The sequence below is a fragment of the Zonotrichia leucophrys genome, chromosome 6, assembly GCF_028769735.1.
Source record: "Zonotrichia leucophrys gambelii isolate GWCS_2022_RI chromosome 6, RI_Zleu_2.0, whole genome shotgun sequence".
Taxonomy (NCBI): domain Eukaryota; kingdom Metazoa; phylum Chordata; class Aves; order Passeriformes; family Passerellidae; genus Zonotrichia; species Zonotrichia leucophrys.
Window position 1 is genome coordinate 17,020,181 of NC_088176.1, and position 70,971 is coordinate 17,091,151.

The window sequence follows — 70,971 nt, forward strand, 5'->3', positions numbered from 1 at the left end:
TGTGAGTGAATTTCATAGGAGACCTTCCTGTCTTAAAGTTTTTGTTAGGAAGTTAAGCAGGCTCAGGAGACAAGTCTTTTGGGAACCAGGCATTAGACATAGAGAATGCAATTTTTAATGATGAACAGAGGTTCTCATGTAGCCACATGTTTCCTGAGTCTGCTTCTAGCATAAGACATCTGTTATGACGAGATATGCTACTCTGTGAACTTTATTTGTACTCAGGAATGTTCAATATCAAGATCAAGAGAAAATAAGGAAGTATTCCCCATAAAGTAGTGGGGAAGAAGAACAGAATTTGTGGCATGAGAGATAAACAAGGAAAATATGTTTTGACTTTCAGTGATCTTCAATTTGGCCTTTAAATTTGACTGAACAAATTTAAAGAAGTCAAACTTCATGAGTCATCAAACAGTTGAAATGAGGTAGCTTTTGGAAACACCCAGACCTTTAAATTTGGCATAAAAACACACTTCATTAAATTCCCTTTGTATATAAAATATTTCTTAATTTTTTGTCAAAACAGGAAGCCTCACAATTTACATACTCAGGTAGTGCAACACTCTGTTTTGCTTTCTGCTGTTTTACTCTGTTCTAGTGGGAGCAAAATATGCCTGCCTCTCCCTGCACTGGGAATCTCAATTTGACAAGAAAAAGTTCTGCTAATATCTCAGCTTGTTTTCACATCACTCAAAAATTTAATTGAGGCAATGCAAAGGCTTAATCATTCCTCTTGTTAAGGTAAACGTTCCCCAATGCACTCTGTGATCACCTGGCTTGGCTGGCATGGCTTATGGACTTCCAGGTATTCACCTTTTACTCAGATGCAGAGGGCCAAGTAAGCATCAACCTTGGCAGGCTACTGCTCCCTTAAACTCTAGGAATAAAGACAGGAGATGCAAACAGCTGTTTTCATCTAGTGAGATGAAGTCATAAGTAACTACTGAGCATGGTAAACTGTCATAAAAGAATATGTTTAGGTGGAAAAAAGATCAGAGAGATAAATGCCCTTGAAAGTTCCTCTACATACTTTTAAGATTTAGTGAAGCTAAGTTGCAAGCCATTCTGAAATTTGTCCTTTTATCCTCATGCCTTAAGCAGTCTAAAATTTACTTCATAGAAGCTCTAAGGCATAGGCACACCAACCAGAAGAGCAACTGTGACTAAACACGCATGAGAATTTGCTGCCTTACTCACTAATAAAACGTAAACCTGCATTATACAGAAGGAACAGGAGGTCCAGATTACACATTGCTGCAATACTTGCACATTCATACCCTTGTTCTCAGAGGGAAGAAAACAAATAGGAAAAAATGAAGTAGTTTCTCTTTTTTTTCCTTTTTGTGCAGGTCAAATATTTTTTCTTCTAGTTTAAGCAGAGAAGCGCTTCAGTGCTTCGCAGCAGACTTACAAATGAGAGGAAAAACTCTGCTTAGTTTAACAACCAACTGCACAAAAGCAAGGCAGCACATCTTCATGGAGACAGGAAACAGAAAGAGACCACGAGCATGTATGAACAAGTAACTTACCTCTGCTTGGACTGCCTGGCTTCTGCCTTCTGCCACGGTCACTGGTCTGTCTCCACCAGCAGACTGATTCACTGGCAGGAACCTGCGCTGATAAAAGGAAGTCCAAACAAAATGAGCTCTTCAGGGAAGCAGCTGTGAGTGTCATGAGCTGGCAGCAAGAATTGCAGAGCGTGTTTAAGTGCTGATTAGGCAGTATTTCAGAAGTGGGGTAATCTTTGTGATGAAAAAGATGATCTGGTTTAATTCACCACCCCAAAATGCACCATGGAGCAGGAGAGTGTAGAGACTACCTACAAATCAGTGGTTAGGATGTTTAGCTGGGACCTGGGTGTTGCAGTTCACTGGGGCTGTGGCAGACCTTGATCTGCACTGTTGCCCAACTGAGGGGCTGCTTCAAATGTAATCTTTTAAGATGAAAAGGAGGAAGTGTTCAGCTTTTCTCAACATAGTGTCTCAAGAACACCATCTCTGCCATTGCTTTTCATTTGGTTTATGTTAACTTTAACATTGCAGACTGACCTAAATCTGCTTTCCAGTGAGCAGTACAACTAATGAAACCCACCTTATTCTGCATTAATTACACTCCAGTGCCAAAGAAGGCTTGAGCACATGTAACCTTTTTCCCAGTGAGGGAACAAACAAGGGTTCTTGTTTATCCCAAGCTATTTTCATCACCTCTGAAAACATAGTATCAGGAGATCTTTGCTTAACGGCTCAATTAGCTGCAGCCAGCCTGAGGGCTCAGTCCTTACTGAGATTGGCTGATGACCATGGACAGAAGGACTTGTTCCAAAGACTTGTTCCGTGTCCTTGGGCAGCTGGGCTGTAAACTAAGTACAGTCCTCCTAGATGAGGATCAACCTGTTCAGCCAATTAACTCACAAGTGTCTTCAGGAGAACTCGAGTTTCATCGTGGACTGATGAGCATTTAGAAAAGCACCAGATAAGTGGAATGTGTTCTTGGGAACACCATTGCATAGTGTGATGCCTTCATGTACTGGGGGGAAGGAAATGAGTAAAACAACAGGATGCCAGCGCAGTAACAGCTCTGTTTTACATACAAAGTAAAGAACATTGTTTGGGATAGTGGGAAAGGTAGTTTGATAATTTCTCAGCGAAAAGCACTATAACTTGACTTCTCTGATGTCTGTAAGTGACAATCATCATCAACTATCATCAACTATCATCAAACCATAAACTGATCACTCAGAAGGACTTCTGCAACATGATGTCTCGTCCCTTCTTGTGTCCCAGAGTGGGATCAACAGTCCCCATGATGTGTCCAATGCTGTTTGCTCAGCCTGCCTTTCCTGATTTTCCAGAAAATTCCTCTATGGTGTCCCAGGTATCAAGATAGCCATACAATTGCAAATTCCTTTCTAGGGGACTTTATGGAATGCTATGTCACTCTCAGGTATGATGCTGTTGCATTTAGCAAGGAAAGGATTGAAAACTTATAAAGCAGGTCTCATGTCCTCATACATTTTCCCTACAAGCAGTGAATTAGTTGAAAGATTGACTCTCTGAAGGGCATTTGTCTCCAGGAATTTGAATCTGATGGAAGGAATGTCCTTTTCTGGACGGGCACTGTTTTGTTTGGATCAAGCTCTGGTTACATTTGTGAAACAGAAGGAAACAGGAGAGCCTTCAGCAGTGGGCTCAGGAGATGAAAAAGGCCTGTTGTTTCTCTTGGAAGGGAAAGGTGCAGAAGTGGTAACAGCCATGGTTAATTTGTTTGGCCAATGAACCATTACTCAGAGTGAGACATTGGTCCTTTGGCCCGACAGTGTCACCAGTGAACTGTCCCAGTGCAACAGCTGCACTGTGCTGGCTAGGATCCCAGCCCTGGCCCACATTAACATGTCATTGAAAAGGAGAATGAGGGTGTCAGGCTGAAAGGAAACCCCTAAATGCACCGTGCTGCCTTCCACAGTGCAGCTAATGGAACTTTGTTTTGGAGGAATGGTGACCTATAATGCTGTAACCTAATAACCACAGAGGTTACCCTCCAACTGAGTGGTTTTGTGCAGTACTTACCTATTTGAAACAAAATTGGTAGAGTCATAATTACCTCAGGAAATTAATAGGATGAATAATTCTTTAGCACTGCCTTGAAAGCAGCTCTTTCCAGTAGTGGTCAAAGTGCTCTAAATTTACATGGGATGAAGATAAAGAATTCCTTCTAACAATGTTCAGGTACTTCTCATTTTAGTGTCTAAACTCCAAAGAGGCTGCTCAGAGCCTTGACAAAGGTTAGATCATGTCAGCTCTGTGACAGCCAGTAGCTCACATGTGAGACAGCAGTATGTGTGAGGTTTCTGCTGGTGTAACTTGAAAATAAATGGTCCCATGGAAGTGTTGCCATTGCCAAAATGATTAAGATTGAATCAGCAAGGATTTCTCTTTTTCAGGGTGGGTCTTGAAGCCAAGTTTCCCAGCTTCCAGGTGCATGCTTGAACCATGGTACTGACTACTGTTTTCTGTTTGTCTATCTTGTGTCCCTTGCTCTTCCTCATGAAACAGGGAGCATTCCTGTTTCAAACAAAGACAAACCATCTTCTTTTCAGGAGTGAGGTGATTTTTTTTTTATCAACTCACTTTTTTGTTTAATAATAAAATTATACAATATCACTGTTAGAATAAGATTTTGATTACACTATGCCTTTAAACAACGGCCAGCCCAATAAACTGAGCAATAATCTGAAGAATGGAAAACATCTAGAAATCACAGAATGTATCCAGAGAAAGGAAGTGCTTTCATCACTGTTACAATCTAGAGAAGAGACTAGGCTGGAAGCAAACCCTGTCTTCTGTTATTATAGTTATTGCAGAATTGAAGATGTATCAATTGAAAAATATTACAGATCCATAAGGTTGCAAGAAAACATGAAATTAAGTGCACTATCAGGATGCAAAAGGCATTGGAGTGACATGCAGTGTGCAGGAGGAACCCTTTCCCTGACTCCAGATGCAACAGAAGGAGGTTTCTGTACCTAGTGAATCTAAGTGCTGTTGAACAAGTCAGGTAAGGCTCCTGGCTGTGGGTTAAGGATACTTCTGCATCAGGTCAATAATTTCATTGTACACATGTAAAGGTGCATCCAGTCCCCAGATGAAATCCAGGTGTGCCCATTCAGGAATCTTCTTGTGATAGCTAAGCTTCTTGATTTTGGACAGTAAAATGGCTGCATCCTTGGGATCTGCCAGCAGGTCTCGTCCCCCAGTCCATACCGCAGTTGGTACAGTCATCTCTTCTATGTTGTAGAGAGGAGGAATAGTCTGGAAAACAGCACAGGAATGCGTGTTCAGGAGACCACAGCAACTTTAAACATTCAGCTGGGGTTTTTGTCTGTCACTGCTCAAAGTAGAGGTGTCTAAATCAAAGAGGAAGGAAGTTCCCTTGTTTGCCTTTTCTATCTGTGCTCACAGGGATTACTCAACTGATTGCACAGCCAAAAGTAAAACACCTCCTGAGCTGACAAGGAGTTATTGTTGGGTCTTTGCCTTCTCAAGTGGGAATCTTAGGGCAGGAATCTGAAACTAGACAGAGATGTCAGGATGCCTCTGGATAAACCCCCATCATGGTCCTTTTGAAGTACTGCTCAGTCCCAGGAGACAGGGGCTACAGAGAAAACACAATATGTGACCAGGATGAAAAGGATCATAGAATGGCTTCTGTAGGAGGAGAGGGAAAGCAGCTTAGGACTCCTGTGTTTGGAAAAGAGACGCCAGAGCAAGGGCAGGAGACAGGTTTATACAACCACAAACAGTATGAAGAAAGAGCACTGTAAGTAATTATCCCAAACACAAAACCTAGAAGGCATCCCGTGACTTTCCAGGAGCAAGCAAATTCAAAGCAAACCAAAGGAAGCTGTGTTTCATGCAATTCATCATTAAAACATGTAACTTGTGATGACAGGCTGCTGTGGAGACCTACAGGCCAGGAGGGTCAAGGATGGGATTAGATTGTTGAATGGAAAAGGTGCTCCTCAGGGTCTGCTTGAGGACAAAGTCCTTTTGTCTCTGGCTGCCAGAATCTAGGGGTGCTTGTTAGTTTTCCAGTTTTCCTATTCCTATTGTTGTCATCTGTTTCAGTTACACTAGTAGGCAAGATGTTTTTGTTATTTTCTGTGTACTCTTCGTTTTCAAAATTATTTTCTATTTTTTCTGCCCTTACTTCCTCTTATTTGTATTGATCATTTAATTGGAAAGTTTTTCTCTTCCCCTCTCTCTCTCTCTTTCTTTTAAAATGTTTTAAATGTATTATTGCCACTAGTGCTTGCATGCTTTCTCTGTTGACTTCCAACTGTAAAGCAATAATATTTTCTGAAAATGTGTCTCCTACCACGTTCTTGCTCTCTTCCTGTGTGTTTCTGTGCTGTCCAAGGTTGCTTCACCAGGACATACCTGTTGGTATTTTTCCATGTTCTTCTTTGAACTGCCCCAGTCATAAGCTTGGAACTTCCCTGAGCGGGCCTCCTAAGAGGATGAACAAGAGAAGGGTAGTTATCATCATTTGGGAAGTCTGTGTGTTCTTTCCCTGACTTCAATCTAAAGCCCCAACAGAAGTTCTTCCAAGGGCGATGAAAGAGCCAATAGTAAATTAATTAGAAGTGTCAAAAAGTGAAGAGTCAGATGTTTTTGTCATAATGAAAGAAATTCATATCTTCTGCAGACAGGCCCAAGGATGTCCTCACAGGCAATTTGTTCAAGTTTGTAAAACTGCTGTTAACAGCTGCTGTCAGCAAGTTCATCTCAGTGCTACTGCTTTGTCCTATTCTTACAGTCATGTTGCCAACACTCAGCTCTGTGAGTGGCTCCATCTTATGTTTTCTCTTCCCACTCTATTTTGAATACAGAAATTACTATTTTTAGTTCTTCCCCTTCTTGGCTTTACCTACAGCATGGGTTGCTCCTACTCTGAGAGACACCTTCACCAGAATCTTAGTATTGAAATTCTGTTAGCCCTTTGGTTGTAATAACAGTAAGGACTACAAAGACTTGGGAGTATTACTTTGCATGTTTATGCTTGTATTCTGTGGTTAGATGCTGAATTACATCAATATGCAGAAATCCTCTCACTCTGCTTTTGTAACCCTTTTTCTTTACAGAAGAAGGTCTAGGTCATGGTTACAAAAGCAATTTATTCAAACCTACTATCTAATGCAATCTCACATCCAAAAGTATAATTTTATTTTGAGTAAGTGCCTGTGCAGATGCCACTCAGACATATCCGTGTGTTTGCTTTGCTGAAAAGGGCACAAACACTCCTGCAAATTCTGTGTGCTCACAGCTGCTTCCAGTGCTGCCCCAGAGCCCGTGGTGCTGCCAGCAAACCTTGGAGGCTCAGGGTGTGAGCCCAAAGACAGAAAGGCAGCTCCCATCAGCACTGCTGCTGAGGAGGTACTATGGCAGTACCTTGTAGGCAAGGGATATAAACAGTCTACTAAATAAAGTATTTATTATTTATGGTTCTACTGCTGTCCAGACACTGACAGCCTTGAAAGCAAGAGAAGAAACTACAAGGTTTTAATAGTAAAATGTGGCAATTTATGTGGCAGCCTAAATTCTGCTCAATTGTTGACACACCACATTGGAGACATGACTAATTTAAGGTAAATTCCCTAAAAACTGTGGACATTCATAAAAGGTACCAGATACACAATAAGAAGAGTGATGTGTACACCTGCACACACAGCTTCCAGCCTACATATTTTCACTCAAATGCAGCACTTCATTGTTGGCTTCAAATGTACCTGTATCACACAGGACACTTCTATCTGCTGGCAAAAGAAGCAATGAAAAATAGTGTTCTGAACTGAGTTTTCAGCTGCAATTCACAAGTTGCATGTGTTTCCAGGAAGTTGGCAATGGCTTCACAGCTGATTATCTCTTACCTCGCTACTCAGCTCAAGGTGAGCTGAGGTATGATATCTTATAAAGATAAGATATGATATCATATATTTTATCTTTCAGGATATTTTATCTTTCAGGGGATTGCTCATACCCAACTCCAGTGGACTGTGTTCATACCTGACTCCAGTGGATTATGTTCTGCACAGAAGTTCCAGCAGTGGTTTGGGCAATATACACGTTGATTCGGTTCTGAAAAAGAATATTCAGTGAGCATTCTCTTCCCTTCTATGCAGATGTACATCAAAAGATGCATACTGCTGCAGCAGTGTCATGTGTCAATTAAACAACAGAAATTGGAGTGGCATGATTGGAGACTCCCTCAGATTTACTCCAGATGTGGTAGTATGTCAGATTAGGAGTAGCATGGAAAGAGCAATCCCTTACCAGAGCATTTTTGAGGATGACTAAGAATCTAAAAGAATCTACAGGTGAGAAGGAATTATTAAAAAGCCTACATTTTAGATCCCAATCTGTATGGTTTCTTCAGAATTCTGAGAGGATCACTGTTCGACAGAACAGCAAAGGAAAATGAAATTTCCTGATGGATGCACAAATATTTGAAATAAAACACACCCTGGTACTGCAGGGGTTTCTTAGCAAGCTGCTGTGGGACCCTTCCTCCGTGAACACTTTCTGAGGCATTTTTTTGAAAAATGCTGGAGCAAAATATTGACTCCCAGGTAATCTGACCTATAGCTGAACATAGCATGAGGTGCCCAGGTACATCCTAATACTCTCCTACCCTGATGGCCCACGGCTTGGAGAACGAGGACAAGGAGGAATATGTGTGTTCCTTTCTGTGTCGCAAAGTGAAAGCATGAAGCAGGTAGACTTTTCATTTCTTCTTTTTCAGTGTGCCAGCATGTGAAATATCTCTGATGAGAGCAGTAGCCACAGGATGGACCAGGATATGGTGCCCTGGGTGAGGTCTGTCAGGAGGCAGACTGCAGAATTCTGGGGGGCTCTGAGCAGCTGCCAACTGCAGAACTGGTGCCAAATGCTCTTCTGAGGGCAGTGGTTCCCTGCTAGAGAAGGGCAATCAGCAGATACTGCTGTCCAGTAGTGGGGACTGTTCCCTGCAATGTGATACTAACAGAAATTCAGGATTCACACTACAGGATAGGAGGTGAATTTGAGGAGCATAAGCTTAAACTCCCAGAAGAGCTGATACAAGTTATACGTACCACATCAATGTTTTTCAGGTTACAGCCACCCAGATTGAAGAAGACACTTCTACAAAGCCTGGCAAAAGCTTGGTAGCTGCAGACAGGGGCTATTATCTTTGTTAGACACTCAGTCTGGGGAAGGAATTCTCTGTTGCCCAGCATACCCTGTGAAATACAAAGGAAACAACAATTTAGGAATGTGCACACTTCTCCATCAATTTCAGTGGTTCTTACTCGCCTTTTCTCCACTTCTCAGATGATGTTCCCACAAACAAGTGAGAAATTACTTGGTTTTCCATTGCATCAGCCTTCTTGGACATTACTCAATCTGGGTTACATCACTTTTAATGAAGAGATATTTTAAATTAACTCCAATTCATAGTTTAATCTTTTATATCAGTGGCTTTGCCTGGAGGAATCTTGGAAACCTTTGAGGATCTGCATCTTTGTACCTCTCTGGGTGACCTGTCCCTGTGCTGCCTTGGACTGAAAGCTTTTCTTATTGCCCTGTCTGAACTCTCACCACAAGGTAAACCTGCCCACATGCAAACAAGTCGACTTCACAAAGCCCCACACTTTCTATTTATCCATTTTAAGAGCTGAACAAACAAGTATATGGTTAAACAGTGGAAGCCAAGACATCACACACCCTGAGCATTTTCTCAGGAAGGTAGAGGAGTTTTGTTGCTGGGCCTTTAGCGTACTTAATAGCAGTGACAGGTGCCAATGCAAAGAAGAGTTTGATTTTTTGAGCCAGCTCTGGCATTGTTGAAAATGCAATGAAAGCTGGAAAAAAAAAAAGAGAGAAGTTAACCCTCCATATTTTTACAATATGTTTTCAGTATTAATATATATTCTGCACTTTCAATTTATAAGTAACCTTGCTAGTTGTTCAGAGACTATGGTCCTAACTAGATTTGTATGAAATCTCTCCTTTCCATAAGCTACCAGCTTGCAGAAGTTTCCCCCTATTCAGAGAAATTTCTTTCTATATTTTTCAGCTTTCTTCCAGACTTGATTAAAAATAGATGTACATTTCTGATGTACATTCGTGTATTTCTTATACTATTGGGAGGAAAAGTAATTTTTCTTCTGGTCGATCCAATTTTGTATTTTCTTTTTCATGCCTACATCTGGTCCAAATTGGCCAACTTCTCTTTCTGTACTCTCATCTTCCTGTTTTGTTTATTTTGGTGAACTGACCAGCTGCTGTTGGGCACACCCTTGCATCTTGGACAGAAACAATTGCATGGCCCACGCACAACATTTTCCAGATTAATTCTTAGTTGACAGATTTCCAGCAGCAGTGCATTTGATTCATTATGCTTCATTATCTTTATAATACATTTTAAACACCTACATGTTGAAAATTGCTTATACTAACACCGTATTTCCCAACTAGAAAGAGTTAATGAAAACTTCAAATACATTCAGTAACTCAGTATCTTAAATCACATTTTACTCCTGTTTTCTGGAAGAATTCCTCTCTTGTATGTAACTTACCAATGGTAGTACCTTGAGAATAGCCAATATAGTACAACTTTTCCTGTCCCGTTTTCTCCAAAATGAAATTTATTGCTGCTGGAAGATCAAACTTTGCCATCTCATCAAAACTGCAGGCAGGAGATTTAAAGAGAGGCATGCATAAATTAAAATCCAGACATTAAATTGAATTCACATTTTTATGAATAGCTTGTCAGCAAAGAAACAGTCTGACTGATTTAGTGAATAATTCAATTGCTCCAAGTTCTTTGTTTTTCTGGCACTGGATATGGAAGATTCTACTCAAGATTTTTGGGGTATTGTATTACACAGACTAGTGTTTCTAAGTAGCTGCTAAAACTGGCTCCAGGGCTGAGGAAGGATTGGAGATGGCCTGGGCAGGTTCCTCTGAGTCATCCTGCTGCTGTGCCTCTAGTTTGAAGAACCTGATCAAGCAGTAATTAAAGTTGTGTCCATTACTATTACAGTTCACATTCTTTCATAGGGGCACCTCAGCAAAAGCAAATATAAACAGTGTTTATTAAAAAGTAGCATATGTAAATCCCTGATTTAGCCATCTGAAATAAATATGTAAGGATGGGCTGTGGATATCCCTTCAGTGGTTCTGTCTACCTGAAAGCCCAGAATTCATCTTGATCAATGGAATACTTCTCATGTTTTCTTGACCAGCGATTCCCTCTGCTATTTCCCATCCAAACATCAAATCCAGCATCAGCTAGCAGGAAGCCCAAGCTGTTGTTGGGCAAGTTTGTGACCCAGTTACGAGCATCTCCCAATAACCCATGCTGGAGAAACACAACAGGCCTTGAAGCTGAAAAATAAAGCAAAACAAAAACAGTTTATAATAGTTTTATCTTTTCATTTCCTGTTTTTTCAGAGACATTATTGTCTCATATTCAATACCGGGATTTTTTCCTGAATCAACAAATCATAAGTGTCGGATCTCAAGATCTCAGTCCTGAGATGCTGAGCCACCAAGACCACCTTGGGGGGCTCGGGAGTCCTGGAATGTTGCCAGAAGTGTCTGGTGGCTGGACTTTGGTCCTACACAGGAGACGACAAGGATGAGGGCTTCACCAGGGTGAATGGTGAAGGGATTAGTTAATTAGAGGGTGAGACACAGGGTTTAGGATTTATGTACAGGGGGGTTTAGAGGAGTAAGATGGAGGAATTGGGGTGTGTCCTGTCCTCCTTCTTCTTCTTCTTCTGTTCCATCTTCTTTGGTGATGGTGGCACTTTTGGATTGGTTATTACTGAGAGTGCACCGAGTTATAAGAATAAATGGTATTGGGGAAAAATGATAAATATTGTACACGTAACAATGGGTATAAAGATAGGTGGCTGCCCCGGAGGGCAGACAGTGTGCTCATGGCTGACTGCTGAGCAGATCTCTGTTCGGCTGAAAGAACATCTTTTAGATAAACAATTAATAAACATAAAAACCGAAAGAAGAACTGAAGCCTCTTCTCGTCCTTCGATACGCGGGCTGCCCCAAGGCCACCTCGGGCCTTTCCAGGCCCCTCAAACAGCCGAGATAACCGGACAATAAGAACAAAACCCCTGTTTCTGTAAGAGAAAACTTCTAAGCTTCTGAAAGAATTCATGGAAAGATCTGCCTGACAGCACAGCAAACTAACTTGGGACCCTCTGGTCATTGTTTGTACAGTCAGACACATCAGCTTGAGATTCTCAACAGTGATAGGGAGATGAAGGTGTGGCATTGTTTTCAGAGATTTCCTTTACCCAAAATATGAATCAAACACTGATACTAACCAGGTGTAAGCAAAAGCAAAGCAAAATGAGAAGTTGGAAAAAGCTTTTGCAAAACAGGTTGATTAGGCAACCTTTATCCTATTTTAATTTTTTTTTTAAGTTTTACTCATCAACTCTTCCTATTAAGCATATGCTTAAAACTATGGTGGATTTTTATTATAAACAGATTCTTGAGATTAATTCTATTGATCTTACTGGTTGTTCAGAGCAGCTAGAACTCTTTGTTAAAATTTCACTCATGTATACAAGCTTTGGTGGATGTTTTAAAAATACAAGTTGTCTCTTTTGAGAATATGCCCTATCTAGACTGGTGTTGTGTCATATCAAATAACTGTACCTGGGCTTCCTTGATTCTGAGTACCATAAGGGATTCTGTTAATGGTAATGGTATAACCATCTTCTGTCACCACTTCATACTCCTCACTGGGGTACCCTTTGTAAGTAATGAGCTCGTTCTAGGAGAGAAGGTACAAATGCATTTGTTTGCACAAGTCCATTTCATATATTTTAAGACAGCCACAATGAAGAAATGTTAGAAAGGAGGTACAGCTGGGGATTTAACCTACATACATTAAGCATCTGAATGTATGTAACCCTAAAGCAACAACAAATTTCCTTTTTTCTTTATGTTATGTCTAGGGCTTTACTACCTGGTTAAAATATGTCATATAAAACCTGTATTACACTCCTGCCATACAATCATCACAAGCCCTTACATTCTGGGGATATAAGTATCCCTATAAGCTCAGAGGAGAACTTTATGAGCTGAGGTGTGTGGCTGAGTCGAGGAGCTGTGTGGGTGCAATGCTTCTGATTTTGACACAGCCTGGGAGCAGCTTATTTATACTATCTTCAGAGGAATCCAGACAGCTTCACAACTGTGGTTTGCTGAACAGCATAGATGCAGTGAGCACTGCTGAAAAGCTCACTACATTATGGAGAAAAAAAAAGATCAGGCATTTGCCCAGTTTCAAGGGAAACCAGCACAGCCCATCTTAAGCTCTGAAGTAAATATTACTTCTGACCTGTAACGTTCCATCTGTTTTGTTACAAAAGACTATTAGCTTTTATAACTTGTGCTCAGAGAATTACTCAATGTGTTTTGCCATGCAGGACAGAACCTCCAAGATTTTGACAAACAATGAAAGACCTACACAAGCTTTCTTGGCAAGAGGTGTTTTTCTGAAAAGCTGGCCATTTCTGGTGTCTGCTGGTCCCCACTAGTTGTTTACAGACTTCATTGCTGATGAAATTCTGACATTCCAGATAGTCATTCTTTCTGATAGGCACGCAGTGCCAGCAATAGCAAGCTGGTAACTGATATTTAAAAGGAAAACAGCTCTGGAGATTTACTATTTGCTTTGATTTCTACCAGAGAGAACATGGGCTGTTACACATGCAGGCAGAACAGAATAGAAGAAAAAGCAGTAGTACATACACTGACTAGAGAGGATAGGTTAAATAAAGGCAGCTTATCTACCCTGTTATTTCTAACACTTAGAAACCCCTCTGCTGTTAGTCATGCATACCATCCATCCTCAGGTCACTCCATTAACCAACTTACAATACTCATAAAGGCTTCAGGTTCCACAACTCTCTTCATTCTTCTCAGTTCTTCTGAATAAGCAACTCCCTGAAACAAATATGTCACAGCAACAAACAGCCATATCTTCTCCCTGCAAAATCCAATGTATCAATCTGTCAGAAGTCCTCCTCCGCACTTGCAATCCAGACAGGTTCTGTATTTTTCTCATGTCTAATAATGAATGGAGCCAGTCTGGTTCTCCCTACTTGTTAATTAAATGGAACAAAGCTGACTTCAAACACCTGTCTGAGGGCATTGGGCAGCAACCTGAACTGTCTGCTAAGGTTTGGGCGAGGATGCTGCTCTTGATCAAGGCAAAAGTATCAATGAATCCAAGAAAAGGAGCAAAGCTTCTGGAGAAATGAAATTCACTCATTTGTCTGAGAAGTAGGTCACTTGCATTCCCATACCATGCATTTGAACTGTAGGTGAATTTGGAAACATTTCTGGTTACCTCTGTGAAACAGAGTTATTGGGTAACTTGTAAGTAAATCAGTCATTGTCACAGTGAAGATTTCAAAGTAGAGATAACCAAGTTGTTGGATAGTTAGTGGAAAAATTAAAAACAATTGCAAATAAAAAAATTAAATATTTATCATTTAATTAAAAACTTAGGAACCTAAATAAAGCAGTTCTTTATATTTGCAAAATTCATACAAATCTGCTTAATGACAAAATTTGTCCACTCCATAGGATGAGGATGGATAAAGGAAAAGGACACTTTGCTAAATGTAATGCTAGGTAGAGACTGAGTGCAGGGACCAGGATCCAGTTTTGTTCAGCAAAAAAGGAACAAAAACCCCTGGGAGGTAGCTGTCCTGCTAAGAGGCACACATAGAGCACTGTCTGTGAAGACCTACATACTCTTGGCTCAAAAAAAATGCAGTGTTTGTATTAGCATCTTCTCTACACTGTATAACCCCCCAGAGGCCACACCTAAACTTCTGCAGTCCCCGTGATAGATCTTTCAGTCAGACTGATTCAGCCAAAATCTATTGCATTTATTGTTTTCCTATTCAAGAAGACTTTTAAACGATTTTCCCCCCAAATGATATGAATAGCATGTTATTTTCTTCTCACAGAACAACAATTTACACACTAACTTCCTAGCACTGCATTCTGGTACAATCTGTGTGTTGAAAATGCATAGCTCCTTTTGTGGAAAAGGGACATTTAGAGACCTTTGTTTTACTGAGCTAGCACCCTTTCTTTTGGTTTAAACTCACCACCTTCTGATTCTCTCACTTGCCATCATCCCACACCTCTTCAGCTACCCCAGAGTTACTAAATTCAGGCTAGGTGAGCCAGGCCTGAATCTCTTTAGTTACAAGGAATCTTGTGAGAAAATGCCATACTTTCACCTACCTACAAGCAAAACAACACACAAAATACATTTGTTCCCAAATAGTAAAGCAACTCCTCAAGCTCAGGTTTCATACCATCTTTTGCAGCTCCCATGAAGCTTCACCAGTTTTGGATCATAAATAAATCAAAGAATTACTGACCTTGTGCCCAAAGTCATGTGTTTGGCTGAGCAGCTGCGGCTGCAGAAGAATGAAAACTCAATTCCTGCCTGTTTGGAAGTGGTGCTGGCAGTGAAAGGATGGTCATGCACTGTTTTTTCCCCCAGTCATGCAGCAACTTGACAATAAGCCTCTGTTTCTTTCCCACTATTCACTCCTTCTACTATCACTTCAGCTTTTCCCTGATGCAGAATCAGAGAGGGGTGACTCCTTTTATTCTCAAACCTCATGCTTTTCAGCTCCTTAGCCACCATAGCTATAACAAGGCTCTTCTACTATCACAGATTGCTGGATTTTTAAGGAGAATACCAGCCTCTGTAGAGTGGCAGACCAGGATCAGGAATTTTGAAAACAAACATATTCATAGATATACCTTATCATACCTAAGGAAATTGTCAATAGACCTGCACCAATTTTCTCTTTTACTAACAACCTACCAATTCCAGCTTCTCATGTTATCTGGAAAGGAAGGAAGGAACTCTGCTACCTCTGCAGATGTTACTGCACATATTTTTCTTTTATTTTCTAATGCTTTGGTTGCTGTTCCACAATTCTACATTGTTGCTGAAGTGGTTTCAGGAGACTTTCTTCCATTTATATTTCACCTCTTAAATGGGCATAGAATTGAATGGATATTCCCTAAATGGATAGTTATGAAGCTAGAAGGCTTTTCTGTAATCTGGATGTACTCATAAATCATTGCCAAGATGGGCACACGTGTGTCAGTGGTCTCAAGCATACTCTGAGTGGGCCAGGATTGTTCAGCAGTGGAAATTAGGCAGGCCTGAATGGAGAGTCCAGACAGGTCCTTTTTAAGGCATTCAGGACAGTGACCTTTTAAAGTCTCTTCTTTTTGTGGAGGACAAGCCCTGTGCAGCCGTGTTCCACCATGAGTGGTGACCTCCCTACAGCAATACAAGCCTTGCAGAAGTATGAGTGAGAATATTTTTATTTTCCAATTGTGTACCGTGGTATAAAGCTGGTGAGTTTATCATTCTGCATGTTCCAAGTATTTTTAAATCTTGAAACTAATTATTCTTTCTTGTTCAGTTCCCAATTTTTATTCCTCCAAATATTCTTTCTGTCTCACAAATAATGTTCATCCGCATAGAACAGATCAGCTTAAACACTGAGATGAACATTGACCAAGGTTTTCAGCAGGATTTGATATTTCCATTCATATTATAGCTTGCATGCTTTCTTCTTGCAGTACTACCCGTGGTTAGGATCAGAAATATTCAATATATCCTCAGAAGTTATTTTCTTTAGTATTTACAGATCAGAAAGAAATATGAAAGAAAATCTCAGAAGACCTGTTCCTACAAAAGTTGTTATCAGGCTTTCAAAGAGAAATAGAAACATCTGAGTTCGGTTTCTGGCAGCGAGTAAGGAGAGGAAATGATTTTCAAAGAGCTGGTTTAGAACACGGAGTGTTTTCAAATATTGATTCTACACACAGGATGGGATGTTTTTGAATCTTCTCATTATTTCCTTTATATACTCCAAGTTCTTTCATCTTTCCTGTAACAAAAGCAGGTTTCTGCCTTTCTAAAGTCTCAGTGTCTTTTGGAGCTCGACAAGAATTTCATGAGTGAACTGTTTAAATGTGTACTTGCCTTTGAGTACCTCATGCTATTCTGTGTCATTAGGATGTGGTATTAACTCACTGTGAACAAAGCCAGCTTCATTCTTTAGTGCAAAACAATGCTCCAATAACAAAAAACTCACTAAAACATTGCATACACATGCCATAATACCATAAATAGCAAATGACTGGATAAAGTCATTGCAGGCAGTATGCCGTCAGAGTGAGTGTTTGAGATGGGCAAAAAAGGTAAAGTAGGGTTAGTCTTAGGCTGATTTTTTTAAAACCAGACATGCACACTCTGTTGTAAATTATCCAGTTTCAGGGGAAGTTACTCATACTATAATCAGGTAGGGAATTCAGTGGAAATGCTTAAAGGTTGAGATGTTGCTGTCAGAGTTGTGGCTGCATCTTCACAAGTGTGGTCATATGTAAATGAACTTTAAACTGGTCAGTCTAGGTGCCCTTGTATAAATAAGTGCCTTATATAAATTGTTCACTATGTGCTCAGTTTATGAAGCCTCAGCTCTTTCCAGTGTTTTTTATGGATAAAACCCCCATCAATGTACAGAATATAATCCCTAGCATTTTTGTGTTTTCTGTAAACTCTTTGCTCTCCCCATTCCCTCCTGCTGCAGGAATTGGACCTGGCTCTGGAAATTACTTAGGAATGGAAGATATTTTTATACAGCTGAATATAGCAGTTCATCATGGATCAAATATGTCCTTTTGGCTTCTTCATGTAGCTAGTGAACGTAGTTATCAGAAATGCTTGGCTATTTTAAGTATGTTAAGGAGGGCCTTTAAGGGGAGGTATGCTCTATTGAGAGACAGACTTGTTTTTGTGGAAGTTGCCATCCAGGAGTCTCCAAGGGAACACATAGCAGCAAAACCAGAAGGATCCCCTTGTGCACTGATATGGCTTTAAAAACATTTCATGTCATAATGGTGTAAACAGTTGCTTCCTGAGAGTGAGAAAAACACTGAGAACTAAGCACAGGGTCTCATAGTGTGCTCTCCACTGAATCCCTGGGATAATACCTGGTTCCCACAGCATACAGCTGCCCTCAGCCACTCACCCCATGCTGTTGCCTCAGCTGGAGGGCTGCTGGCCCCAGCACAGGCACATTTTGGGGGTGAAGGCAGAACCTTCCTATTCAGCAATGGACCCTGCACCTCCATACAGCAAAGGAACTGCTCTCAGGGGTGTCCCTACACACAGACAGAGCTGCAGAAGCATAAAGCACTAATGGGAACAGGTGCTGCTTGGGTGAGAGATCCTTCCCAGTTCTGTCAGGCCTGCAAAAATATTTCTGGTGGTGACCATTAAGGTCAATGGACTTGCCTGTGATTACCAGTACTGGGCTGAGTGGCACAGTATTTGTAAGTTATGAGTAGCTCTGCACTGGCACTTGGATAATTATGAATCTTTCTTGTGACAAAGGTAAGCTAAGAAGGGTCAAAAGGAAGGGCTCATGAGGGACAGAGAGGGCTGCATGCCTGGCTGTGCTGCTCACATTGCTGATGCCTTGTCTGGAAATGCCCCAGGCAGCGCTGCCCTCCTGCTCAAGTGTCAGTCACCTATAGCAGGGGCAGCTTCCACATGAAAAGCTCAGCACCAGCCTGTGTGTTAACTTATCCAAGGGAGATACAACTTGTGATAAGAGCAATTATTTCCACAGTACTTTCTGGCTGCTGATGAAGTTTGTTAAATGTCTGCAAGCCAGGACTTCTTCACCTCCGAGGGTGGATGAAGTCTGTGTTGCAATTTATGAGCTTTGCACTGTTAAAAATGTTTTGCCTCACAATCTGCAGGTTTTTTTTTAATCCTTCTGCTAATTTTGTAGCAATGTATAGAGCAGCATCTTTCACTCTCACAGTCACCAGACATCAATGCTATCAACTATAATTAGAGAAGAAAGGAATTTACACATCTGCCGACACGTGTGGAAAGCTGAAAATTACATTTGCATTATTTCTCTTGTACTTGTTGCTAAATGAAAGTGTTGGGAGTGTGAATTGAGATCCTCTGGCAGAAAAACTGGGACCAGTAGGAGCACTGTGCAATGTATAGAGCAGCATCTTTCACTCCCACAGTCACCAGACATCAATGCTATCAACTATAATTAGAGAAGAAAGGAATTTACACATCTGCCGACATGTGTGGAAAGCTGAAAATTACATTTGCATTATTTCTCTTGTACTTGTTGCTAAATGAAAGTCTTGGGAGTGTGAATTGAGATCCTCTGGCAGAAAAACTGGGACCAGTAGGAGCACTGTGCAGGCCTTGCACTCAGTGTGCAGCAGTGTCCTGGCGAGCACTGATAAACCCAGACTGAGGAAGTCTCTGGTCAGCTTCGTTCTGCCATCAGCAGGACCTACCCAGCTGTTTATAGAGGTTAAAGGGACTGTGGGCAGAGGGGCTTTGGTTTTCTTAATCCTAAGAATTAAAGTAAGGGATTTGCTCTGGGGAAGAAGGAAGGTGCTAGGGTGGTTAGAGACCACTAAACCTCTGTCCTCCATTCAAACTGGGATTTTTGCATACCTGTAGCTGGGTTGAGTGGGGGCTGAGTTAGCAGCATCCCAGAGTGGGCTGTCTCTCTTCCTACAAACACCTTTCTCCTTGCCTTCTTTCTGCTGGAAAATTCTCACCAAATATGAATTCCATTACCAATCATCTCCATCATGGTTTCTTCATTCTTTTCATGTATTAAAACCAACTTCCTCCTAACTTCATACAGAATCACACATAATCACTAGGTTGGAAGAGACCTTCAAGATCATCGAGTCCCATCCATGCTCTAACAGCTCAACTAAACCGTGGCACCCAGTGCCACATCCAGTCTTTTCTTAAACACATCCAGGGATGGTGACTGCACCAGGCAGGCCATTCCAGAACTTTATCACACTTTCAGTTAAAAACTTTTTCCTAATATCCAACCTATATTTCCCTTGGCACAGCTTGAGACTGTGTCCTCTTGTTCTGTCAATGTTTGCCTGGAGGAAGAGACCAAGCCCACCTAATTACAACCACCTTTCAGGAAGTTCTAGAGAACATTAAGGTCACCCCTGAGTCTCCTTTTCTCCAGGCTGAACACCCCCAGCTCCCTCAGTGGTTCCTCTCAGGGTTTGTGTTCCCAGCCCCTCTCCAGCCTCGTTCCCTCCTCTGGATGCGCTCCAGTGTCTCAATGTCCTTCCCAACCTGAGGGGCCAGAGCTGGACACAGCACTCAGGGTGTGGCCTCAGCAGTGCCAAGCACAGGGTAGGGGTGATGTCCCTGCCCCTGCTGGCCACACTGCTCCTGATCCTGGCCACCAGGGCACCTTCTTGGCCCCCGGGGCACACTGCTGGCAACTTCTGCTATGGCAGCAGGCGAGATAGTCACAGACCTGTCTTTCCAAATTGTAAAGCACTTATTTTATCACTTGTACATTTAGACATATTAGGAATTTCTTTTGAAACAGCAAAGGTTTTGCTGACTCACAGATCATTCATCTTTAAAAAGTAAAGATACTGTTACCAATATAAACTAATGGTTTGTTCTGAACATTGGCATTAATTTTCCCACATGAAATAATCTACTGTAAACAGTGAAAAATGAAATATACAGTAATTATAAAATTAAGATGATTACTTTGTACTTAGGATGCAGAATACTGTTTTGATCTTTTGTAAGGGAAAAGGAGCATGATCAAAGTATATTAACCTTAGCTATAGAAATGCACTTTAAATAGCAAAGCTGCTCATCAGATATAGTCTGTGTTTTCAATGGAAGCTTTCCCTTATAAGGACAAAATTTGCCTGCTGACCCCAAAGTGATACTTTCCAAACCAAATGAAGAACCTACATGTTCTATTTTACTTATGTCAACAAAATGTTTCATACTCTTGCTACGTGAAGGAAGTTAACTTCTAAAATGTTAGTGCCAACACATAGTTCCACAACATTGCACAGAGGAACAAATGAAACTTATTTCAAGCTCTGCTCCACTGAATGTTGCATTAGACACCAAAAGTTTTTATTAAACAAGGGAGTATTCTTTTCTTAAGACAAACAATATCAGACAAGAGTATAATTCTTACCATCCCAAAAGAAATCCATGTCTTTTTGATGATCAGGATGACCTCTTTGCTTTGGAAGCATTTTGTGAAGGGTCTTGAGGCAGGAAGATCCCGTTGCAGAGGGGCCTCGTTGCTGTTTCACTCCCCTGGAGCAGACAGTAGCAGCCATCTGAAAAGCAGTCCATTCCCAAGGTCTGTGTAAGAGGACACTCTGTCCCTCTTTGTGAGTGGGACTGTCAATCTGCAGAGGAGAGGCTCCAATATTAGAGAAGAACAAGTCTGAAAAGCTGGTAATTTTTATTTTCCTTCTGAAAACCAACAGGACAACTAGTCAGGTCTTCACTGTCCAAAAAGTTGTGGTGCAGTGATCCTCAGGCTGATTGAGCTGGCAGCAGCCCTACAGAGCAGCACTCAGGGGTACCAGCTGAGAGCTGGCCCTGGCAGCGCCAATTTTAGGCCCGGTACCCCTTGCACTGTGCCCTGTCCCTCAGCTGGCAAGGCTGGCAGACATCTCCCTGCTGCAGCAGTGCCCAGCCAAATCAGTCAGCACTGGTTGTATCCACAGTCTTGCTCAGGTCATCCTGACATCCTGAAATAGGTGTCTGGTGTCCGTGTCTGAGAGCTGCGACATTGGGCCACTCATCACTGTTATTCGATCTTCTCCAGTAGTTCTGATCTCCAGGGCTTTTGCTTCCTTCCTGTGCTTCAGCTGGCACCTCCAATTAGGAGGATTTTGTGCATGAACTGTCCCTGCTACTTGTCTGAACAGCTTCTAAACTGCAATCTAGTTAATCTGAATAAATATTCAAAAAAGTATATGAAAATTGTGGCTGAAATCCTTCCCTTTGTGCCCGAAGGGATGTCAGACTTTTTTTTCATATAAATTATAAATCATGCCCTAATTATAAATTGTACTGAGAGTTTAGAGAATGGATTACTGGAGATAAAAATGTCACTTTTTTTTGCCTTTCAAAAAAGAAAATACCTGGAAAAAAATTTAAACAAAATTTTAACAGGCAGGTAAATTCTTACAGTTAGCAAAGCTGTAAAAATTTTAATTCAATCCTATCAGAATTCTTCTTTGTTTAATTAATCGTTCCCTGAATACTAGATGAAGCCACTCTGGTTTCCTGTCAGTTTGCACCCTACAGTTGATTGCAGGCGCCAGTCAAATATTTAGGGTACCTCTTGTTCTTCTTCCTCTTCTAATTTCCTAATCATGCTGCATTCTTTACTGGTCAGAACACTTGCAATCTTTCTCTTCTAGTTTGTCAACTTTTTGTTATCACACAACAAAGCCTTAATTATTTTGTGGAGGACTATGCTGCAAACCAGGGAACATGCAGACAAACATGAGGCAGCATAATCTGCTGAACATTTTTCTCTTAGGAAGGCAGCGAAACCATCCTCCCTTAAGCCTTTGAATAAAATCACTGTATGTTTCTATACTTCTGCTAGATTGTTCATCTTCATGTTTTGAAAATGGATGGTGCCATTGCAAAACAGAATTATTTTTTTTAGACTAATATAATTTTCAAATAATGAAGACACGCACAAGTAGTTTTAATAAATGAGTTATTCTGATATTATGGAACTGCTGCAATGAGACTCACCCTTAAACTTATGGGCAATGTGCAGTGCCAAATTTGTATGTGATGCATGTACTGGATACTTGTCTTTTTAGTTTCATAAGAAGGCATTTGATTCCACAGAAGGCATTGGATTAGGAGACACCCTGAAGTTAGTGCCACTGTTTTCAGCATGGCTGTGCATGGTTCACTTTTAACAAGGGAGGAACTGAAATTAGACCAGTTCAGAGAAAATAGGATCCACCCAAAAATGGATGGGAGTTCCCAGTCTCCAAGGATCTTGGCACGTATGTGGAAAGAATCATTACCATTTTGTGTACTGTGAATTCTCCCCTGGCATGTTCAGCACCCTGGAGTTTGTCCCAGATTGTGCAGAAGTGAAGCACATCTCCATACCAAGTTCTAGCAAGGGACATTGAGGAGAACCTTTGGGATGATCTGTGGAAGGAGACAGCCTTGCCTTCCCCACTGCAGGACTGCAAAAATCAGCAGATTTTCCACATGATGCCTTCCCCACACACGATGCTGCCGCTGGCGCAGGGAGGGGGAGCAGCATGAGGGGCAGGTCATCTCTGAGATGGCTTCTCTGACCACTGCTCTATAATTTTCACTTGGGACTGCAGAGAATTACAGCCTCGGACTTTATTTATTAGAAAATGAAATCACAGCCAGGGCTAGATAATTGCTTAGGGCAAACTGACTTCTCTACGTGGTACACCAGCTGTCAGCTAGTAGTGGGTAAAATTGTAAATACAGGGTGTATATGCACACAAGGTGTGCTCATGCAATCCTCTGCTCACAAAGGCTACTTCTTCCTTCACATGGCAATTCACAGGGAATTTTGGAGAAAATTTTTTCAGAATCACAGAATTTCAGGCACTAATCTCTCTGCTTTCTTCCTTTTTCTTTAAACCGTGGTAACCACGGGACCATGGGACACTGGACAAAGAGTGGGGAGCAGCAAAAGAAGGGTTACTCAACACACCAGTAATCAAATCGTGGATCAATCAGCAAGAAGCAACCAATGGGCTTTAGTGCCATTTCAGATGCCTTTGGGAACCTTGCCTGCCTCTGGGATTTGACTCAGGCTTTGTATGTAGTAATTTTGGCTGAACCAGTTTCTTGGTCGATCATGTCTGGACTGTGTTTAATCTTAATCTGCTAAAGATTGCTTTATTTACAAAACTATAAGTAAATAATGAAGACTGGATTTTCAGGTAAACTTCACTTGGTTTATGCAAAGCAACAGCCATATTTTCAGGTGTAGAAGAAATTTTCTATTTGTGATGATTGATGGGCACAAGTTGTTAAAGATCCTGAAACCTGTGGTCTGCAAAATTTACACTGTATGTAGATGAACATTATAGGGGGGAAAAGGATAAAAGAAGTGGTCATTTATGAGAGGAATTCTAAACATTTTCCCTTTCCCAGGTGATGCAGACTAGTCAGTTCTGTGCATTCAAAGCCACAAACAAACTCTCCAGGATCAGCAGGTGCTCCCAGTTTTCAGGATTTTTCTCTGTGACAGAGCCATATCTTTGAATAGGAACTCAGCGTCTGATATCCCCACATGACTCCAGGAGTAGCAATCTTTATGGAAATGCCAACCAACCTTTCAATAAAATCTTAGTAAATTTATTAATTTATAACATCATTATAATTATTATCATTTCAATTGTGGCTTTTCATAGCTGTGACAAGCCTGGGAATTATTAGCAGGATTGTATCCAGTTTGATATTATCCTTGGACTTCAGAATACTTGATAGATAATCTCACAATTCTTATCCAGTCCTTTGATGTTGTACAGGTTAGAGTGTTTTAGTTTGTCAGTTTGCTTGTTTGTTTTGTTTTTCCTGTTAGTGATATATTTGGTTTTGATATTTAGTCTGGTGGTGAGGCTACTTTACATCATTATGACTCTTCTAGCCATGGTATACTTTCTAAAGTGTAACAGACATTGGATTGCAGAGATCTGTTCAACACAGAGAGTGTGTATAACCATGCTGCAGAGGTTAGCTCTGTTAGCATGTGAACCCCAGAGGGTTTGCTGCCTTTGAAACATCAAATGCACGATGCATCAGCTACCCAGGGTGCACACACTACTTTTGCCTGAGAAATCACAGTCAGAAATGGTGTCACTGCATCTAATTGGAGATAATCACCCTGATATTTCCCATCAAAGCAATGTGGATGTACCAAAGTGACACAGAATGACATAGCAGGCTCTTATTATGCAATGCACATTGTCTTGTTTATTAGTTATAGATAGGGCTGTTCATCTGAGACGAACCTGGTTTGCTAAATACAATCATAGCATGGAAAGGTGTGGTGTCTCCTGGATGAGGTGAGGAAAAGCTGGTTAGCTCCAGTGGTGGTTCTACGAGGGCAAGCCATTCCCACACACACCCTGGTGTGCCATGGCTCACTGTCCCCTGCAGTGACCTCCCTGTGCAGGGGGAGGTGATGCACCCTGTCCTGCTGCTCCTGCCACAAACCACACAGCCATGCTGCAACAGCAGAGCATTGCACAGCGCTCAAGCCATCTCAGAATTAAAAAGCTGATGGAAGGGTTACACAGGGCAACTAATCCTCATGCATCTGTGTTTGCTTATATTTGCTACATATTTGTGTTTTTTGAGTCTGCCTTCCTATCTTTGAGGGGGAAAGAGATACTCCTAATATATGTGGCAATTTCAGTTCCAAATTCAACTATGTGTTGCCATACTTCTGCTCAGGGAGGAAAAAAAGAAATCTTCATTTGCCCTCTCCTGCTTTTCATATGCATCCATTTATGAGTGATTCATCCAGGGCAGAGTAAGTTTATAGACTTGTGAACTCAGATCTAAAACATGATTAAACAGATCAAATGAAATATAAACCACAGTATAGTAAAACAGAAATTCCCCTTGGCTTCTGTTCTTCTTAGCAGTTGTTCTGCACAGGTATTGAGCCAGGTACACACCTACTCAGTTTTACAAGCAAGCTTTTCCTAGATGTCAAATTTTTTTTAAAAGGATAGAAAAAGGCAACATTCTATTAATAAAATTATCTTTCATCTTAGTAACTCCAGCATTAAAACAGATTGTATTGTAAAACAGATTAATGTTTTCAGAAATATTATTTAACTTGTAATTTCTAATTATTGTTAAGTGAAAGCTCTGTATAATTTGATTAACAATTATCATTGCTGATTTTCTACTTGAGATGAGCTTTGACTGAATTCCATTCCACTTGTAATTTTTACTGTGATTGCCTGAGATGTAGAATCTTTTTAATTAGAAAAAATACCCATCTGAATGGCTGATCTGAATGCCAGTAACATGTGGATTACAGTCTTATAAAAAAGGTTTGAGACATTGCTCAACTTGATTTTTCTCACACTTTTGTTTTGAATTGATACACAGACTTAGCTGGTTGTAGGGCAGTTATTTGAATAATTACATTTTCCATGAAAGTATTGAGTAACAAAGCCCAGCTTGTGCATGGCAGTTCTGTGCAGGGCAGAGTGGCTGCATGGGCGTTTCACAGGTGACACAAGCTACATTTCACAGCTACAAGCAAGTAACAAGAAAGAAGAGAGTCTGTTCAGAATGGCACACAGGACATTGTTTTGAGGCAGAACCAGCACAGTGGCTGCAATAGCATTTCCATGGCAATGTAATTCCATGTGGTATTTTTCACTTGACTTTGTCTGGTAGTTTGTCTCACATGATCTGCCATGGTACCCTGTCTAGATACACAGTATTGATGGAGTAATTCACACCTGTGGCACGGTTTCAGGATGAGTAGGACTGAAATTAATGGTTTTGGGGCATTCTTAATTGTAGCTTTGGGACATAAAGCAAAAAATATTTTGCCATTTCATGCCAGTTTTTCTATGGTTGAAAGTGCTATGTAAGCGGAAAACAAAAATATGTGGAATTTTGATTTAGAAGGAATCAGCCTGAATAAGGAAATGTTTGTGTCTGTGATTACTGGTTGGAAGGGAAGAAAACATGAAACAATAAGCTTGATAAAATGATTATAGCAGAAATGCAGTATTTTAGTACTGGATAAGAGACAAGAAAAGTAATGATAAAAACAGAGCCTTTTCCATTTCCAAACCAGTCAGCAAGAATTTGTTTGCAATTTCCTTCTCAGGGCACTTCCATGAGATATGTTGAGTAAGATTGTGATATTTTTTACATTGTCACAGCATGTAGTCCCAATGTGAAACACATAACATGTCTCTGCTCTGCTGGAGAAGACACTGAATTTCCATTTCTGCAGCTGGTGATTTCTTCTGAGCTTGCAGATGCTTGCATGAGAAACATGCTGAGATGGAATCATAATTAATGAGAAAATAATAAGATGAAGTTCACTTTCCTGCCTGGGCCTGGGTTTTTGAGGGAAAGGTGCTGGTTAAAGGGTGAAATTTCCTTCTTAAGTCCAATCTTCCAAGAACTGCTCAGATCAAATTTCCTTGCCACGCTGCTACAAAGCTATATGTGCAGGAAAGGGCTGGGGACTGTTCCTTCAACAGGCACAAAAGTAAAAGAAGTTATAAAGAACCCAGAGCAAGTCTCTCCACCTTGAAAGGGAGAAATGGAGTGCTACTATATCAAATTCAAAAGTCCTACCATTATACCAAACTCCCCCAGAGAATCTTACTTGAGTGTGGCTTAGAGAGAAGACAGTGTAGAAAAGCTTCTTCCCCTCAGTTTTGTGCACAATAAAACCTTTTTCTGTTCTTCTGCCTTCTCATGCTATTGAAGGAAGTAATGCAGTCTAGCAAAAACATAACTGAAAAAAACCCTAAATTGCTTTTTTTATTGCACGAATGATTTTTATGTGTTGGGGTTTTTTTACATACTGCATTAGCAGGCAGTTGGAAGAGTTGGAAGGTGAGGTTTGCCAAAGAAAACCTGGAAAAACATATCGAGTTAGCTAGGGCTGCTGTGTAGTCTCTCTTTTCTGGGCACATTCCCTGTGTCTGCTTCCTTCTTCCCTTCTAGGCACAATTTGGAAGATGTGAGCTCCCTCTGCAGTGTTGAAAGCCTCATCCAAAACTGCAGCTGCAAGCGTGTGCCTCCAGGGAGCGTGGAGCCAGCAGGGGGCTGGGGGCTGGTGACCAAAGCTGGGCATCGGGCGAGTACCAAACACAGCCACTCTTACAGAGGGGCTTTGGAGAGGGAGGGGCAGGAAGGAGCTGTGCAGTCATGTCACAGTGCATGCAACTTTGTTCAGTGTGACTTGATCAAGACAGTATTTCCTTTTAAACAGTGCTCTGGAGGGGAAAAGTTTGGAAGAGTGAAGTCACTGAAGAAGTGGCTTGGTAGAAAGAAGAGATGAGAGTGGGATAGGATTAATGTTAAGATGCTGTTCACCTCCCTCCTGAGCTGTAGGAAGTCCAGGATGTGCTGAGGAGGAGCTCCCAATAAATATTACTCTTCCTTTTTTTTTTTCTTTTTTTTTTTTTTTTTTCGTTTTCTTTCCCTTTTATTTAGTTTTTTATTTCCTATCTGACATATGGATTCCCTCTTTAGTCTGTGATCCAAAGACCTGGGTTGGCTCCTGGTGTTTGCCTAGAGCCTCAAAACAAGATTCAATAAAGTCACATGCTGAATGAATAATTGCCTAGAATTAGAATCCAAGAGGTACCTCAAACATTCATTAGGATATAACCTACGCAGTCATCTCATTAGTGGTATGTCAGCTGATACATGGTGGCTGCAAGTCATATTCCTGCTTTTGCATCATGCCAAGCAGACAAGAGAGCTGACAGCTCCAAGAAATCCCAGGCAGGTTTGGGATCTAGTTTTGGTTTCTGTAACTTCCCTCACAGAAAGAAATGCAGGAGGCCAGCCAAAACAGAAACTGCATTTCTGTCCCAGCACATGGGAGAATCTCCTGGCTGGGACAGGAGAAGGTGCAGGGCTGAAGAGTGGTAGGGTTGCAGGTGTGTTAATGGAGAAAGGTCCTCTCCTGCATGTAGACATGACTCAATACTGACTTAGAAGCCACCAATGCCACGGATGCTGATACTGGTGTTTGCTGATGTGAGTGCTGCAGTTACAGGCTCAAGCCGGGCATTTTTGATTTTAATTGCTGACACTGCAGAAATGGAACACTTTTCTCTCCAAGTGTGCTTTATTTTCCTAATACTGCTGGTTTTTGGGTAAAACATTAATTTCCATGTTTCAAATATGAAGCAGCACTCAGAGAAATGAGGGATCAGAGTCCCAGTGGGGATTTAGAAAATTAGGAGGGTGACCATCCCAGCCCCTGGTGTGAGGTGGGAGCACTGTGGTGGGGCAGGGAGTGTGCCTGTCTCCAGGGCCCTGCAACAACTGCTTGTGCATCAGAAGAGAGGAATTGTAAAGTGAAGCTTGCACCGAAATTTGGTTTTCCTGCATGTGAAACTTAAAATGGAATAACTGTTTGCGACATACCAGTTTACTGTGTTTTGATGGGGCTGTCAAGTAGCATTGTAGAGTCATTCCACTCCACATGTAAAGCAGGCAAACTTTTCCTGATGCAGGGGAATCTTTGGTGGAAATTTTGAAGGAAACAATTTCTGCCAGGATTACCTCACAGAGTTTTACCTTACAAATGTATTTCTTTTGGATGATTCATCTCATTTCCTTTCAGTATGTGAATCCACAGGAGTTTATAGCTTTATGCACTCCAACTCAGTGGATTAATCTCAATGGACCAGACGAGCAATGAATTTTTGCAATGCAGGCAAAAATTACACTGCAGAGTTAATGTAGTGGTGTGTGGACTTACAGTTCAGGCAGCTCATGTTCAGATACACTGCACTGCAAAGTTAATAGCATCAAGTTCTCCCTCTTTTTCTTTCCTTGCAATTACCATGCATATATGAGAGCTTTTCTCATACAGACCCCCCACAGCCCTCTACATCATCTCTGGTGCTTTCAGTAGCCCCTGGGATGGCTCTCACAGCTAGATGTAGGGAGTGGGGCCAACAGAGAAGTGCACACTTGAGTGAATAATCTCTGAGGCCTCTGCAAAGTCATCTGACACCCCCTGAGGCTGAACATTTCCTCTGCACTGGGTTTTAAAGAAAGCCTGAGGCTTTGTTTCTCTAAGCAGTTGAGCTGCTCTAACAGCCTGCTGACTCTGAAAGAGATTCTTTTATCCTCCATTCCTTTAATTTGTGGCTGGCCCTCCCTGAACTTATTTGGCTCATTACCCAGGAAGATAGCCACCTGCTTTCTTTTTCCTAATTATTGTTCCTCTGGCCTAACAGGTCCGTACACTGATGGAGCTAGAAGGTGGCACCAGGGGTGGGATGGGTGATGAGGACCAGAGAGGGGATGTACAAATGGACTCCCTGGCAGGGAGAACCTGAGAAGCAGCTCAGGTGCTGTTTGAGGTGCAGCTTGTCTGCCTCTGGGGGAGCAGCCACTTCCCCAGCACGGATGCAAACTCTTGGCAGACTCCAGGGTGAGCCAGCCACAGACCTAAGCTGAACAGGCAATTTAATACCACAAAAAAGACAAGAAGATTATTTTTCCCAGCCTTTATCTCCTGAGCTAGCTAGCTGTGGGGTTGGAGAAGAACCAGGCCAACACAAGAGAGCAAGCAAGAAAAGCAACCAGGTCCATGCTGGCTCTGTGAAGCCTGAAAAAACATCTCACCTGTAGCTTCCTCCATTCTTGGTTCTGAAGGGAGACCTACAACAGACTTTTAAAAGATGAGCCTAAAAATGGAAACTTAATTGTGCAGCTCTAAAAACTGCAAATGCATTTTAAGCACTTCACAGAAATGAAATTTGCTCCCTACAAACTTCCAAGTGCCAAAGGTGCTGCCAGCACATTGCTTCACCCCTTGTGCTGCCCCATGGGTACAACTCATGGGGCTGGCTGATTGAGCAAGGGCTGAGGGGTGAAATCTGTGGCAGAACATCTGTTCCCACCCAGGCTGCCCAGGAGCTCTGCTAAGGAGAGGAGTCTACAGCAATACAGTCTTTCTCTAGTCAGCAGATTGCTCCATAGATTGGGAGCAGTGCCTGTTCAATGAAGTTGATCTCCCTGTGTGCAATTAATTAAGCAATGTTCAAAGAAGGGCCTTGGATGATGCAGAAAGCTGACTTTGCAGATGAAAGTGGCTTTAATTGCAGAGCAGATGTGTGGGGAAGCTGGGAGCCAGCTCTGCCTTTTTGGGCAGAGTAGGCCAGGGTGGGTATCCTGTTAGCATGGCTGGGTTGGGACCCTGGTTGGTGCAGGTATGCTTGCCACTAGGTTTAGAGGGAAAGAGCTTTATTTTTTCTCTCCTAATGTGATGAATACACCAGGCAGAGGGTGAAGCTGTGGTTGCATCTTGGCTTGCTGCTATCAGTTGTGCAGTGTTAACTTGGCATAATTTTCTGGAGGTATTTTCACAGGTGCAAATCCACCCTGAAGGCACATGTGTACGTACGTGACTCTTCCCCAGCACACCATGACAGGATGGGAGGTTAATTTCTGCAGCCAGAAACAGGAGGTCTCTAACCCATGTATCATGTTTAGAGCAGATTGATATTTTAAATGTTGGTGATGCAACAAAAAGTTTTCTGTTTATGTCTCATTGTAGGACTGACAAGTGTGTGTAACACTTCATAAACTGCTCTTGTCAACAGCTTTGTTATTAAACACAGGCAATCAAATATTGTGAGTCAATATCTTTCATCTTCTTCCTCATCCATATCACAAATTAGAAGTCACTTAAAAATAGTTTATTAAAAAGTAGCACTGGTTTCTTATCTCAATTGCCTTCTGATTACACTTTGACCTACTTTCCTAAATGAACATGGTGATTGCCTCTTGTAGAGCTCAGATCTTAAATAGAAGAAATAAGGTATTTACAAGGAAAACAGCCAGGTCCCAGGAACTTTCTCTAATTTCCATCACTTCCCCCCAGTGCTATGTGTCTGGGCTCAGAGCATTTACAGATTTCCATCCCAACAGCAGTATGGCTTCTTGTCCCACGTCCAAGGGAACCCAGCCACCTGAGCTCTTCCCACATGTCCTCAGGTGGGAGCTGAATAGGAGGGAAATGCTTGATTATGACTGAATGGTCCTCAAAAGGCAGAAATTATGCCAGGATTAAGCCAGAGTTAAGGGATTCAGGAAAGACCTGGCATGGAAGAAACTGAGGGGACGGTATGGTAATTTTATTATTGCCGTTGCCCTCTGGGGGCCATAATTACACACACTGGAGTTACACACAGTCTGCTATACCAGTGTGGTGCTCAACCTCAGGACCTGGGTCGTCATATCATCCCAAAGTTCTTCTAATTCAAGGGGGCTGTCCAAGCAGGGGACACCTGGAAGGCCTCTGCTCCTGCTTAGGTGTCCCCAAGGCCAGAGATGATTTCCCTGCTGGTCTCAGAGTGCCTGGGGAGGTACTAAGCAGGTGCTCATGCCAGGGGAGTGCTTGGTCTCAACCCACCTCACAAATATGTTTTGCATGTCTCCAGCTGTTGCAGCGGGTGCAGGTGCTGAGAGGGAACCTGCAGGCTGCAGTGCCTGTGCTGAATTCAGCCCAGCCCTGAGCTCTGCCATGTGCAGTGAGGCCAGAAGGACACAAGTGTCCCAGCAGAGGCTGCTCCAGGGCACACAGATCTCCGCTCCTGCTGCCTGAGTCTGCCAGCAGGGACACACATGCCGTGGCTGTGATGTCAGGAGGAGCACAGAGGGGTGTGCACAGGGGGTGACACGGGTGAGGCCGTGGGAGCAGAAACCTCACTGTGCTGGCACTACCCCAGCTGAACCCCACCTGTCCCCTGGCTGCCACAATGCAGGGGACCAGGGAGTGCAGGCAGCCCCTGGAGAGGGGGTGGCACAGCTGTCACCCCCAAAGTACAGAAGGCAATAAGGGCCACCTCCTTGGGCCCTTTGGCTGCTGGAGCATCTGCTCCAGGGTAGCAGCAGGCTGTCCTGTCCTTAGTCCTGCTGAGGGCTCAGAAGAGGCCAGGAGAGCTGAGAGGGGCGATGATGATGGGGGCATCAGGTGGGGTGAGGATGGGTGTTGTGTCTGATGTGGTCTCCTCAGCCTCACTCTCCACATCCTCCACGTCCTCGCTGACAGAGGGGATGATCTGCACCACCTTCTCCTCAAAGTGCACTTGCTTGCGAGGCGCTGGCACGGCTGCTGGCTGGACAGGAGTGTCTGGGGCTGAGCTGCTGTCCTTGCTGCCCTTCAGGATGCTCTTCATATGGCCCAGAAGCGAGCGGTGCTGCTCCCTCTGGGCCCCGTGGAAGGTGTACGTCTGCTCAGTGTCACCAATGATGGTTGGGGCTGCCTCAGTGCCTGAAGGGTCCACGTAGTGACCCGCCTGGGGATGTGTGTCTTTGTGCCCTGGGCTCTTCCTCCTCTTGCTCAGCAGGAAGTAGGCCAGGGCAGTGAGCACCAGCATGGACCCTGGGGGACAAGAATATATTGGCTGAGGGCTCTGGCTTGTGGGATGGCCTTGCCCAGGAGTGCTTGGTCTGGCTAGCCCACTGCCATCAGCCCAGCTCCCTGCACATCCCCACCCCTTGACAGACCATGCTCCTCTTCCATCTGCACTACTCCCCACCCAAGCTTCTCACCAGGGATGGTGACATGCCAGACGAGGACGGGATGCAGGAAGCAAGCCACTGAGAGCAGCGTGTACCCCAGGAATTTCTGGAAGCTCCCTGGGCATCTAGCTCGCTTCCAGAAGGCCTGTGCCAGGAATTCAGGCTTGTGACTGGGGAGAGAAAGAGAGGTCCTTGTGTCATGAAGCACCAACCATATGCCAAGAAGATTTGGTCCTAACCATAACCCATCTAAATGTGCAGATCCTCAGTCTGGTTTGTCAGAAAATGGGTGTGCTTTTCAGGGAAGATAAACAAAGCCTGAACATCTCCTGCAGGGAGAAGAGCATTTGCCAGAGGCCAGCATCTCAGTGCCTCACTAATCAAGTGCCTGCTAATACAAGTAAGGACATGCCTCTAAGCTGTAAGGACTTTTGAGTTTCTACTAGAAGACAGCAGCAGTGCTCAGCGTCTGAAAAGGACATAGGGATCGTTGACATTTTAGCTTTAACTTCTGTGCTGTCTCTGGAGGGAGCTGAAGCTCACCCTGGGGATCTGGGTCTTCCTCCAACCCTGGTACCTTGTGCCTCCACACTGTGTTAAGCAGACGCTGAAACCAGGGTTTGTTGTGCTGATGCTCAGGAAATTAGGGCACAAGCCTGGGTTAAAACACAGGTTTAAATGGCTGTGCACATGGACCCATTTACCTCCCCCCTGTCTGAGTGCACTTGCCTTGGCACTGGGGGCAGGACCTTTGGTCTGGCACTTGCAGCTCCCCCAGATCTGGTGTTGCTGTAAGGGGCAAGGTGCCTTTGGGAGGTCCCACCGTGGCTGGAGAGTAGTGGGCAGGGTCTACTCACGTGAAGCACATCTCCAGGAACAAACTGATAAAGAAGAAGCCTTCACAGACAGTAACTGCAACCCCTGAAAAACTGAAAGGTGGAGCTGTCAGGGGAGTAGGGCTGTGTTTGAGTATGTTCTGCAGGTGGGTAGAAAGGGCACAGGGGGCCAGAATTTACTATCCAGTTCTCAACACAGTCTGTATGCAGGGGTCTGAACACCCTCTTCTTCTCTGGTTTGTTGAAAACTCACAGCCCTCCTGCCCCTGGGGAATCAATCTGCAGCCAGTGTTGCCTCTGGCCTGCCTGAGTGTGCAGTAGCATTTTTTTTCCTAACAGAAATAGCGTATTTTTCTGAAAACTCAATATGGAGATCTGAAATACCCAAAGCCTTGGACACTGTCTCCTGCTGCTGTTGCAGTCTAATCTGGTGCTACATATAGTGGAGGGGTTGACCTTGTCACCCCTGCCAGCTCTGATTTCAAGGGCAAAAATACTCACAGCAGATAGAAAGCCAGGCTTTTAAACTGTCCTCGCTGCAGAGTTTCTACGCCCACACCGATCAGCACTAGAAAGAGAAGGCAGGAAAGATGCTGACTGCAGAGTTCAATCCCAGTTCCCTTGGGTCAGTAACCAGCTCCCAGGATAAATGTCCCCATTTCCCCAGGGGCTAGCAAGGCAGCTTCTTCCATGCAGGGCAGCATGTCAGGACTGCCAGCACCAGTGATTCATGCTGACACACCCGCCCAGAAGAGTCAGAGCTGAGTGTTGCCCTTGACACAGAGCCCTGAAACCCATCCCAGTTGCACCCCTGTGATGGCAGCCTTGCCACTGTGTAGGCTGGGGAAAGGTGCTCTGGGAATACCAGCTGGCCTTGGACAGCTGGGGGAGGTGAGCAGCAGCATCCTGTGACCGTTCCACTCTGAGATGGCCCATACTGCCACATCCCAGCTGCCACAGGCCCACTGCCCATCCTCCTCTGCTCCCAGTGCTGCCCGCCCCACTCCCTTGCCCTCCCTGCTGCACCCAACACGTGGCTGCAGAGCAGGGCAGCTGTGCCAGCTGCCTTCACGAAGGGCTGTAGCCATAGCATCAGGATCCTTTGCTAGCCAAACACAAAAACATATAATGGGAGCAGGCAGATTAAAACCAGGGAATGAACGTTCTCTCAGTGCCTCAGCCAGTACAGAGCACCAGGGAGTCAGTTTTAGGGGGATTAAGAGTATTAACAGGGCTAAAATCTTTGATGGATTGGCCAATAGCTTCAGGGGATGGAAAATTTTCTTCAACATCTTTCAGCTCCTTTCAAGATTATTTCTAGAATGGAGCAGAAATGTAACGCCTCACACCAGATCAGTACATGCCAATTCACAGGGCACAAGTGTCAGAAGTGTGGAGCTGAATGAAGCCCAGCTTTCATAGCCAGAGCAATCTCCTGTCTGCACCTGATGCCTCCACCCCTCAGTGAGCAGTCCCCACCCATCCACCGGTGCTCAGGAAGTTCTCCACTGCTCCTGCTCCATGCACACTGGCCAAGGTTTGAGGTGCAGGTTGGATCCATTTCTCTGAGCTGTGGTTTGCCCCATCTGGAGAAGGGTACCAGGCCCCCAAACAAGGACACAGCTCAGTGCCCATCCATCAAGACTGCAGTGCAGTCAATGCCAAGGGTCAGCTTTCCCATCTGGGCTGAAAGAAATCCCTTTGTGTTTTCCCTGTGTCTCTGCAGCTGCTGGCCCCTGTCAGCCAAGGGAACTTATGGGGCCCATGAGCCACCCTTCTACACTGCCTTTCCAGCTCTGAGCAGAGCACAGGGAAATCAGCCTCATCAGAGGGCTGTGAAGCTGCAAGAGTTGTGTAATCCTATGTGCAGAGTACTGTCTTTTACTATCTTGTGACTGAGGGCCATTCTTTATAATCTTCCCTACAAATGTGGACTTCATTCATTCCCATTCATTCATTCATTCATTCAGTCTGTGGATGAATGCAGAATTCTACAGCTTGGCTGCTAGCTCAAGCCTCTGCTCTGGATGGGGAGATTTCCTCCTTTTGCACAGCTTCTGCTTTATCCACAAAGCTGTTTGGATGAGGAATCTGCAAGAAAAAAAAGAACTGTTTCGAGGTGTTTGTTTGGACTAGTCACTGCTTGATTTGGATCTTGTCCAAACCATGTGGCTAAAGGCACATGATTAGGAATTAAATGGTTGAAAGCATGAGAATTAAGAATAAGTAGGAAATCTTTCCTAGATGCAAAAAACACAAGGCCTGGAATCACTGACCTAGAGATGCTGCAAACCCTGCAGCAAATCACACAGGGCTGTTTGACAACTCTTTGCCTAACTTGCCATGAGACCAGTTAGCCATTTTCTGATTCAAAGGACGCCCTGTAGCCTCACCACTGCAGAGAGCCATTACACTGTAAGATCCTGGGGGAAGGGGGGGTTTGTATCATGTGGGTAACTTGTATTTACTAGCAGCATAAAGAGCTGGGCAGGCCTTCTCAAAATCAATTAGCGAGGCTGATGCACTCTCCATTTCATAGTTGTTTTTTTTTTCAAACAAAACCCATGGCAATTTCTTCTGCATGGTTTCCATTTCATTCAAAAGCCTCACACACCTCATCAGGCACTAAACACTGCATCAAGCTGATTTCTTACTCCATTGAAATACACAGAGGAATAAAACACAGGCACATCTCAGTCTTCACGGGCCTTTTGGGAAAGTCAGGTGATACTGGGAATGCACCAGACCTATGGAAAAGCACAGGGAGTTGTAGTGCAGCCCTCTATGCTCTGATGCTAAGCAGACAGATAACTGCAATGCTCATTTAAAGAAAAATTAAAGAAAGATGTGCAGATGCTGCAAAATGATGAAAACATGCAGGAAAGATGATATTCCACTAACACATTTCTACATTGTAAACTACTTTCAGTTTTGTTGGTTTAGCATCAGTTTTCTCATGGCAACAAGCTCACATTTTCTCCCAGAAAGGTCTCTATGAATTTCCTTGGAGTTTTAAGTGAGAATATGAGCAATGTGAGGCTCATGGGGGCCCAAATGGATAGGGATGAAGAAATTAAGTGATCTGCATTTTCTGATTAAAGCTTTGTCCCATCTCCCAGTGTTGCAGTATCATCACAACATGCACTTATCTGCTGGGAGTTTTATAAACTCAGAGACTTAGATCTCTCTGCCTGTTATCAGTATCAGTCCTTTAAAGCACATTCCAGAGCCTCTATCACCCCAGCTGTGTCCTTGGGAACCTGTGCACACTTCAGCTGACCTGTGTGCTTTCTACTTTGTCCTGGTTTGAGCAAAGTGCCTCTTCATGACTTTCTGCAGCTCATAAAGGAAATACAAAGGTAGGAGGGCCTGCTGTGACTTACTCTGATTTCTGACTCTGAAATCCCTGGGGTTCTGAAACAGGAACCACAGTCATCCCATCAAGTCACCTCTCACCAGGAACATCTGGTTCACCCCTCCAGCCTTTAGACAAATCAGACCCTTTGATCTCTGCTTTACTGATGGGGAAACTGAGGCAGAGAGTGCTGCCTGTCCTGTTCCATAACAGCTAGTCAGCAGCAGTGCCAGAATCAACCCCTGAGCCCTCTGCTTTAGCCGATTCCCCCCTCTGCTTTAGCCAATTCCCCAAGTCCCACCTGGAGATGCTCCCTGTGCAATGGTGTTCCACCCTCCTGAGTGAGACACTGTGTCTGACACCTGGCTCAAAACTCCTGCATTTCATCTGAAACCAAATGATTCAGGTTGTGCAAGCACTTGGGTGTGTCACCAAACCCAGAACACCCTGGTCCAAAGCAGCCCCTGGCAGCAGGGGGGAAGGATGCTACTCCCCAGGTACCAGGTGGGTGAGTTTATGGTGTTTGTACTGCAGCCATAACCTGAACTGCTCTGAGCTGCTCCCCGACAGGCTGCTGAGAGGCAGAGCAGTGCTTTTATTGTAACTATGCCATGGTAGCTGGGACAGAACCTCTCCATCCTGCCTGGGACAGGACATCTCACTGTGCACACTACAAGGAGCTCCTCCTTCATCTTCACATCCCACAGTGTAGCCCGGCAGTTTTGCACAGCCATGAGTATTTTGCTTTTCAGTCTCATTCACATCTTGCCTATGCCTATGCCTGTTTCAGAAGAATACGGTTTCATTTTCTTCTTCTTTTTTTTTTCTTTTGGCATGCATTAGCTTGCCCTCTGAATGTTGGCCCTTCCTTTCCGATGTCTCACTGTGCCTCCCACAGCATTTGGAAAGAACCTAGCCAGGCAAGCACCACTGTCCCACCCTGGGTCCCAAAGCAAAAGCGAGCAAGTTTTCTTGTCCTCCCTGCAGGAAGGGGCCGTGGCTGCAGCTGGCCAAAGGCAGGGAGGCAGCCTGGAGGTCCCAGCTCCCACTCGGTGCCTTTTAGTGCCAAAGACAGAGAGAATCTGCTCTTACCTGCTGCGGTGGAGATGCCCAGCAATCGGCAGGTGTACTCCAGGGCGCTCCACAGTGCCTTGTGCTGCATGGTGGAGGATGAAGGGTGCGGTACAGCCAGGCAGGAACTCCTGGGGCTCAGAGCCCCCACGTCAGGCGCAGCCCAGCAGCTCCCAGGAGCAGGCAGAGCCTCTCGTTGCCTGGACTGAGTGACCTTCCTGGAGGAAAGGGCAGTGTGTGCAGGACTGGCCACCTCCACAGGGCCTCCCAGGGGAGGGTGGTCGGAGAATGAGCTGCCACCCGGGGAAGCGGTCAGCGCTGCTTGCCGCCGCTCCCGAGGGGGCTGTGGAGCCCCGGCCCTTTCCCGCCCGCCGCCCGCTCCCTCTCGGCCGGTGATTAATGATTGCTGAGGCAGGGTGCGGCCGGGGCAGCATGGGTGCACGGCCTGCCCTGCTCCTGAGGTGGACGCTCTGGAAGCCCAAGCTGATTAAATGAATGTGAAGTCATTAGTGCTGTGCGGCTCCCGGCAGGTTAACCATTTGTGAGGATGACGATGTTTGCTCCTGGCAGGAGAGCAGCACGTTTGTGGCAAGTCATGGGGGGCATCCCGGGCCCACTGCCTCCTGCAGCTGAGGCCGTGCTGCTGCTTGCCATCCAGCTTCCATCTAGTGCGGCTTGGGAAGTGTCTGTGCTGATGTGCAACCACAGGGACAAGGTCACATGTATTCAGAGGGGTCCCACAGACTAGGGATCTGATATTCTTTCTTTAGGAACACCAGTAAAATATGTTTTTGTTTTGTAGCTACTGGAGCCATTTGAACAGCACCAGGGTCTCACAAGTGTCATAACGTATGGAATGAGCTGCACAGGTACCCTGACCTCTTTGCCTTGGATTTGGGAGACAGCCTGGGAGTCCCTGGCTTGTCCCTGCAGGACACACTGGCTCAGGAGAGGGGCAACCCTATGGATGTCTGAAGGACAAGCCAAGAAAGCAGTGGCTGTTCTGTTCCCAGCCCCACACTCCCTTGTGCTTGAACACGGTACATCTCACTGGAGGTCACCATCGATCCCCACCTGCTGCCACTCAGGGAAGAGGTGGTGTGGGCAGCAGCATGGCAGTCCCAAATGGAGGGTGGTATGAGCACAGCACAGTCCCAGTGGGCAGCACGGACCTGCAGGGCAGTGGGTTCACAGGTCAGTGAGCTCACCTTGTGCTGGACAGTCACTGCAGCCCCTGGCCCTTGCAGCACAGGCTGGGAAGCTGCTGTGGGCAAGGGACTGGGTGAATCATGCTCAACTCACACAGAGCCCTGCAGGGAGGGAGCAACCAGCTGAACCTGTCCCCCCATGATCCCTTCTCACCTGACTGACACCACAAAGCTGAGCCTGGCCAGTATGTGTTGTACTGACTTATCCTGGGAGTAGAGATGACTTGTGCCAAGGACAAAGTGACAGCTTCTCTTCCATATTCTTGGTCTGTATTTCAAACTGGTATTTTTCCATGGCAGCCAAATGCCTGAGCGTATGAAATGGGTTCATGATTCCTGTAAATAACTGCTGATACTGGTTTTTTGAATGTTCACAAGGCTGTGAGTGGCAGAGATTTTACAGCAGGGATTCCTGACAAGATTTGAGCATAGTGCACATTTTCTATGTGAAAAATGGAAGGGCCCACAGGAGAAGGGTTTCCAGAGCATCCTGGGGTGCAATGCTGAATGGTGCAAACCCAACTCATGTCTTTGCTTTTTGTCAGTGTCACACTTCGGGTGTTCCCATTTCCTCTTGTCCTCCTGCACCACCTCGGGTGTTTGATGGAGCTACCTGCTTTCCCACACCTGGTGACTCAGTGGTGAGCCTTCCTTTCCAAGAGGTGGAAATCAGAGACAGCCAACAGGGAAGGTCATATGAAGGCTGAAGAAAATCCCATCCCTGCTATGGCTGAGCATTGCCTGGGTGGTCCCCATGCCTTCTAATGGTGCTTTGCTGCAGGCTCCAGGAGCCCCCTCTGCCTCCAGTAATCACCAGGACAGCTTAAAGGCCCTGGCATATACAGAACACAGATTCACAGAATGCTCTGAGTTGGAAGGGATCCACAAGGGTCACTGAGTCCAATGCTTAAGTAAATGGCCCAAATGTGGATTGAACCCACAATCTTAGTGTTACTAGCACCATGCTCCAACCAGTTGAGCAAATCTCAGGGATTCCCAGGCTGCACAGGTTGTGCAGGTTCTTTCAGGTTGTGCAAACAGTCTGGATGCTTTTTTCCTGGCTGTCATGTTCTTTTTTTAACATTGATGTCTCTTTACAAACGTGAAAAGTAGAAAAGTACTTTAAAAGCAAATAGAGGAAAGGAAGATGTAAGAGTCTTTCAGAATCAGTTAGAGCCATGAGCTTAGTCTTGAAGAGATGCAGAAAACAGTGCAGCCCTGACCACCCATCCTTCAGCACCCAGCAGTGCTCAAGGCAGCAAGCTGCTGCTTCCTCCCAAGGTGGGGGTCCTCTTAGCCACCATGGGCAGTGCAGCATTCTGGGCTCTTACTCTGGCATTCTTATTAAACTTCACTGAGCTCTCACCCAGAAAGTACATGACTTTCTCTGAGTGCCCTTGACAGCAATGTTTCCTTTCTGGAAAGCAACATGCCTCAGGGTTTGAAATAAATGTAAATGTATGGGTGCCAGTGGTGGTGGTCATGGAGGAACAGAATCTATTTGGAAAAGGCAGATTAATACATTAACAATTTAAAACTTCCATCTCCTCCCCATGTTCCTGTGGCTACTGCCCAGCCTCCATCCTCTGAGTGGGCCTTTATTAGCCTTCCTTGTCCCCTGTGTGGGGAGACCCTCAGCCTGGGGCAGCGTAAGACCTTCACTCACCCTTCCTGGCTGCACTAGGTGTTTCTCTCACTCCACTGCCTAGCAGGGTAGCATGGAGGGAGCTGGTATCCTCAGACTTCATTTGTATCAACATCCATTTAGCAGCTCCTTCCATCCATTGAGGATTTTTTTTGGCTAGTGCTCCTACAAAGCAACTTCACATGAACTTGATTTTTCTTGGTAGAAGGATCCCTTCTCCTTCTGTCTCTGTTCAAGTGGGGAGATGAGACCCTTAATGAAGGTGTGTTTTAGTGAGGTTTTTAGGAATGAGTTTATGCAGTCAGAAGAGGACGGACGACTTCTGAGCTTAGAGGGTTTAATAGCCTGTAACCAACATTGCAAAACCTATGCACCAGCACAGGCTGTTCTGGGACACGTAACAGCAGTGGTCCCCACAGCACATTAAACCACTTCTCTTGCACAGGGATTTACAATCTGCACTTTGGCTGCCAGCCAGGATTCACATTTACAGTCTGCTTCCCATGATGTATGGGCTGATTTGAGAGGATTTAATCTCAGGGTTATGGCTTCATGGTCGTGTTAGTCTGTGTCTTCATCTCTCCCTGCTCACACTTTGCTCAAGTTAGTTTTGTGTGGCATCACCACCATGGCCCTTCTCCTGTGACCAGGGCAGCACTGGGATTGGCTGCCCCAGTAGGGATGTACGGGAGCAGCACACTCACCTCATGTTTGTCTCTGCAAAATGGTGATGCTGCAGGAGCGATGCAGATGGTGGAGGTCCTACCCTGGGGCATAGGGTACCACAGACCATGCTCTGAAAGAAACCTACAGGAACATGCTTAACTTAGCTTGCCCAAACTACAAAAACAGTTCCCAAACTGCCTTGGACAGTGTTCTGGAAATTGGTTTCTGATATTTCACCTTCTCTCCTCAGCCCTCAGCTATAACCACCATGTCAGGTAGCCTTGCTCAGCAGCCTTGGTCCCTCTCTGAGCAGCAGCAGCTGAGGTGCTCCCACCAGAGTGTCCAGCTAAGACAGACTGACACCAATGCTCTCCCTGGCCCACCAGCCAGCAGCTGCCCAGAGCCTTTGCAGTGGTGCCAGGTGCTGCCTCCCTGTGCTCTCCTTCCACCAGCTCACCTGCCATGGAGAGGACATGGACTGTCACAACAGCAGGCTGATGGCAGATGGACCCAGTCGATTGGAAGCACCAATGAACTACAGCTGTGGGTTCACTGGCTATGAATATCTCCTTGCAGTCAGCAAGAGTTTCACTCTGCCTTGTATCCCCAGAGGTCCACTGCTTTCCAAAACAGTCTGAATGTACTGACAGCATCCTGAGGCGAGCTTGGCAGACCTCCCTCCACTCCTGAGCCAGGGAAAAACATGGCAGAGGGCTGCGTGCAGTCACAGAACCAGCAGAGCTAAAGAGAGGATCTTACATGCGCTGCCCCTCCCTTTGCTACAACAGAACGATGCCTTTGCAGCCTCGGCCCCGGGCAGCAGTGCGAGCCGCGCTGGGGACGCCCGGCAGGGGACAGCAGGACCCCGCACGGCACAGACCGGCTGCGGCCAGCCCCCTGCAACGCGGGGATGAAAGGGCATCATTAACTTTTACTGTTTGAACAAGAAAAGCGTGATAGCCACAATATGGATCTGAAGGGGACTGGGGAGAGCCCAGCGCTGCAGCGAACACAAATCAACAACTGGCCTGTTTTGTTTTATGCTCTGCGATCAAAGGAATCAACGTGCTGCCGAGCACTCGTCTGCTCCTCCGGGAATTTCCCCGCGCAGCAGGAATGCCAAGGCTCAGCAGCACTGCCCCGACTGCCCCACATCAGCCCTGCCAGCCCCAGGAGGCTCTGGTGCGCAGCTCCAGGGCTGCAGGCTGACCCAGCAGGCAGGGTGAGCTGGTGAGGTGCCTCTGTACCCACAGCCCCTCCTGGGGACCCTCTCCCTGGCAGCAAAACTGGAGAGACGCTGCGTTTATCCTGGAGACTGAGCTTTCATCCAGGCATCCGGTGTTGATGAAACTCAGGACACATGGTGGTGTGGGATGATGTGGGATGATACTGGGGAAGGAGGCTGAAGTTGATACCTCTGTGGCAAAGGCAATCTTAAGCAGAAAATGGATGTAGAAACTCATCCGATGCACTTGTGGGGATCTCACAGACCTCTACAGCACCTCTGTCACTCTGACTTGCTGATGATTTCTGCTTTTCCTGTGAAACCTGCAGGCCTCCTCATCCCAGCCCTTTGCTCAGGAAAGCGACCTCCCAGAATGTCAACATGAACTTCCCTTTTCTTACTTGGTCACCAGTTTGACACCAACTTAAGAGGTTTTCAAAAACATGGACTGATACCAGTTCCCTGTGGCAGCATGTGTGAGGGGCTCCTGGCTGGCCATCCCCCAGGAGTGGGGCACAGCTCTGTACAGCTGGGATCAATCCCCATCCCAGTGCTCTGCTGTCCAAGGGGGTGGGCTGAGCAGTGTGTGCTTGTGTCATTTTACAGTACTTGGCAGAGAGATGTGTGATCAGGATGTATGCATACATAGGCAAGTGTATGTATATATGTGTTGAAAACTCGTGTTTTTCTTAAGCTAAGCTGTAATAACAAGAACTATCAAAATCACATTTATTTATTATGCATTTGATCTCCACTTCCACAGCAGGGCTCCCAGAGATTGGTGTCCAGCTCCCAGAACCATGTGATTATGCAAGACTCTCCATGAAAACACATTTCTAGCTTAGCAAACTGCAGAGAAAACCTGCAGAAACAAAGTCAAAATTCAAGTTTAATCTTTGTTTCCTATTACTAATAGTATTATTTCCAATTGTATGATTGAAATGCATGATCTTTGGGGGATTACAGCAAAGCTAAACAAGAAATGTCATAGGGAACTAGGGAGAGGGGACATCAGGAGCTGAAGCTGAGGTCAAGGCAGTAATTCCAAATCTAAACCCCAAGGCAAGAAATACCTTCAATCTCAGCACTTCTCAGCTGCCAGTGAAGTTTCTGTGCTGACAGCAGTGTGACTGGCTAGGAGGACTGAGGCTGGGAGCTGCAAAATACCATGAAGGCAGCAGAGGCCTGACAGGGATAGCGGAGCTCCCCCAGATTAACAAGGGGCAGGGGATGCCAGCCAGTGAGATGAATGAACCTTCTGTCCAGGGAGCTCCTTAGGAACGTGCCTGGTGCACAAGGGGGCTGCTCCCTGTTGCAGGTACAAGCCCTCTCCACTCCACTGAGAAGCAACAGAGCCACGGAGCTGGTTGCCAGCTCCTCTGAAAGGCAGTGGGCAAGGGGGGATTCAGCCTGCTGGGGTTGTTGTGGGATGCCCAGGGCAAAGGGAGCACTGCTCCATGCTGGCCTTGGCAGTGGGGACCTGGGGGGCTTTGTCACTCTTCCTTAGGAATCTCCTTTGTGAGACTGATTTTGGCTCTCAGTGGATGAATGGAGACCTCAACTTGCATGTAAAGAGGGAAGGGAAATGTGAAGGGAGTTCCTTATGTGATCGTAAGGCATGGCTACACCCTGCACAAGTCCCTGCATGTCCTCCATGCCTGCTGCCCCTCAGTTCTTGTTCTTTCTTACAGTCAGGCTCACTTGCTATGAGCTGCTCCCCTGGGAGCCATGGGAACTCCAGAGCTGTTCAAAGTTGACATGTCACAAAGACCATGTTGCCCACATGTACAGGAACCCCCTACCATGGATCAGTCAGCTGCAGAACTTGGGAGAGACTCATCATGCTGAAACTGGCATCAGTGCCTCTCAATGGACTATCACTAAAAATAGATCCATCTCCTTTTTTCCATATCTAGATTGAAGTCTAAATCATTCCCAAAGTCTGAGTTTGATGGAAGTCCTTTAGCAGGCGGGTGTGTTGGTTGGCATTATCTAAGAGGCAGCTAGAAGTGATCAGTAAGGCACACACAGGCAGGCAGAGCAGATGGAAAAGGTTGTGCTTAGTATCACTTACTACAATATGGGCATGGCTTGGGATCTGGATGTGAAGGCCACGGGTTTCACTTTACATGGATCCAGTAAGCACACATCCACTTTTCCCCCTGACACTGAAAAATTCCTCGCCACACAAGAAGTCCCATGGGACTGGAGTAATCAAACAGGAAGGTAATTGAAGGTTGAAGGACCATCACTGCCTTTACCAATAACGATGTGTTGTTTGTAGCATAGTAAAAGAAGTATGGTTTGGACCATAGTAAAAGAAGTCCACACACCACAGGTCACAAAAAAAACAGAGTTCAGGGGACACCAAAGGTAACTTCACAGCAGCAGTGCAGAGGCAGAAAAATTGCCCACGAGATAGGCTAGAGTAGCCTCAGCCTATTTGTACAGAGCTGAAGAAGAAATGAAATCAATCACACATCTTTTGCCTGAATTTGCCACTCAGCTGCTGCTGGGACCCCTGAATAAAGACTGTAGCTTGCTCCCAAAGCCAGGCAATTCCTTCCTCAGTAGCTGTCAGTGGATCTGAGCTTTGGGCTGTCATGGTAGATGTTTGAACTGCTGGCCAAGCTGCTCTGAGGTTCCATCTCCCCTCTTCCAACTTCTCCATCCCTTCAGCTTTCACTCCACAAAAAAATTTTTATCATCTGCCATCACCCTGGGAGGCAGCAACTTGCAGCAGCAGTGCAGTAGCAACATGCAGGTGTGAGAGGGTGTTCACAAGGAGTTGCTGTCCCTGGGGCAGTGTGACATGTTATAGTGTTCTGTATGTGCTGGCTGACTCTCATCACTGAGACCCAAGGAGGCCAAGAGAAGTGCTGTGTCAAGTAAAGTAAATATTCTCAGTTTTTCTGTTGCACTGATTAATTTTTGTTTTTAATGGGGAAACTGAGGTGGAGTGATGCCTCGAACCAGATAGTATCACACTGCACTGTCAGCAGCACAGCTTACTCAAGGATGATGAATCTTTGCCTACCTGTCTGTAAGTCTTCACTTCCCTTGTGAAATACAGTGCTAGCTCTCAGTGGAGGAGCTTACTTAGCTAAACTCTAACCTGAACCCATGATTCATTCCCTGGACTAAAAGTTGTGATATGATGATGAAGGGTAAGATTCACCTCTGTGTAGAGCAGGTCTGTAACAGGACTAAAATACCACCTTAACACCACAAAATAAGGCTGTTGTTTTACTTATTCCTGTAGACAGAGAAATTGCCACCACAGGAGGAAATGCAATAGTGTAAAAGGAGCTCACAAAGAGATCAAATATTCATGTGCAGGCTCTTGGTCCAGAGTATATTTCCTAAGGAAGGCTGGTGGAGCAGTGTTTTGTTAGTAAGTGGGAGGAGGGAGAGCTTGTAACTCAGTATAAACAAGCTCTGTGCATAGGCTTTATCCCACGGACATTCATCCATCCATCCATCCATCAAAACCATTTGACTTTTTGCTCTCTTTTCTGGCAAAGGGGACTGGTGACTTCTCCCTGCATGGGAGTAAACAAGGTGTGCACAGCAGTGATTGATGCACCTGGGGGTTGAGACACATCAAAGAGCCTGCTTGCTGCATTTCGAGTCCCAGTGAGCAATTTATAGAAGAGTTTATGTAGATAAATAACCAGGGAGATTTATGTAAACCATATGTTTTTGGCTGCAGAGATGTAGAAATGCTCAAGGACTTGGAAGCTGTGTAGCTGAGGTTATTTGTAAAAGTGTTCCTGTTAGTAGGATTTATTCTGGGGCTTCATTTTACTTGGCATTGCCTCCAAAAGGCTGCAGAGCAAACAAGCATAGCAGGATCCATCACCTCTTTTACTATGCTGTCTGAAAGAGTTTTGAGCATTAAAACCAGAAGTTTGGTCGCCCCTAGTTCAGGCTGGGAATAGGAAAAGGCTGAGAGCAAGGAGAAGCAGCAGCAAAGGAAACAGACCTCCTGGAGATGGAGGTTGGGTGAGGTCACACAAGTCCCTGGAGGGACCCCAGATGCCAGCTTGGTCTCCCAGCCTAGCACTGGGTGCTTACTTCTGAAAACCTTGCAATCCTGCCATGGCTAGTGTGATTTGAAGGGAGAAGAGAAGGCAGTCTTGGCCTTAGCTGGAAAGCTGGGATGTAAATTTGAATTTGTCCATCACATCAGGTATGTTTGTGGTAATGGGAATAAGTTTCTGCCATGTATTATATTTGCCTGGCTTGGACATCCCCTGCCATCCTGTGTCCCTCTGGCTCTGTAGTATTTCCTGTGCACTGAGATGCAGTCCCTGAACCTGGCATCGGCTCATTTGTACCTGCTGAAGGTGAGGAGCAGTCTCAGTGCTGTGTTAGTGTGACGTGAGCCAGAGCCTGGATGTGCTCTCACTGCTGTCCCACCCCAAGAACTCACAATCTGAGTAAGCTGTAGATCATCTCCCTCCTGCTCCTGTGCCCTCGTGGGATGGCACAGAGGACTGTCAGAGTGGGCAGCTTGACAAAAACCTCTGGTGTCAGAAGAAACTCTGTGGGCCAGACAGCAAAGTCACCTGCTATCTCTCTGAGGGTGTGCACCTGGGAGAGATCACAGCCCTCACACCCAGTCTCTGCCCTCCGTGCAGACCCTGACACCTGCACTCGCCTGACAGAGGGCAGCACCCTCTGCAGAGGGGCAGAACCATCATGGGATATTGCACAGGAAATGGATATTGCACAGCTGTCTGGCTATCTGAACTGCTTCATCACTTACTTTTCAAGTCTGAGCTGTTTCTGTTTCAGGAAGGAACACAGGAGTCACTCAAACAAATTGTACCAAACTCTGCCCATAAGGTGTGCGCCCCAATGAACACTGATGTGCACATATATCATCAACACAAGGGTAAGACTGGTAATCCCTTCTGGTTGCAGGCCACTTATCCATAAAATTCCTCCCTACATATCTCCCTGTCCTCTGACCCTCTCTCCTCCATGTCTCTGTCTCCTGGTAATGGAGGCAGATCTTGGTGTGCCAGTGCCTGTCATTTTCTACCCTAGGCAGAAAAAAATATCAGCTGTTTCAAGATAAGTTGTGACTGCTCCTAAATCTTAGGCTCCCTTTCCCTGTGTGCTGAGCTTGGGATTTGCTTGGCTATCAGCCCTCCCATGGATGGGAAAGGCCCCCTGCCCTCATGTGTGCTCACCACATGGGCCACTTTATTTACATAGCTGGGTCCACACATTTATACTTAGTATGTTTGAGAGGCCACCATGGAATGAGAAAGCTAAAAATGAGGCTGGAATAAAATGCATGGAAGTTAAGGGGGGGATAGGAGTGAAAACTGAGGAGGCTGGAGGTAACTCCAGGGCTCGCTCAGCTGTGTGACCATGAATGCCGGAGGCTCCTGCTGTGAGTACAAGGACCAGAAGTTAGGGGCACCTTTGGATATGAACCTGGGTCAGATTCAGGCCCTTCTTCAAACATTCTTACTTGAGTACAGCTTGAAATTGCAAAACCAACCCAGTTTTATAGACTGCAAGACATCTATATATCTTTTTATATTTATCCCGATTTAGAAATTTTTAGTCACCACATAAGTCTGACCAGAGTTAGGCCTGAGGTTTCTCATTGCAATGCTTTAACTCAGGTGTCTCAAGTGAGTACCCTGGAGATTATTATTATTATTCTCTCCCCCAGTAAACAGACCCCCCTCAAAAAAAAAAAAAAAAAAAAAAAAAAAAAGCAGCCATTTGATGAGTTGGAAGTCAATTATGCATTCATCTTCCTCCCACACCCTACACACATGGGGGGAATGGGGTGGATGTGTTTCTGCCAGCATCTCCAGTGGCACACAGCCTGCTACAGCTCTAGTGGCCTCTCACCTGAAAGGCCTGCTGGAAGTGGTCAGTGATAACAAACAACTCTGGTTCCAGCTGAAAGGTTTTTCCTTAAATGCTTTTAGTAGAAATATTGCAACTCATTTCTTCTTTTAGTAACTATAAGCAGACTAAATTAAACTTTCATGAGTCTGAAGTACATAACTCTCCTTCAAGCTCCAGGATCTGTTTCCCTGGTCATTCTGAACCAACAAGGGCTTTTCTGTGGTGTTGGGTCCTGGGCAGAGATGGTGCTGCTCACCCGAGCTGGTGATGTAACTGGTACTAAATCACTCCTGTCCTTGGTAGATTTGTGTAGCTGCTGATTGAGGCTGGTTGTGAGCTCAAGGGCAGGAAGGGCAGTGGGTGCTTCCCTGCCATGGCTGGGATTGCCCCCCACACAAGCAAAGAGAGCTTGAGGATAACCTCGGGCCAGCTGATTGTTTCCACGAGCTGAGTGCCAGCAATCCCTCCCCTTGAGGAGGTAAATTGCCCTCATGTACTCTAATGAGATGTGCTTTAATTTTGAAGAGAATGAAACACTACTTTCCTCCCCCGCTGGCCTTAAAAAGAAACTTGTTGACTCCCCAGCCTGTTTCATGCTTTCATGCTGACAAAAAAAGAAAATGAAAATGAAAATGAAAATGAAAATGAAAATGCTGGAGAAAATGAGCATGCTTTTGAGGTTCAAGCAGGCTCTGCACCCAACTGCTAGCTTCTCTTGAGTCAATGCAAGTAACAGTTTCCAGGAAGGCAATTTCAGTGTGTCCAGGCTCCTAATAATGCAGTGCTCTGTTAAGAAAAGGTGCTGATGAAACCCTCTCCTCTCTGCAGCCACAGCCACGGTGAGCCCCCCAGAAACACAGTCACTCTCCTGGGAGTTGGGTTTTCCCATCCACACCGGGTATCCTGGGCCCCGAGAGGAGCTGGGGCTCATGTGCCTGTTTTGATGCTAAGGCTGCCTCTCAGGAGTGCAAGCAGATACAAATTTCACTTACTGTGCCTAGTTCAGTGGTTTAACATCCTTATGGAATAGCTGTGGCAGCATTTTTAGTTGATGGATAAGAAATTTCCTATGATTGGGGAGCATAGGATTGTGAATCTCCTGTAGTCTTTGATAAAACTTGTTTCAACTCTGGCATGAAATTCAAAGGCAATTTTAGCCTTTTTCAGAAAGGTAGAAAACAGTAGTCTTGACCAGAGGCAAAATTCTCTTTTAGTGACTCCAAACTCTCTTACTCTCATAGTTGCACTTCTAGCAGAAGTTATTCTTGCTTTAGATTTATGTCTGCTCACAAAACTCTCAGCTTGAATCTAGCAACATTTTCTTATCTTTCAATGTTGCATCATCTAGCTTCAGTCAGAAGCTACTTAGTTTTACTCAGAGTGTGAAAAGTGAACTGAGGGGAGATGATATCCTGTTTTAAGAAATATTATCTGTACTGATTAGAGATTTTCTGGGGGATTAGCTTTCCCCTTGGCATGATGAGAGACAGAAGCGAAGGCAAGATTTCACCTTCGTGCTCCATGGCCTTGATAAATCAGGCACCACAAATCACTGTTGTTAGATCCCTTTCACATCCCTTAATGGGTGGGTGGTAGAAGTGCACTATCTTTTGAGAAGATCCTCCTGTTTCTTACTTGCATGTTAATTTAGCAGCTCCCGAAATAGCAACCTATAGTACCTAGATTCATAATTCATAATTAAAGCTCCTAGCAATGTTCAGGCTCCACTGCTGGTTTGACCTCTGTGCCTCTCCATGAGCATACATCTCAAGGGATTCTTGCCCTTTTCCCAGGGAGGGCCCTGTGACTTATCCCATTAAGTTAACAGAAGGTCATATAATAGTCATAAAAATATTATGGATCCCTCCCACATTCCTCACCCGTGGCAAAATACTGCTACAGGGAACAATCAGTGCTTTTTAGCTGGGCATCCAATAAATCTGGAGAGGTATTAGGCAGAACTGAAGCTCTACAGCTGCTGGGGTGGAGCGTGAGCACAGATGGATGGTTTGGGCAATGGGATTCTTTTTTTTGCCTCTGTTACTGTTTGGAAGCAAACCTGTGTTTCAAGTTTTCCAATATCTTTAAGAGGTGTAAATGTTCTATTTGTTAAAAGATCTTGTTTTCTGTTTATTTGTCAGCTGTGTTATATAGGGAAGTTAATTCAACAAAATTGAAGTAGTTTTGCAGAAGCGCTGTTCTGCTCGGTTGCTTTCTCTGTAGTGGTTAAGAGGCTTATTTTGTATGGGACCTACCCAAAAGCAATCTCCCTCCACTACTCCTTGCTGAAGCTCGCTGCTGCCAGATGAGCAGCTGTGAGCTTTGTCCCTTGGATCCAGGAGCAGTGCGTAATTCAGGCTTTTTGTACAGAGAGTTGCAATGTCTGCTACAGGCTGTCCTTCTCAGCTCCAGCCCACCGAGTCCTCTCCATCTGACTGCTCTGGCTGGGGCTCTGCTTGCAGCTGGGGACTGAGTCATGCTGGCATTGTCAGCCCAGCAAGCAGCCAGGGCGTTTCCTCTCCCTGTGGTGCCTGAGCTTGTCTCATGGGCTCATTCCTTACTCTTTCCTAAGCCCCTGGGAAAGACCTGGGGGAATGTGGTTCTTTCTATACACCTGTTATTTGATCTGCTCTGGGTCTGAGCTGCTGTGTGCTTCTAACCTCTGGGTGGGGTATTTGGGGTGACAGTTGTGCCATGTGCACACCAGTGGGATGACACTGGTTGCTGCTACTTTGACCAACACAGGGTCACAAAGTTTTCATGCCACGTGGGGTTCCTTCAGGGAAACTTGTCTGACATACACGTTCAAACTTTCCTCCTTCACACTCCCCAGTATTCGCTGGAACCCCTTGGTTCTCTCATGCTTTGTCTTGGCATGTACAGAGACACTGTGCCTTTGCTGAGGACTCTGCCACCATCCCAGCTCTACCTGGAATTTGGGTTCCACAGCCCTGCATGAGTCCTGAGTCCTGCATGTCGTACCTCAAGCCTAGCTTTAGCAGTACCTTTATCCATGAAATGCATAATATTTGTTAAAACATGTCCCAAGGGTGAGGAATGAAAGGATTCTGCTGGCATGTGACTGAAGTCCATGTTCTGAACCCTTTGCATGCTCTCATCTCCTTGCTGTCGAATGTTTGTTGTGCTTAAGAGGGCAGCAAAACAAACCTTGCCTGGCCTCTCTGGAGCCAGTTGTGTGACAGTCAGGAGACTCAGCCAGCAGTCAATGTAGCTGTGACTAACTCCTGCAATAACATGACCTTTCAGGATGAACAGTGACCTTCATAGGCTTAAGTGTGTTTCTTTATGACCAATAAAGTGTGGTCATGGCTATTTTCCCAATGATTTCTCTATGGCTGGCAAGTAGCTGGAAGAAGTGTAGAGAATTTGACAGAATTAGCAATTTGAAGAAACTGAGGTATACTCCTGCTATTGACTCCTTTGAAAAGTTTCTGCAATCACTGAATGAACAAAGGAGCAGGCTGCCAGGTTATGTGGCTGTTGAAGAAAGTCTTCCTGATGCTGGAGGTCAGAATCTATCAGAATTTTGTCCAGAAGTGAATTCACGTGTTGACAATGTGCTGCAGGGGTAAGGTCACATGCAGTCTTAAGATTTTTCTCAGGAACTTCTTTTGCTGCTCACACAATTTTCAGGCTGAAATGATGTTGTGAAGAGAGCAAGATGAAAGACAACTCCAACTCCTTGCTCAATAGCCCTTTGGATAAACTTCAGATTTTAGCATGGGGGTGCCAACCACACTATCTAGGAGGGAAGTAGTCTAATGTGCTACATCTGCAGGCTAGTGGGCATCCTGTGCCACAGCTTTGGGCTGTGGTGTGTTAATGAGGAGTCAGCCTGGCAGGGAGTCTGTGTCCAGGCAGGCACCTCTGGGATGCACATGCTCACTGCCTCACAAGAATGCACTGGGGACATCTCCTGTGCAGGTATTCTTCTCCATAGGGCCTGGAGTGAGCAGCTGTAGATCAGTTGCTGTGTGATTGCCCTTCCTCGCAAATTGCTAATGCAGAGTGAGGCTGGTCCCTGCAGGGATCCTGGCCAGCCTCAGCCTTGGACACCAGCTGAGGATCAGGATAGGGGCCCACTGTAACCCTTGCTCAGGCAAAGGCCAGGCAGAAGGAGAAAGAGAACTCAAGAAAATAGTTTCCCCAGGGAAGTTCCTGCAGGAACAAAAAGCCAAAGCCTCTGTAACAGAGCCAAACATCAATGAAGGAAAAATCTAATTACCCCTTCTTGTGGGGTTTGCAGCACAGGAAATGTGGCCCTCTGGGACAGATGTAAATATAGGCATAATCTAATGCCATACTTGCCTGAACTCCCTGCATTCAGGATCTCCCTATTAAGCAGTCAGTTGGTTCTAATGGGAGGTTTTGAGCTGGAGGTGGTATCTGCTGTTCCCCCTCTCTCCCCACTAGCTTGTGCACAGTGCAGCAGGTGAAGGCCAGAGGCATTGTAAAATAATTGGCATGAGTTACTTCTCTTGATTCCTTTAGCTTTTCACATAATGTTCTGATGCCTGTAATCTCCTGGCTGTTTCCACAGCTATTGCTGGAAAGGAGTGTAAAAAGGGAGCCCTTCACGTGTGGGAAACTGCCCTGAACAGCAGCCTGTGTGTCTGTCCATGCTCCCTCCTGGCAGCGCTGCAGCCTATCTTCAGCAGAGGTCTGCCTCAATTTGAGTGGATTTGAGAGCTGCAAGACTTGGGTCTCTTGCCAATCCTAGTGATTTTTGCTTGTGATTTGTTGCTGAAATCTCGAGAGCTGATAGGTCTGGGTTTGCTTTCCAATCCTGCCTGTGTGAGAAGGTGGGGTGGTCCTGGGATGGTCAGTGCAGGTCCAGGACCCAGTTTCCACAAAGGTGTATAAGGTTTTTTGTTTCGAACTGCTGAGAGGGGCTTCAGTGTAGCCACGTGAGAAAAGATGCTGGAGTGCATCAGAGTAAGGGCCAAAGAATCTTCAGCAGCTGTGATCCCCACAACTGTTGCTAGAGTGCAGTGCACACACATTGGCAAAAGCTTGTCAGCAATGGAACTTACCACTGAGCAGAAACTGCTTGAAGAACCCTCATTGCTGACTCAGTTTGGGCTCAGTTTGGCTTTCCCAGCTGGAGGGCTGTGCCTTTGGCAAGTAGTGTGCTGCCTGAGGTGTGCCAAGGAGAGAATAGATAAGTTTCCCTTGCATGGGGTAGAAACCCAGAAGAATGGTGCAGGGATAGCATTTAGCAGGCAAAGGACTACTTCAAGTGTCTTTTGTTGTGTTAATTGACTGCTATCCAAGTGTGTTTTCTCACCGTGCTTTCGAGGACTGATCTAACCAGATGCAAAACACTCTCCTATGAAGGAGCAGCTGTGTGTGCTAGCTGGGTTTGCTTGGCTTTCAGTCCCAGGGAAAGGGCAATCTGAGTGCTCAGCTGTTCCTAAAAAATTGCTGGTGAGGAAAACAAACTAACAGACACAGCGGGGATTTTGTAGCATACAATCGAGGAGCTGAGATCTTTTCCCCCAGCAGAGCTCAGCAGCCGTGTGCTCCCACGCAGCCAGCAGGCAGCGGGCTCTGTGAGGGGCTGCGTTTGAGCCCGGCCCAGGGAGCCGCTTTCCACCCTGGGAGAGCCTGCAGGGCACAGGGGCTGTGGGCACTCAGCCCTGCAGCCTGCCAGAGCCTGGGCTGCAAGGACAAAGAAGGGCAGAGCCCCGTCAGGACAGGCACAGTGTTACTGTGCAGGTTTGGTTTACTGACCATAGAATTCGGGACCAGAAATCAAGACATGTCTGTTTCTATAAAATCTCTGCAGGTTAGACAAGAACTCATGGCACCTTGGTCCATCCTAGAACACTATCTTGTTCCTGCAATGAACAGTGGAACATCAGACTGCTGCTGATGGGACAAGAGGGTAAAAAAGTAACTGATGACCATTTCTAAAGGCTGATTTCATTTACTGCTGAAAAATTGCCAGCCTGCCTTCATGGCCTTGTATCCCCTGGGGAGCAGTAATGCCAGTTTATGCAGCTGTGTGAGTACCCACCAGCTTCCTCAGGCTGGAGCTCCATTGCCCTGTCATGTTTAACCGAGGGAGAGCAGGAGTGGGTGAGGTGATGTTACCCAGATCCCTGCTGTTTTGGGAATCACCCAGCCATGCAGGCGGCTCCCTGTGCTTAAATGAAGATCTTGGTAGCAGACTGATAATATCAAATACTCAGTGCCCTGGCAGCACTTCTGAAAGCCAAATTCTGGAGTGAATGACAAAGTGTTTTTCCATTCCTTGGAAAGTACAAGCTGGTTTTCTTTTTGCTGCCCCAACTCTTGCTGCATGTGGGGGATTTGTTTATATTAGGCTGTGGAAAGGAAAAAAAAAATCTACATGTTATCTCAGAGCTGGGCAGATTAATCCAGAGGAAGATTTACTTGAGTGCAAATCAAAGGCTTAGTTTTGTTGGATAGTTCTTCAGTGTCTTGAATCTAAATCCATCATGCTATCCCTGCAGCACTCAAATATTTCAAAAGAATTTGGAAAGTTTGCAACCAGAGTGGAAGTACTGGGACTATTACTGTCTTTCGTTTCTGTTCTTAGAACTGCAACTCTGCTATATTTTATCTAATTTATTGTTATGTTTAGTGTTCAAGATCTCTGAAGCCCCAAGGAAGGCTGTACAAATTAAAGGTGCAACGCAAATCCAGGACATGCAGTCCTAGTTCTGTGTAAACAGATTTTAAGCTGAGCCTATGTAACTGATGTGACCAGGATTTGATGAATCACGCACATTAGGAAGTTGTTGGGAGCAGTAAACTCTTCTCCTGGTCAATGAGTGTTTTTCATGTGAGTGACCGGAATGGCAATGGGCTGCTGCTTGTTCTGACACCTTCTGTGTAGGGAGGGCTTTGGAAGTGGGTAACACTTTCATTCCCAGCTTCTGCCTTTAAATTATGAGTGTACAGAGAATATGGGTCTCAATATATTGATAGTTGGAGATGGGCAGTCCAGGAAATGTTGGCAGAGTTGTGAGATATAGCAGAAAGACATTGTGGGTCTGGGTTATTTAGGAAGTTGGGCAGGATCAGTTCTGGGTGTTGACAGATAGTTTGTGTATAGCAGCTCGGCTTCCTGGATTGATTCTTGTGTCCAGGGTGATCTGGAGGTATTCCTAGTGAGAAACTGAGCCCTGGCTCCTCTGTTGCATCTGCAGGGTAAGCTGGAGAATCTGTCTGCTTTTTCCAGCAGTTGTGAGCACTTTTCAGTTGATCACAGGTGTGTAAGTAAAATGATTTTTAAAAAAAGGTATAACCAAATAGATGTCAACTGCTGATGCAGCTCTCTAGTCTGAGTGCAAAGGAAAGCAGAGGTGCTGAGGCTGAGCTCCACATCTGGCTGTCAGGCTGCAGGAGCACTGAATGCAAGGGACTGGCCTAGAGGAGATGGGGAATTCAGACTGAGCCAAAGGCACTGGGATCGCAGGGAGGGATGGAAAACCAGGTGCAGGAGCAAGAGTGGTGTTTCCATGCGGTGATTCCAGCAAAAGGGCAGAGAGCTTAGGAGATAAAAGGTTAATTAGCCAGAGCCTGGGGTGTTGTTTGGTATGTGTCTTGTGTTGGGAACTAGCATCTTTAATGAAGCCTTTTCCTTTGGGATTCAAATGCTGGGTTCAAATAGCAGTCAGGACAAGAAGTTTTGTTTCCCCGTGTCACATCAAACTGCAAATGGCAAGATATCCAAACTAATTGGCTGCTCACATTGTCAGGTGCAGAAGTCTGAGAACTGCCAGCCAAGTCTTTCCTGGGCTCTTCCTTTAAAGTTGTCAGTGTGTGTAAAGGTTCTGACTCAATCATTTCTGTTCTGGGCCCCTATGGACCAGCTTGTCTTCCATTTGGCTTAGGGAGCACTGAAGCAGATCTCAAGTGAGAAGCCTTTTTGTCCAGCAGCCTTGAAGCAAAGCAGTTTTCTCTGCATGTTTTGTGCAGCTGTGGGCAGTCCTGCACACTCCCAGATTTTTAAATTCTTTATTCTGTTCATATTTCTGGCTCAGGCACCATAACTGAGAGCTGGGTGGAGTAATGCATTTGCATTTCTGCCACAGATTTCTGTCTTGGTGCTGATGCTAAAAAGGTTGCACTTCCATACTGGCATGATACTCCGGTAGTCAGTGCTTGCCTTTGCTCCACCAAACTTAAAACTGGTGTTTTTCCAGTGCTAATAAAAGGTGTTTCCTACAAAGGGGAGCTCATGAGCAGTTTTTAAGATAAGTTTCTCTACCATAATGGGATTGCCATGGATTTATTTAATGTCTTTACAGCAGCACACACATTTTTTATCAACAAATGTGTGTGCTGCTGTATTTGTTATCAACTGCACACGAGCATATTTAGGAAACACACTGTTAGTACATTCAAAACCATGAGGAAGCTCTCAAACTGATTTCTTTTTTTCTGTTTTTTTTTTTTTTTTTTTTTTTTTTTTTTTTTTTTTTTTTTGTGTGTGTGTGTGAATCTGTCCTGCTGAAGTGGATGGCAATTCTCACAAGTGTGAGCAGGATGAAATCAGTTTATTTCTGTGCAGATAACAATAGTTTCTGACAACTTTCTGGAAAGCATAGAAAAATAAGAAACCTTTTCATAAGAAACCTAGATAAATGAGAATCCTGTGATATGGAGGCAGTGCCCACTTTGCCAAAGGTTTCTTGGAAGCAAGTTATCTCTGGACAAGAGGCATATCTGAGCTATTCAGATATGATTATTTTTTCACCAGCATTGTTGAACAGGGTGAAAATATTGCCTATTCCAGAAGGAGCAGATTAGTGTGATTTTACCCATAATTTGCTGTCAGGTCAGATATTGTTACTTAGTAAAAACATGCCAATTTTTTTTTTTTTTTCATTTTCAGGGTTTTCTCCTTTTCCATGATATCTGTGAGTAGGAAGCTATCCTACTAGGATAGGATAGGCAGAGCCTTGCATTCTACTTTTCACGTTATCTTCTAGATCCATTTTCTCTCTGCTCAGATCTTGTTGGCATAGTTCTCTGTGCTCAGCTGTTAAGGATTTTTTTACCTGGTTCAGATAATTTTTTTTATTTTAGTAGACACCAGATAAAGACCAACTATTTCTATGATGTCTGCTTTATTTGGAAAGGCTCTTCTGTTGCAGTCTGATGTAAAATTCATTGCTGTCATGACTGACTCAGCCTTTCCTTCCCCAAGCTATATCCTCTATTTCTGCAGCAGGCTATAGAGATTCTGCTCCCCTGGACATCCTTGTGCACGGTACTGGAAGGCAATTTGCACTTCAAATTGGATGACACTTCATGGTTGGCTGACATGAGCACGTGTCTGACATCATAGCTGGCCCAGTTTAAAATCAAGCTCCCAGCTGTAGCTGCCAAAATCTTAACAGGATATACAGTATTCCTGCTGATGGCAGAGGTTATTTTCAAAGGGGGCTCAGATGGAGGGCTTGTTCTGTCTCCAGTCCTTGGGATTAGCAGCATTCATGGACATGTGCGAACATTTGCAGACCCAGTGTGAAGAGCCAGACTGAGGATTTCAGTAAATCTGTAATCTGTTGTCATTTGGCTGCATATCTATGACTGCAAAAAAGCAGCCACACAAATTTTTTCCAAAAATTTGCTTCCAGGCTAAGATCTATTTGAAGAAAAATAATTTTCATGTCTAACATTTCTTTGACTTCTTGTAAAGATGTTGTGCTTTGTGTATGGCCTAAACCACTTGTATAATCCCCAATAAACAGTTGTAGTGCCAGATCTGACCCACCTACAGTACTGGTTCCAGCCACCATGGGAATTTACTGACTCGTTTTTCAACTGGTTTCCTATTCAAACTCTTGCTTAGTATACTCTTTCATGTCTCTGATGTTAAGCACTGTCCAACATCTTTGAGTATATTGAATTTTTGAGGGAATTTTAGAGCTTGAACAAGTTATGCTGCCTTTATGTTGCCTTTTGAACGCTCTGCTAACTTATTTGTTGTCCTAGTTAGTGCTTCATCCAATTCCCTGCCAGATGTTTTCTCAGACTTCGTCCCCTAGGAGGTGCTCTGAGATAATTTCCCACTGTTGATGATTAATTGGCAAGCCTGTCTTCTGTGTTTGTTCCTTAAATCCTTGTTTAAGCTACAGCAGGACGATGTGCTAGTTGTCTGTTTTTCCATAATGTAAAACTTGACAGCTGAGACACTCTCTATAAAGGAGGATCTCTTCATCTAGTTCTTTTGTAATCAAATCTTGGGAAAGAGCAGGGTAAGAAAAAGCTTTCTGGAAAGAGAGGAAGTTGCAGCCTAAACCTGCTAAAACACAGGAGTGCATAATGCATTGCTTAAACTGTAAATCCCAGCAAATATCCTTTCAGAATTTGCTCTGGGATTGATGCTTGGCAGCAAATCATGGCTGAAGACAGGGCTATTTTTGGCCCAGTTAGGATTTCCCTTCGTTTTGTAGCCAAGTGCAAAACCACCATCCAGCTGTATTGCTAGATATAGCACTGACCTTTTCACCTTATTGGACCACAGCTTGACTCTTAATTGAAATTGCACTATAATTACACCTTATGTCCCAAACTTGTCTGTCTCATGAAACCAGTACAACATATTGGAACAATCTGTTCTCAAGTGATACAGATCAGACTCTGAGGAACCACTGTCTCTCATCTCTGCTGGTGGTGGTGATTCCTCCAGGACACCATGGCTAAAGCTGATATTGAAGGAGGTGTTCATGTGGGTGTAAGAGGGTGGTGAGGTTGTGGCTGGTTTCAAGGGATTTGGAGCCCCTCTTAACTGACCAGCCAAAACATTCCCATGAAGCAGAAGGAAAAGGTCATTGGAAAAACTTCTTTGAGATCTCTCAGCAAGAGGAAGATACATCTGTAGAAATTGGAAGTTCCCCAAGTCTGCTGTGACATCTGCACAGGTCTGCACAGCAGTGTGCACTGTTGGTGTCAGTACACCTTGACACTGGCTTCAGGACTGGAATATTTGTCCTGGCTGTATTTCAGTCCTGTAATATGAAAAGTACCAGCTCCACTGACCCCTCAATCACAGAATGGGTCAGGCTGGAAGGGACTACAGTGGGTCATCTGGTCCAACCTTTCTGCACAAGCAGGGTCATCCCAGAGCACCTGGCACAGAATTGTGTTCCAGTAGGTCTTGAATATCTCCAATGAGGGAGACTCCACAACCATTCAGGACAATCTGCTTCAGTGTGTGGTTGCCTTCCTCTCAAAGGCATCCTAAAAGACAAAAGGAGGTTGTTACATGTTTGGCGAAATCTCTGAATTGGGCAATTAGAATATCAGGATCATGAGGACATAAATATGCTGCTTGGTTTAGCATGTTTACTTTTGTTTCTTGTCATGCTGATGCTTTCCTGGTTGAAATAAAACACAATTTACACCAAAAGGCTCAGTGAACTTTGTGCTAAGGAATACAGTGATGTTTATGTGGCGGATCACTTTAACATTGTACATTATGCTCTGCCTAGGAAGAAGGAGCAGAAGAGTTTTGTAACACTGTTTGCAGATCTGCCAGCAGGGAGTGGGAGAGACCTGTCTGAATATGAAGATCAGCAGTGAGTAGGATGCTGCTTTCCACCTAACAAGACTAAGTGAGTAAAACATAGCTCCTCTGTACAGCTGAAATATCTGCAAAAAATTATACAGAAAATAATACCGTAGCAGCAAGCCAGTTCTGCAGTAGTTATTTGGCAGATGATGCATGCAAAAACTCAGGGCTATAATTCCTTCCCAAACTCTGTCCAAGCTACCTTAAATGATCTTTAGTAATGGGAAATCTGTCACTTTTTCCTGGACTCCTCCTTGGTCTAGGAACCATTTCTTCCCATCAATCTCCATTAACTGTCCTTTGGTCAGATTCATACAATTATACCTTCTCTGGCCTTTCTTTCCCTGATTGCTCCTCTTTGCTTTATACACGTCTATGAGAGCTGTACAAACAGACTGTACCTGTAGGATAGTTACCTGTCCCAAGAGGAATTTGCCAGTGCTGAAGATAGGCATTTTTATTGTGATGGATGACCTTATGAAGACAAAGTGAAATGTGGAGTCTTGAGGACTTGCCTGTAAAGTTGGGTAATTGGTTGCATATGAGGCAGGTTAATCACTGTCATAATGTTGTGTGTTGAATGTACAAGAGGAAGGTTGCATGCTGTTTTGGGGCTGTCTAGAGGAGATGTGCAGAGTTGAGAATATTCTGTGCACACAAGATCAGTGTGGCTAAATGGTGAATGCTGGTTAAAACCCAGGAACACAGTGTAAAGACTGTGCAAATCATGTCCTCAAATATCAGCCTTCACTCAAGATAGCATGGCACTGACAGGTAAATGTCTGTCATTAGTGTTATTCTGGAGGAGTGTGAAGGAGCTATGCTGACCCCACTTTGGGTGGGTGCCTAAAACCAGGTAGAACTTGATGCTTCATTTCTCAGCATAGCTATTTGTGGTCTTTAGCTCTGTGTCTTACTGTTTTGACTTTAAACTGGGGGGTAATTTGCTGCCCTACGTTCACAGGAGCTTATTAAATGTTGTGTTTGTGGCTCACTAAGACTGAGGAGTGGTAAACAGGATACATTAAGGGAGATGAAAGTAATAGCATTGTGCAGACAGTGGAGTTGAGGAGCCCATGTTGAGCCATCAAGGGGGAAGGAAGTTATGAGGAACTGCTGAGTGAATTTTACCTTTCCTGTGTGCTCACGCTTTGTGGAGCAATAGTATGTGATTTGTATTTTAATGCTGCCCACACTGGATGCTTTTCTCTGCTGTTCTAAGGGTGGTTTTGGCTCTTCTTGATAATTTTAGCTCAAGTGGGGCTGGGTATATAAATGCTGTGTAATCAAGCATATGAGGAGGATACTGGGGAGTTGGGAGATGCAGCTGATGCTCTCTGCACATTGACTGTTCCAGGCATTTTTCCTCTTCAGCTGGGCTGCACTAAGTCAAACTATCTGTGTGAACACAGGGACAAAGTGACAAAGAGTAAATCACTTAAGAAATGGCAAGCCTAGAATTATGGATGTTATTTCTGTCTAGTTAAATTGAGGAGCCTGCTGGGAAACTGTTTTGTCTATTGATGGAAATAGTTTCCCTGATAAACTATTTGCAATTACCTGTTAATTGTCTTCCTTCAGCTCCTGTCATGCCATCTGGAAATCACCAAAGCCTGGCTATTAACAACTGGCTTCTCAGCTCAGCAGGAAGACTGGGCTTCTGATTTGCTAATCAGAGTATCAGGCAGTCACTGCTGCTCCTCTTGTCTGGGCTTGAAGTGTGAAATACAGCATGATTATGGTTGAGGGCAAGATTTCTGCATGCACTCCACATTTGTCCTCCTGTCTTGAAGAGCTGGCTATAAACACAACTCAAGTGAAGCAAGCAGAGGTTGGTTTCTCCCCTTTTCCCAGAATAATTTCTGCTTGGTATTGTCCAAGGTGCTTGGGAAATGTGCTACTCTGCTCCTACAGCAAGTTGATCCTGAACTCCCTCTTCATGCAGTTTGAAAGGTCCATGTGGAGCTTTCCGATCACGAGGATTAATTTGTCTTGGATGTTCATGTGTCTGTAGAAAAGAAAAAGGAGTTCAGAGTTTTCAGTAGCTAAGGAAACCTTGCAGCAAACAACTGCAAAGTCACACTGCAAACTTACACACTACTTTTTTTGAGAGTTCTGTATGAGGGAAAGCAAATGAAAAATGTGAACTTTTTAAGACAAGATATTTGTAAGCTGTGCCTTCCCAGGGAAAGCAAAGATGGCTTTTCCAAATGTGAGTGATTTGAAAACCTTGTCTGATGGGCCACAAACTTCCGCTAGAAAAGAATTTGGCAAGAGACCACACAGGATAAACTTCAGGCAGAAATGATCTACTGGAAGGGAAAGGACTCAAAACACAGGACCTCTGGTGGGAAAAAGAGTTAGAATTGTAACAGGATAGTGACTGCTCTTCCAGTGCCTCCACTCCACAACAAAACTGACAGGAAGGAGTAATCCCCTCTGCCTTGCTCACTGCAGGGACACCAAAGGCTGACCAGTGTTTAGGGCAACAGGCACACAGAAATCTTTCCTCTTAATTGCCATCATGTCAGACTGGTTTCCTCCAAGGACACTCAGATCATGTTGATTACCATAGAACGGAAGAACATCACATTAAAATAAAATCTTCATCACTTGTTTTTGTATGAAGCTAGACTTTTTTTTTTGGTCAAAAACATTGCAAGTGTTTCACTGACAGGTTTATAAAACTCAGATTTTGTTCAATGAAAAAATACTTAGTCGCAAAGCTGTTTTGTATTGTATCTAAAAATTCATAAGAAAGATGAGGAACAAATCTGCTTTGCTCCTGAATAATAAGAGCATTTGCAAAGAGAAAGGAACATTGTTAACCTTGCACCTTTGCTAAAATGAATCAGCCACCTGGAGCTCAGTTTTTTCTTCAAAAATAATTACTGAGGAATAAAAAGGCAGCAGTTGTTGCCTTATTTTTATTTCCCTTCTGAATTTTGGGCATATTTGTCTGGGACAAATTTTCTAGCTTTTTATAATTTAACAGTGGCTGGAAACATGGAAGAAAAGTTGGTTCTCTCTCATGTGCCCAGCACTCAGCCTGGCGTTCTGTGTCCACAACCATGTCCACAGCAGCACCACGATCCCATTTTTCAGTGATGCAAACTCATCTCATCTTCCCTCTGGAGTGTCCTTGTTGTGAAGCTGCCCCTGTGCTGTGGCTGCCCAGTTTGGTAGGAGCTGCTTGGGTACTTTATTAGGTTTAATTTCAGCAAATGCTGAGACTAAAATCAAAATCCAGGATTCCCACTTCCTTTTCTTCGCACTTTCTCTGAATAAAATGTCTTGCACGTTGAAGAGGTAGAATAAAAATCACAAGATCTGATAATGCCAAAGTAATTTCTTCTAAAATTTGGCCTATGCTTCAGGGTTTTAGCTGAAGAATGGCTTTTTAGAAGAATAGTTTTTATCATTCTTCCCAAGTGTATACTTCTAAACAAATAAATATTCTTCCACCAATGTTTACAATCAGAAGGGGCAGCCAGAAAATTTGTAAGCAGTGAAAAATAAATTGGTCAGTCAGTATCTTTGCCAACAGGGAAGTAGAGGAAAATAAACAGCATCTATTATGGAAGTATATTTTATTTGAAAGGTGGTGTCCAGTCCAGACTCTCGAAGAATTATCACCAGCGTTGAGGTGTCCTGGCTTATATCTTTGATTTATGTTTGAACTTGTTCACATTCATCCAAGTGTTGAGAAATGGCCAGTTTAACAAACAAAGGCTTTTATTCATGGCTATACAGGGTTCATATTGCAGTTTTGTGTACAGATAATTACATTGTATATCTTGACACTATCATTTTTCATGTTTGTTAATAGTTGCTGTTTGCCAACAATTAGTGTCTTTCTGGGGACTTAACTATAGGCAGTTGCTTTCTCTGTAATCATATTTGCTTCAGCAAAACAGTTTTATCCTGATTTTGAGCATATGAGACCACTGATTCATTCCAGGGGTCTGCCCTAAAGTTCTACTTTGAGTAGGTTCTGTGTGGTTTACTGGACCATGGACTAATCAGGAAGAGAGCTGCAGCTCGAACAGTCCTGAATAATTAAAATATCATTGGGAGAAACATGAATCAGTCCAGTAGGATCTTTGGGGCTGCCCCTCAGCTATACTGGTGCCCTCAGCTCCTGCAGAACCAGCTCTGCATGCCAGGTTTTGCTGGTCAGACAGTCTGTCATAGTACAGATGTGAGAATTTCTCTTCAGGCTTGGTGCCTGCCCCAGAAAGATGTGCGAGGACAACAGGGAGGCATTAAACTCAGTGAATGGCCTCAGTCTGGTAAAACAAGGTGAGGCTCCTGGTCAGCTGCTCTGCTCACAGTTCAGCCCCGTGGTGTTCAGTGTGTGCACTCCAACTTGTGATCCTGACTGGCATTTCTGTCATTATAAGAGTGCCACTTACCTTCCAAGAAAAAACTGCGTGGCTCCCATCAGCCAGTGCACAGGGAAAGTGAATCCTTGTGGCCATGGGGCCAAAACAAGATTGTAAATCTTTCAGGGAAGAGGGGAACTCTGGTTTAGAAGTAAATAAAGGAAAAAACTTCTACATTTATTATATGCATGTCATATATCAGAGACCAAGACATTCACTTGAAAAGGAACAGGCATCTGTTCAAAGAACCATCCCTCCCCTGGTCAGTTGAATTTCCATCACTTCAGTCACTGTATTCAGATTTCCTGCTTATAGGAGAGAAAAAGGGCAGTGAGAAGGGCAAATAGTTGGAACTTCTCATCTTTCAATTTGCTTTCTGCAAATGCAGCATTGAGCCTTGTCTATAGGGAGGATAGTGCTGAGAGTAGAGCAACTCATCAGAAAATCCTGTCAATTTTTCATCAAACCTTGTTTTCCCCCCAGCCTGCAGGAGGTCTGCCAGACAGGTAACAAAGGTGATTGCTAGCTCAAAGGTGATAAAGGTGACACTGGCAAATAGGAATTTTGAATTTAATCAGAGCATCTTGGTTTATGACCCAACCATGGACATGCAAAAGTCAGGGAAACCTCCTTTTGTTGCTGGCAATGATTCTGAGTCTGCTTTAGAAATGTTCTACTCCACTTATTTATCTGCTGTATCTTGGATGGGAATTTTGTCTTATCGCCTTGCCTTACATGGTGTGCAAGCAGAAGAGCTGCCTGGTCAGGAAAGAACTATTATTTTTGCCCTTCTAGGGACATGGGGGATATTTAAGTGCATCTTTGTCTTGTGGGTGAGCACTTAAGAAAGTGATTAGGCACTGAATTAGGAGCTTAACTTCCATTGCAAAGCAATGCATGCCTGTATTTGGTACACTTCATAAGATGGTTTCATTTGTTTTGTTAACCTCAGCTCCTTGGGCCATTGTTGATTGTGTGTGGCAGTGTTAATTATGTGTGTTATAGAGAATAATTTTGCCTGAGGTTTTGGATCTGTGCCATGTAAGGAGAATATTTGGGTGGCATTAAATACAGTTTAAACTCACTTAGTGCTCACTGTGTGCCCTAAATGGATCAGATGTAAAAGCATCATTGTAAATGAATGGGTTTGCATAACTGTAAAAATCAGTTAATTTGTTAACAGCCTAGTCACCAAATTCACATAACTTATCCTACTTCTGCATGACTCTGTCATGCTGAGCTGTGGATGGTATTGGAGAGAAGCTGCTTTAGCAGGACAATCTGCAGGATGGCCATTACTGAAGAAGGGTAAAAATGAGCTGTCCTTCCTCATAGCTAAAAATTTATGAATGGTCTCTTTGTCATATACATGAGTATTACAGGAACCTCTCCTACTGACCAGCAGTTGGGAATCACTCTGCAGAGACAAAAGTGAGATACTGACAGCCTTGACTAGCACAGGTTTGTTGGACTAGCCATATAACAATTCTCTGGAAATTCCTTTCGACAAGAACAATTCTGTGGTCTAGGTTATATTGCTGACAGAATATTTTGAGCTCTTGGTCAGTTGGGAAATGATTAAAATGTTTTAAAGGTGTTTTTTTGTATTGGTTACTCACAAATGAAATACAGATGTAAAACTGCTTGAGCTATAAATCTGGCCTCAATCATTCCTAACATTTCAACATCATACTGTGCAAAATGGCCTCCACTTAAGTAATTTCCAAATGACTGAACTTCACATTTTTCTTCTGTTATTGCCATCAACCTCACCAGATGTCACAATCAAGGAAGAGCCACTAATGAGAAGCTGCTGGTAAATTTGGCATGTCTCAGTCACTTCCATGTGAATACCTGGAGAAGACTGAGCATCTCCAACAGCCAAAGTGAATCAAAAACAAAACTAAGAATAAGAGCATGGATGTGAGCTGTTCTTTCAAACCACTGTATATAATCAAAATAAATAGCACTGTCAGTGTATACAAAGCAATAACCTGACTCACAAACAAGGTGAACCTTTCCAGTCTTGTGTATCCACTGTTGCACTCTACAACTAGACCTAGAAAGACAGCTGTCATCTGCACCTCAGTGAGCATGATAAGCAGTGACTATTTTGTAACCAACATGAGTCTGTTATTTATATTCATACAGCTCAGCTACACCACTGATGGATAAAAAGTTACAAATACCTTGGTGCTCCATTAGATCTCTTTTAAAATTACATGTATCAAGATGGCAAAGAATGATAAAATTAAATTGTTCTCTTGCTGCAAAATGTTGCAGTCACTGACTGAGTCTTTCCACAGTTAACTCTTTCTTACACCAAACAGACATTTTCCAGATATTTGCATGGCTTAACACATCTGTTTACATATTTCCTCAACCAGCCAGATTTTCTCACTGATTGAATCTGAGAAAACCTATGGAGAGAGAGAATATAGAGAAAAAAAATGTGTGCAACATATTTCTCTTGATGTATGTTTTCATCCCAGCTGCTCTTGTAATAGAGATGTCTGAGAGCATTTTGGACGTGATGAACTGTGACCTTCAGTGAACAATGGCCCATCCCCAATACACAGAGCTAAACTTTCTCAGACTAAGGACTATCCTCATCCTCCCTACAGTGTGTAAGTTTCCTTTATGTGGATCTTCATGGTGGAATAAGACAAAATCCAGGTCTGAACATTCAAATATCTTGGATAAAATCTAACTCCAAGGCCCTTGTGGCTGCACTTTATGATTGTACAGAGAAGTGGTTGTAAAACTGAGACCTGTTTGTAAACAGTTTGGTCTCTTTATGCAGCTTTCCCTTTTTGCTGTTTTGTAAATTCTTGCACAGGGGAGAATTCATGTTGTTGATGGAGAGAGAATTTTGAGCCTATGGTCAACATGCATATATCTAAGAAATAGAATTTTTTGCTATTTAACTTGGAAACAAGGGTAATGTATTTAAGTCAAGCAAGGTTATGTAGTTATGATCAGAAATCATGGCACGTGCCTTGAATGACCAGGCACAGGGACTAAGCAGTAAGTTGTGTACACTGGGTAAACATGTGTTAAAACACAGCTAGGGAAGCACCTGGTGCTCTGGCCCCTTGGGAAAAGCTACATTTGGCTCTATTAGATGAAAAGAGGGATAAATCCCCACAAACTGCCTAGAGGAAATTTGTAAACAGGAGGGCTGGAGAAAAACTATATTGAAAAATTGTTCACTAGTCCTAATGATTTAACAAATACAGTATGCCTATTTCAGTAGTGGAAAGGATGATGGGATGTGTGTTAGAGAAGGCTGGATTGAATCCAGGCCTCTAGGATGATTTTCTGTGACAGTTTGGTTAATTATAAGAACCACATGAAAAAAGGCACATAAACTTCATCCTGTTCAGTTTTAAAACTTTCCCCAGAGCGTAAGTCCTTCTTTAAAGGTTACCCTCTGATACGTAACACGTCCCATGTTGTTTTGCTAAGCTATGACTCTGTAATAAGTGTTTGAAATGTACAGCTTCAGTTGGTCATAGACTTGAGAAGTGTTTATTTTTTCTCAGTTGCCCTTGCTATGCAGTGAATGTGGCTCAGTGAGAGCTCGGAGTGCAGCCCTGGACTCCGGTGGCGCCGCCTTTCCGAGGAGCACGCTGGCAATGGGAGCCAGCCCTCTCTGCCCAGCACCCAGCAAGAATTGGCAGCCTGGGGAGGAGAGGCTGGAACCAGAGTCACATGAGGTCATTTCTGGCTGAACTGAAAATAAAGCCCATGTTTTAAAGGCAGCTTAGGAAAATTGCAGCCACTTATCCATATTGGTTTGCAGAAAGAGTCTGTCTGCCTATTTAGATGCAGTGGTTGCAAAATGGGGGGGTTCCCTTCCCATAAGTAACTCATTTGTTTCGGTGAGTTAAAATTCCCTATATGGATAAAGGTCTGTGACTGCTGGCAGTCATTGTGATTAGGACTATGCTGCAAACAGCTCAGGGATTCTTGCACAATGGGAGCTGCTGTGCACAAAGGATCCTGGATCTTCTTCAGGAGACTTCAGAAGCATCTGTTTGTATTTTGTGAAAAACGGAATATCCTATATGGGAAAATTAATAATTTATACTATATATATATATAATATAGTATATATATTATATATATTAGACATATATTATATATCATTTATTTATAATATTATATACACCATTAATACTAGATGTATGTTCTGTAAATGACTAATACTGCAACTAAATCCAAATTAAAACTATGCTTCTAGTCATCAAGACTGATTAGCAAATGTTTACTGTTAAGTAGTTGATTTATTTAGCATATCCATAATGTTCTTAGCAATAGTTGCATGGCACTTAAAACAAGATTTCTTTAAAAGAAGGTCTCTGTAGCCTTTTGCTGTGGGGAGAAGCTCAAGCTGTGTGCCTTGGCCTGCTGTTGCACCCAGTGAGTACCTGCTCTGTGTGTGGTGGTTGCAGGGTGGGTTCCCTCTGCTGCTGTCCCAGGCAAGCAGTGATTGCCCCCGGGGTGTTTTGGTTGCCCCTGGGCAGGCTGGCAAAGACTGTGTCATGCTATGGGTGGCAGTGGGGGCTCAGCAGCACTGCCTACAAACTGGAGCACAGCTCCAGCTCTAACAGGCATTTCTGAGCTGCTGATACCTTTGCCAACATTTTGATGTTTGAGCTGAAGCTCTTTTGCTGGTGCCTGCTTCAGACCAATGTGTGCATCTTTCTTACTTCCATAAAAGTAACATGAGGTTGATTTTATTTTGTTTAGATAGTTAGAGTAAGTTTGCAGTTCTGCCTGTGTTCAAGGGAGGCAGGTCTCTGGTTTGGTTTTACTGGTGTTAGTTGTGAACTATTTTATTCTCCTTTTCATTATTTTTCCTTTGGTGTCCTCAGTCTGGGCTGGACTTTCTCATTGGTGAGTCAGCTTCTTTTCTGGTTGTTCACCCTTAGAATTGCCTAACAGGCTTCATCTGCAGCTCCTGGAATGTCACAGGGCTGTCAGTTTGTAGGACTGAGGTGGGAGTGTTTGAATTTCCCTGCCTCTCCAAACTGTCCCATGAGGAGAAGCTGGGCTGGGGGGCTCTGTTTCTAATATTTCTCTTACTCACATGCATGAACATTGCCCAAAGGTGATCAAGTGTCCCAGTCCCCCACTGCAGCAAACACTGATGGTGTGGACAAGGCTCTTGAGACTGTTTTCAGCCTTTCCCACAGACAGTGTCAAACCTGGTGTGCTGTGTGCAGCAGTGCTCTCAAAGGAGTAAGGATGGAAATACATCCTGCCTTTTTTTTTTCACTGTAAGACACTGTGGGAATGCTGCCCTGGACCTGTGAGGCTGCAGTGACTGTGCTTGTTTTGATCACCCAAGGATTGCCCAAGGAACAAGTGATGCCTTTGCCTCCTGCTGAGCTTCCACAAGCCCCATCTGCCGGTGGGACCTTTCCACAGACACCATCTGCTATCTCCCTGTACTGGCACCATGCAGGTTTCTGTCAAGGATAAAGCAAACCTTAGATAGCATCAGAAAATCCCTTTTAGAAGTGCATTGAGAGGGCTGTGAGCATGGGCCTCTGAAAATGCAATGGAGGCTTCATTTAATTACTGTGTGCCCAGACCCTCTGTTCTGTACAGCCTGTAGATGTCTGCCTCTGCAGTGATGTCAGGCAGGAAAAACACCCAGGGCATTTTCACTGCAGGCTCCACTGTGTTTCCTGTAAGAGGCTTGAAACTGCCTGCTTGGGGTTTGGCAGCAGCCTGAACTGATAACTGCTGGCCACACAGGCTATGGGACACGTGGACCTGGGTCACAAGGTCTGCCAGGAACTCAGGGCTCAGGGAATAATCTCACAGGCTGCATTTCAGTGTAAATTATTTCCCTCTGAAAAATATTCCTTTTTCAGGGCTTTACTGGAACATAAAATGTGGCCCTTAGGAGGTGGAGGCTGCTTCAGGCTTGCTGATTGGATTAAAATATAATTATTTCCTGCTCTCCTCAAATCACTTGCTACCCAGTTGGGGATGCTGCAAAGAGGATGCACTCCCCTTGCCTGGGAGCTGAATAGGATTTCTCTTCATTCAGCAGAATGGAAAAGAAAAATAGAGAATATTACATTAGGGACTTCTATATTGTTGCACAAATAATTGCTTGGCATCAGAGCAAAGCCAAGTAACTCCACCAGCTCTCACTGACAGTCCACCTGCAGCAGGAGGGTCAGGTTCATTACCTGGGGGAGCCTGCTCAAATGCAGACTGCAGTCCAGCAGGGAGATGCCAAGAAAGAGTGAAGGCAATGTAATCAGCTCTGAGTGTAAAAGTTACAATCCGTTAGAGGAGGGAGCTTATAACATCCTGCAATGAGT

At 44.4% G+C, this 70,971-nt stretch overlaps 2 protein-coding genes across 4 annotated transcripts; both read right to left on the reverse strand.

Moving 5' to 3' along the window:
• Positions 1 to 4,090: 4,090 nt before the first annotated feature.
• LOC135449399 (lipase member M-like) lies at positions 4,091 to 15,086 on the reverse strand. The gene is made up of 10 exons (XM_064716373.1): positions 14,978 to 15,086; positions 13,452 to 13,563; positions 12,225 to 12,342; positions 10,727 to 10,925; positions 10,115 to 10,224; positions 9,261 to 9,397; positions 8,630 to 8,776; positions 7,563 to 7,634; positions 5,937 to 6,008; positions 4,091 to 4,808 (listed from the first exon to the last, which is right to left on the reverse strand). The coding sequence occupies exons 1-10, from the start codon at positions 14,992 to 14,994 to the stop codon at positions 4,575 to 4,577; spliced, it is 1,218 nt and encodes a 405-aa protein (XP_064572443.1). The 5' UTR covers positions 14,995 to 15,086; the 3' UTR covers positions 4,091 to 4,574.
• A 15,741-nt stretch (positions 15,087 to 30,827) lies between these two features.
• On the reverse strand, positions 30,828 to 41,644 carry TMEM72 (transmembrane protein 72). Of its 3 annotated transcripts, XM_064716715.1 has the most exons (6): positions 41,598 to 41,644; positions 38,062 to 38,258; positions 34,116 to 34,182; positions 33,636 to 33,707; positions 32,809 to 32,948; positions 30,828 to 32,638 (listed from the first exon to the last, which is right to left on the reverse strand). In XM_064716715.1, the coding sequence occupies exons 1-6, from the start codon at positions 41,600 to 41,602 to the stop codon at positions 32,178 to 32,180; spliced, it is 942 nt and encodes a 313-aa protein (XP_064572785.1). In that variant the 5' UTR covers positions 41,603 to 41,644; the 3' UTR covers positions 30,828 to 32,177. The 3 variants fall into 3 exon arrangements, with proteins under 3 accessions (XP_064572785.1, XP_064572786.1, XP_064572787.1); XM_064716716.1 differs by lacking the exon at positions 41,598 to 41,644 and having other exon boundaries at positions 33,636 to 33,699; positions 38,062 to 38,091; XM_064716717.1 differs by lacking the exons at positions 33,636 to 33,707; positions 34,116 to 34,182; positions 38,062 to 38,258; positions 41,598 to 41,644 and adding an exon at positions 33,322 to 33,547.
• Positions 41,645 to 70,971: the final 29,327 nt, after the last annotated feature.

Excerpts from the sequence above, each read along its gene's own strand:
- TMEM72 (XM_064716715.1), bottom strand. Across the intron at positions 32,949-33,635 it reads TTCCTGGAGATGTGCTTCAC|TCACAAGCCTGAATTCCTGG; the intron begins GTGAGTAGACCC and ends TTCTCTCCCCAG. Across the intron at positions 32,639-32,808 it reads CTGGCATGTCACCATCCCTG|GGTCCATGCTGGTGCTCACT; the intron begins GTGAGAAGCTTG and ends CTTGTCCCCCAG.
- LOC135449399 (XM_064716373.1), bottom strand. Across the intron at positions 12,343-13,451 it reads CTGAAGCCTTTATGAGTATT|AACGAGCTCATTACTTACAA; the intron begins GTAAGTTGGTTA and ends CTTCTCTCCTAG. Across the intron at positions 7,635-8,629 it reads ACCTGAAAAACATTGATGTG|AACCGAATCAACGTGTATAT; the intron begins GTACGTATAACT and ends ATTCTTTTTCAG.